This window comes from Cupressus sempervirens, chromosome 4, assembly GCF_028749045.1.
Source record: "Cupressus sempervirens isolate cs-2001-9-10 chromosome 4, ASM2874904v1, whole genome shotgun sequence".
Lineage (NCBI taxonomy): Eukaryota > Viridiplantae > Streptophyta > Pinopsida > Cupressales > Cupressaceae > Cupressus > Cupressus sempervirens.
The window spans coordinates 215678260-215750348 of NC_143121.1; the positions used below are offsets into that span (position 1 = coordinate 215678260).

At 35.8% G+C, this 72089-nt stretch overlaps 1 protein-coding gene across 1 annotated transcript; it reads left to right on the top strand.

Annotated features, from left to right (window-relative positions):
- Positions 1-19196: 19196 nt before the first annotated feature.
- LOC149560762 (phospho-2-dehydro-3-deoxyheptonate aldolase 2, chloroplastic-like) lies at positions 19197-58644 on the top strand. The gene is made up of 5 exons (XM_089824785.1): positions 19197-19921; positions 56727-57004; positions 57128-57404; positions 57680-57925; positions 58091-58644. Exons 1-5 carry the CDS (start codon positions 19442-19444, stop codon positions 58373-58375), a joined length of 1566 nt encoding a protein of 521 aa, XP_089680911.1. The 5' UTR covers positions 19197-19441; the 3' UTR covers positions 58376-58644.
- Positions 58645-72089: the final 13445 nt, after the last annotated feature.

The window sequence follows — 72089 nt, forward strand, 5'->3', positions numbered from 1 at the left end:
TTAATCACCATGGAATAATACAAATCAAAATTGAGCATTTTTTTTTGCCTCATGGAATATTATGAGGATTGTTACATATACTTTAAATTAATAGTGAAAACTAAATATTGGTGATATATCCTTAAAGTAACCAATAATTATGATAATTATTGGCCAATTTGCTTTAATTTCTCTAATAATATATAATATTTAGGCATCTCAAATCTAAGCATGCATTGAATATTGTGGAGAATATTTGAGTTTAAATTTTTGATAAAATAAATTATTGAGCAATTTAAAATATTCTAGAACTAAATTTTATAAAACTGGCGATTTAGGTTGTATCAAATCTTAAATTATTAGCCAAATTACTAACAATTTTTTTTTTCTAAAATTAGCTAATTTATGAATATTAGCCACTAAAAAAGACCTTGGAAAGAAGAGATCAAAGACCTAGTTGTTTTTTTTGTGATAACACCAGTGCAATTAACATTTCCAAGAATCCTGTGATGCATACCAAAACCAAGCACATTGCAATTAAGAATCATTTCTTAAGAGAATTGGTACAAGATAAGGAGTTAAGATTGGAATATGTGAATACAAAAGAATAGATTGTAGACATATTCACCAAAACATTACCTAAGGATACATTTTTGTATATAAGAGGTAAGATAGGGGTCCTTCTCCTATCTAAAGCTCACTAATCAGATTTTAGTGATGCATCAACCAAGCATGTTGAAATCAAACAAGTTGATGTAGTATTGTAGAGGGAAGATTGCATATGAATTAGTACATCAGGTATATGGAAGTTCACTAAATGTTATCTTTGGCATATGATGTCAAAGAGGAAGAGTTATGTCATACATTAGAGAAATTTTTCATCTAATAAAGGGAGAGTTTTATCATATATCAGAAATTTCAAAGAAGAAGAATGAACTTGAGTTGATATCAAAGAGGGAGAGTTTGATATTTCAGTCACTATAATCAAATTAATTAGAAAATCATTCTAGATGGGGAGATTGATATTAGAGGGAGTTCTCATGAATGAGAATTAGAATGAAACTAAGGATATTATCCTTGCTTTTCTTTTTCTCTAAAAATTTATTGTATTATGACATGTTGTGTTGCTATCAATGCCAAAGAGGGAGATTGTTGAAAATAATTTTTCAATTGTATATTGTCTTTGCTGTTACACAAAATGTCATATCTTTACCAGTCAGTGTCTGTCAAGCTCATTCACATGATAAAGAAATTTTCTAGTGTCTATCAAGCATTCCAGAGTTAACCAAGTTCAAGAGATAGTGTCTACTGAGTTCACTTGGGCACCAAATAGCAGTTCAGTGTCAATTGAGCTCACTCAATTAACAAATGAAAGTTTGCATGGAACCAATATTAATTGAGCTCACTTGGTTATCAAAGGATGTTTACAAAGTTGCAATTTTAATCAAGTTCACTTGGTTAACATAGGAAAATTGTTTCAGAGTTAATGTCTACCAAGATGGGTTGGCTAATGAAGGATTTTCTTAAATCTGAATATTTACTTTAATAAATTTATTTGTTAAGTCTAGTTGACTTAAGGGATGAACATTGAATATTTGTAAGTGTACTTGACTATGCAAAAGATATAAGGTCAAGTTGTGGAATTGAATGATAAGCATGGGATTAAAAAGATAAACCAAGGAAGTGAATTAGAAGGATGGTAGAGTATCCTGAGTTTACCGAGATGCATTGAACATTTTGATCAGGAGGATCAAGTATTCAAGCTAGAACAAAGACTTGAAATCAACAATACAGTTGCATCAACAATCACGTCATATCATTTTTACCCTCTAATAATTGTAATAGTGTATCAAGTCTCTTAACATAGCTTAAAAACTATTTTCCAAATCCTCTAATAAGGTGGCATTTCTAGATTGAAGTGTTTAAAGACCTCTAACAAGGCCACTCCTAATTGGGTGATTACATCCTTTAATAGGGTCACACCTAACAGTTTATTTTGTAACCTTTACCAGGGTTGACTCATAACATGGCTTACTTTAGAAGAGTGAAAACTAGTAACTAGTTGCAATTGGTGGCTTATCTGAAATTAGGTTTCTACGTTAAATCTTGGTGTCACTTATGTTCATGCTATTTCTTTTATGTGTATGTAACTAAGTTAATTAAGGTTAATGACACTTAATATCTTAAGATTTACATGTTTAGTATTTAGCGAGTTATGGTTGATATTTTAGTACTTGTCGAGTGACAACAAATTAATAGTGTTAACTGAGTGCCTCTGTGTTAACCGAGTTTCAAAAAAAGCTATATTTTGATTTGTATTGACATCTAAGGGATTTTGGATTTATTTTTGTGGTGACTGATTCACCCCTCCCCTTTTAGTTACTCCTCTTATATTTCCAATAGGTAATAATATCTTTAAATGTTGGAATTGTAATGAGTTTGGTCATTATGCATTTAAATGCCCTAAAAGAGAGAAAAAGTATAAAAGAAAGTTCAATCCTAGGAGACCTAGGAATTGCTTGTATGCTAATGAAGAAGAAGAATCTAATGGAAAAGTTCAGAGTGAAAGTGATGATGAGCTAGGATTTGTATCTATTAAGGAAGATGATCTTGATAGAGAAATTACAGAAGAAAAGCCTCTAGTTTCCCAAGTTTAAAAGAAATCTAATTGGATAATAAACAATGGTTGTTCACATCACATGACTGGAGATATGAGTAAGTTTGTTAAATTCAGGAACTATGATGGAGGTATTATTAGAGTTGGTAACAATCCAACCTATCATATTATAGGGATTGGATCCATTACTTTAGATGGAAGAACTAACATTGATGATGTTTACTTTGTTGATGGGTTAAAGCATAATTTGTTGAGTGTTGAACAGTTGGTGGAAAAAGGGTATCAAATGTAATTCACGAAAAAGACTTGCACGATCAAGGATAGAGATGGTAAGATGATTGGAATTGGAACTAGGCCCAGAGGTAATGTATTTCAGTTGAATTCCACTTAAATAACATGTTTGGTTGTGAAAGTGGATAACAGTTGGTTATGGCATAGGAGATTCTGTCATATAAACTTTGATAATTTTGTAAAAGTTAGTAGCAAGAGATTTTCCTAAGATAATAAAGCCTACTAATGTTGTTTGCAAAGAATGTATTTTCGCTAAGTAGAAGAAGGTATCATTTCCAAATAAGAAGTTCACAACCACAGAGAAGATGGAGATTATTCAAACAAATCTTAGTGGTCCCTCTAGAACAAGAGGATTCTATGGTGAAAGGAATTTCATGATTTTTGTTGATGATTTCACTAGAATGATGTGAGTAGCATTTCTTAAAGAGAAGTCAGAATCTTTTGAGAAGTTTAAGGTGTTTAAGAATAGAGTTGAAAATGAATCTGGTGCTAAGATGAAATGTTTGAGATCAGATAGAGGAGGAGAATTCACCTCTAAAGGGTTTAATATGTTTCGTGAAGATAATAGAATCAAGAGACAACTATCTTCATCTAGGACACCTAAATAGAATGAGATTACAGAAAGAAGAAACATATCAGTAGCAAAGGTAGCAAGAGCAATTTTGTTTGAGAATGATGTATCTAAGACATTTTGGAGAGAAGTAGTCAATACAACATTGTACACTATGAACAAAGTACAAATCAAAAAAGATATAAGAACGACCCCTTATGAATCAGGGTTTGGTTATTCACCATCATTTATGTATTTTATAATATTTAGAAGCAAGTTTTATATTAAGAGACATGATGATATTGGTAAGTTTGATCCAAGAAGTGATGAAGGTATGTTTCTTGGCTATTCATTGAAAAGCAAGGCATACAGATGTTTTAATCATGGAACTAAGACATTAGTTTAATACATAAATATAAAGATTGATGAAAAGTTTGGAACTAAGAAAAAGATGTTAGATTACAATTCAGATGAAGAAGAACATAGTTCTAGAATTTTTAGAGAGAATGTACAAGTTTTCTTTAAGACTAACAATGATGTGAAAACCATTGAGAAAAGAGAAGAGTAGAGGTCTGAACCTAGAGATGAGATAAGAGTTGAGATGCCAACTTCCACCTCTACCAAGAACATGACAAAGAATCACCCTCCAGAGCATATAATTGGAAATAAAGAAAAAGGTGTTATGACAAGAAACAAAGTTAATGAAGAGATATGTTTAATTTCTCAAGTTGAACCTAAAAGTGTAGATGATCATTGGATTCAATAAATGAAAGAATAACTAGATCAAATTATGAAGGATGAAACATGGGAGTTAGTTCCTAGACCTAAAAACAAGAATGTAATAGGAACAAAATGGGTATTCAAAAATAAAATGAATGAAGAAGGTGAAATTGTGAGAAACAAGGCTAGACATGTATGCAAAGGTTACTCACAATAAGAAGGCATAGACTATGAGGAAACATATGCCCTTGTAGCCAGAATGGAAGTAGTAAGAATGTTATTAGCTTATGCAGCAAATAAAAAGTTCAAAGTATATGAGATGAATGTTGAATCAACTGTCTTGAATGGAGAGCTTGAAGAACAGGTATATATTGAACAACCTGAAGGTTATCCTCTGACAGAAGACAAAGATATGGTATAGAGACTAAAGAAATCTCTATATGGACTAAAGCAAGTACATAGAACCTCGTATGCAAGGTTAGACAACGACTTGGAAAAACTTGGATTTTCTAAAGATACGACATATAGTATTTGAAGGAAATTGAGAATAGTTTGTTGGTAATAGTAATATTTGTTGATGATATCAGATTTGGAGGTAATGATGAAGCAAGTGATAAGTTTGTTGAGGAAATGAAGAATGAATTTGAGATGAGCATGATAGGAGAAATGAAGTTTTCCCTAGGGTTGCAGATTGTGCATAATAGTGATTGTATTTTCATTTCACAAGCTGAGTACTTGAAAGACTTGTTGAAGAGATTTGGATTGGAAAGTTGTAAACCTATTGGTACACCTATGATAACTAGTCACAAGTTATCTAAAAAAGATGAGACACCTACAGTTGAGCAGAAGAAGTACAAATCCATGATTAGAGGATTGCAATATTTGAATCACACCAGACCAGATGTAACAAATGCAGTTGGGATTGTAGCTAGGTTTCAAGATGATCCTAAAGAGTACCATTATGTAGTAGTGAGGAGGATATTTAGATATTTGAAAGGAATATCTGATTACAGAATTTAGTATGATAGATTTATTGATTTCACTCTATGTGCATATACTGATGCAGATTGGGCAGGTGATATGGATGATAGAAAGAGCACTAGTGGTGGAGCATTCTTTCTTGGAGGAAAATTGTTGTTAGTGCCTGCTATGGACACAAATTTAAAACTTCAAGTGCAGAGTTTTGAACCAAAATAGTTCAATGTGCTCATGCAAGTTTGATGATCTATTCTGAGAGGTTCACATGTATGATTTAGTGGCTTGATTTCAGTGGTTCTAGGTGGTTTGAAATGCAAATCAGTTGATTCAGGGTAGTTTATAATCTATTTTTAAGTTTAATGCCAGAATCTAATTTCAACTTGGAAGCTTAGTGATACAAAGTTCATATGAAAGCCAAGTTTAGGGATCCTTCCTAATGGCATTAATGCAATCAAATGCACTAGAAAAGATGATAAAATCTCCCCCCTTTTATGACTTAGCCTAGAGGTAGATGCCTTGGTTTTGAATATCAAATTTGATTCAATGGGCACAATGTAGTTCACTTGGTTCAAGTATGATTCACAGGTTCATAGCTTAAGGAAAAAGACTTGTGGGATCTCAAACATTCACACATGCAGATCATGATCAAAATATCAGTTTTAATGGAACCAATGAGTTGATTATTAAAGCAAGGAAGATCAAAATTTGTCTAAGTAATCAATGAATGACACGACTCATCATATTTGGGGGACTACATATCATAAAAATTGATGACATCACATTGGAGGAAATCAAAAACATATTTCAATACAATCCCTTGCACATCAAACATTCATACTTTTATTGTGGTGGCTGGTGTGTGTGATTAAAGCCTAGTGTCATTCAGACATGGTAGGATGATATAGCTGCTGATGCTCCCAATATAGAATGTAAATAAAATTAATGTATTTTTCAATTAAAGATCATTCGGAACCTGTGGTTTTCTTGGTATAAGGCAGGTGTAAGCTGACAATTCCAATGCATAATAAAGTCAAACTCATGATACCAAAAGAATCAAAAGCAGTTCTCCACAAAGCTCAGATTTGAATGCATCTAATGAATGTATTTCTTGGATTAGCACAAGCATATTGAATGAGTTTTATGTACAAGAAACATATCTCATGACTCACTTAGGAATGAGCCTTAATCATTCATATTTGATAGTGGGACAGACATGTTGTGAAGCCAGAATGAACCCGATTACCCACATTTTGTGCTCATAATTCAAAGATTCTGATGCTCCCAATACAGAATGTAAATACAATTAATGTATTTTGCAATTAAAGATCATTCAGAACCTGTGGTTTTCCTGGTATACGACAGGTGTAAGTTGGCAATTCCAATGCATAATAAACTCAAACTCATGATACCAAAAGAATCAAAAGTAGTTCTCCACAAAGCTCAGATCTGAATGCATCTAATGAATGTATTTGTTGGATTAGCACAAGCATATTGAATGAGTTTTATGTACAAGAAACATATCTCATGACTCACTTAGGAATGAGCCTTAATCATTCATATTTGACAATGAGATAGACATGTTGTGAAGCCCAAATGAACCTGATTACCCACATTTTGTGCTCATAATTCAAAGATTCTGGTTTCTCAAGGAAGGGAAATCATAAGGTGTGAGCATAGAGATTGACATGATGAAGTTTTATATATATATGTATGTATGTATGTATGTATGTATGTATCCCATTTTCTAGATTGGTATCAACACCTACTTTGACTATGTTATCATTATGCATAATATTTGTTATCATTTGGGCTGTATATCATCGCACCTCCTTCAATTGGATTGATTAAGATGTGCTAAGTATTACTTTGATCATTCTTTGTTGGTTGCTATCATAGATTCACGTTCCTCAAACTTGATCTCATTTGAATAGTTAGGATGATAACTCTAAAGGAAACTCACAAGCCACAGTGATGAGTAAAAATGAGTATCCAAAATTATATTAAAGTAATCGGGTTTTTGGTAGCAAGAAAGGAAAAGGGAGTCTTAGACAATTTAGCATGAAAATCTATGAGAAGGTTGAAAGCAAGCACTAGACCACCTATAATGAGGCCGCTAGATAGTGCAACTTTGTATGATGAGGAGCAGTATAGAATAAAAAGACACATTGAAGAGATTGCGATTGGAGAGGAAGCAAAAGATAGTGACATTTGGATTTGAGAGACCTGAATGCATATGGGTAACATTTGACAAAACAAAATTTATGCATTGTTAAGAAAGGAAAATATACGGTTGCAAATAAAAGTCATTGATGACCTTTTCTTTAGTCTCAAGCCGTAGCATTCAAAATGAAAAGGGAGACATATGCACACTATGGCATGAAGGAAAAGGAAATAAAACACGGGTTCTTGATGGTATAGTTAGCCCAAAATCAGATATGGATTGGATGGATACATAAGACAATGGCTTTTCTATGGGAGTCCTTATGAAAAGAATAGTGCTGGCATAGTGCTTACTAATGGCTCCATCGCTCAAATAGATGAAAGATCAGATATACAGGAAAACCACAATAAAATCATTGAATGTGCGGGAACTCAATTTGCAAAATTGTTCACTCGAGTTCTTGTTCTCTACATGCTTTAGGAATGATAATTTTATTCCCACAAGGAAAAGATTAGACCTTGAGTTCCAAGAAGGAATGGAATACTTTTTCCAGTTAGGGATTAATAAAGCATAGTTCATTGGGAGGTGCATATTTGAAGCAACATATTTTTTTTTTTAAAAGAATGGATCTCAATATTATCAAGGGGAATCCGATGAGTCATCAGATATATGCCACCTGTCAGAGAGCATATGTGCCTCGTAAGCTTTAATTCTTATTTCTATTAAAAGAAGATTCAAAGTTAAAAAGAGGGATGATTTCAAATAACATATACTTCCAAGAATCAGTTACGTAACTAAAAATCCATGGGAAGAAGGAAGATAATAAATATGTAGACAAGGAGAAACTAGGGGGTTCCATTTTTCCTTTCCAAAAGGAGACTTTATGCTACTTTAGGGAGAGGATTCTAGTTTACCATGGGGGAGATTTTCCAGTTCTCTAAGAGAAGAAGGCAGAATTTAGAGCTATAGCAGAACATAGCTTTATTTTGCTAGACTTTGTGTTGGTTATTAAAGGGAAATTTGATTTCAAAATGTAATGTAAGGGAGAGTCTTTTCATTTTCTTCTAGATAGTAAATCTGATGTAGTGTGTAATAAGATCTATGTAGTCTTTTGCATCTTAAAGAAGGGAGGTTTGAAAGATAACTGCAAACTAGAACTTTGAATTTATGCAGTTTACTTTCCATTGATAATTATCTTCTTGTAACTTTCAATTTTCTTTAAGTGCGTCTAATGTTGCTATTTTTCAAATACATTTTTGATAATCAAGATCTCTTGAAGCTTTGATTCTTCATTTTCTCAGGAGGATGGAAATGATTCTTTGATCTTTGTTCTTTTGTAATGCAATATACAACAAATGAACTTTGTGTAATTTTCTATTTTCTGTTTTTCTTTCTTTTCAATTATTAAGTTTACGCATCTACTTTATGCTTAGGGATATATTCTTGTAATCCTTTCGTGCTTTCTGGTTAAAAGCATCCATAATTAATTCATTGTATATCTTACACGGGGAGCTATAACCAATAAAATTTAGAGGAAGGTTATCAATCCAATGATAACCTATCGAGCTATTAGTGCTGATTAGTCTTCTCACTTGGGCATTGAGGGTTATATTTGCACGTTATTTTCTTGGAGGACAATCTGTTCACTAATAGATTTTTGGCGACTTTGCTGGAGATCAAAGTGAAGATTTAAGCACCTAACCTTTTCTTCTTTAGTTTTATGATTATCTCCATGTGCGGGAGATTGGAGACGCTATACGAAGACCATGCCAGATATAAAAGTCATGAGAAAACCAAGGCCAAACCCTTCTCTCCTGGAACTTTGTCAAATTGATGATAAAGTGTTACGTGACTTTGTGGATAGATTTAGAGAAAGTATTTCCAAAATATAAGCTTTGAAGATGACGCAAGATCTTGGCTACTTTGGAAAGGCCTCTACAGAAGATTTCACAAGTTGAAGGACTTGCAAGAACATGAAGAGAAAGTGGCTCAGTTTAAGCAACATTTGGAGGTAGAAGATGATGAACCTCCTGTTATCTCCATTTCACCCATGTATCTCAATCTTCTTGTCATGAATGACTAAGAAGTACAGCCAGAGTTACTCCAACCTCATGGTGATCTAACTTCAATGAATGAGAATATATGTGCCAACAATGGAGAAAGGGTAAGCAATAACAATGAAATCTTGTCTCAAGATCTTTCTTCATCTCATGTAGAAAGTTTTATAGTAGAGGATTATGGTGATCGTTCTTTTCTTGAAGATTCTATTGAAATGCTTTGTCTAAAAATGAATCTTTAAATGTCATGAGAGATTGTGAAGGCATTGACTCTTTGAATGTGAATGCTAAAAAAGATCCTATTCTTCAATCTTTCCATTCTAAAGATATTACAGTAGTAGACCTTATAGAAGTTCCTATTGGTGTGAAAGTATACAACTTGCCTCTAGACTTTCAATCTTTCACCTTTGATGTTGATCATCTTTCTTTGAAAAGTATTCTTGATGAAAGGATTTAGAATAACATACAACTTGAAAATGAACTTCCCACTTTTATGAAAAATGAAGATGATTCCTCGTGCTTGAAAAGAAGTAATCAACCCATGCAAAGATTTGTTCATTTTGATGATGAAATATGTAATTATGACAAGGTGAAAGTGCATGAAGAAAATATTCTTTCTCACGATAAAGATGCTGAAATTAATACTTAGTTTGTAAACTATCCAGCTGAAGCATGGAGAGGAACATCACTTGATCAAGAAGAAGAAATCATTGATGAATTCTTGTTATATCTTTAGCTAGAAGACCTCTCTCAAATCAACCCTCTTTATGGTGATTCAATCCTTCATAGAGATGAGGCAAAGATGCCTTTGGATGAAGACACTTTCGCTAAATTTCTTGTTGAGACAAAGAAAAATGAAGCTGACTTTCAATCTAGCGGTGACTTAGCTAATATGTTGGAGAATGCAATTCTCAATGAAGAAGATGAAATCATAGACACATTCTTGTTGTTACTCAAGCCGAATCATTTCTTTGATGATGTCTTAGGTATTTGTTCAAATCAGATTGAGAATGAAGCATTCATTGAATTTTTTTCTTTTCATCGATCTATGCATAGTTTTGCTGATTTGGATTGTGGGAGAAATGCTGAAACATGTGATGGCATTTTGGAAAGAGAAAGGGATAGAATTTTTTTGCATGTTTGATGACAGCTGGTTCCTTAAAAGAAATGGAGAAAATATATATCCAAGGGTTGATCCCATGTTGAATGAGGCGTCTCTATGGCTGCAAGTTGACCATGACCATGTGTAAGAATTGAATCTTTAGGACAACATTTTTGAGTATTGCGCGTCATCTTTTGGTGAGGTTTCTATATTTTATGTTTTTTAGCTCGAAGTAGGATCTAATCTTGTGAATGTGAAAGATCAATTCTCAAGTGAAGGAGAGTACTATGATGAGTTATGGTTGTTCGAAAAAGAGTGTTGGATCAACATATGCATGTATGCTGTCAGTTTAAAGTTTGGCATTGAAAGAGTTGTCAACAAGCAATGGTTTGGAACTGTTCTATTGAGGTATGATTTTTTGATTCAGAAAGGCTCCTATTTCTCCCAACCGGTAAATGGATTCACATAACTTATTCTTTCTTCTAGTTCTTATGGTAGGTTCTCTTCCTACCTTTGTAAATATTGTAAATAAGTTTTTGTTTTGCATAGTGGTAGTTTGAATAATGTGCAAGCTTCGTGCTTGCTGGTAGTTGAGGTGTTTTGGCTTGTTTGCTTTGCCCTTCTCCCCTCCGCCCTCTCTACAAGTAGCTCCCAACTTTCTCTTCTTGGAAAATCTATTGTTCAATGGGTAAGGCACTCGTCTTTAGCTAGAGATTGCTAGAGTTCTCTATTTTTACAATAAAAAATAGTCCCTCAGTTAGAGCCCCTGTTAGTACCTGATATGGACATGACTTTAAAACTTCAAGTGCATAGTTTAGAACCACTTCGAACTGAAGTTCAAAGTGGTTCAAAATAGTTCAATGTGCTCATGTAGGTTTGATGATCTATTCTGAGAGGTTCACATATATGATTCAGTGGCATGGTTTCAATGGTTCTAGGTGGTTTGAAATACAAATCAGTTGATTCAGGGTAGTTCATTATCTATTTTTAAGTTCAATGCCGAAATCAAATTTCAACTTGGAGGCTCTGTGATACAAAGTCCATATGAAAGCCAAGTTCAGGGATCCTTCCTAATGGCATTAATGCAATCAAATGCAGTAGAAAAGATAAGAAAATCTCCCCACCTTTTATGACTCAGCTTGGAGGTAGAGGCTTTGGTTTTGAATATCAAATTTGATTCAATGGGTACATTGTAGTTCACCTGGTTCAGGTACAATTCACAGGTTCACAACTTAAGGGAAAATACTTGTGTGCTCTCAAACATTCACACATGTAGATCACGATCAAAATATTAGTTTGAATGGAACCATTGAGTTGATTATTGAAGCAGGGAAGATCAAATTTTTTCTAAGTAATTAGCAAATGACTTGACTCATCATATTTGGGTGCTACATATCATAAAAATTGATGACATCACGTTGGAGGAAATCAAAAACATATTTTAATACAATCCCTTGCACATCAAACATTCATACTTTTACTGTGGTGGTTGGTCTGTGTGATTAAAGCCTAGTGTCATTCAAACATGATAGGATGATATAGCTGCTGATGCTCCCAATATAGAATGTAAGTACAATTAATGTATTTTTCAATTAAAGATCATTCCCATGTATAAGGAACCTATGGTTTTCCTGGTATAAGGCAGGTGTAAGCTGGCAATTCCAATGCATAATAAACTCAAACTCATGATACCAAAAGAATCAAAACCAGTTCTCCACAAAGCTTAGATCCGAATGCATCTAATGAATGTATTTTTTGGATTAGCACAAGCATATTGAATGAGTTTGATGTACGAGAAACATATGTCATGACTCACTTAGGAACCCGCCTTAATCATTCATATTTGAAAATGGGATAGAGATGTTGTGAAGCTCAAATGAACCCGATTATCCACATTTTGTGCTCATAATTGAAAGATTCTGGTTTCTCAAGGAAGGGAAATCATAAGGTGTGAGCATAGAGATTGGCATGATGAAGTTATATATATATATATATATATATATATATATATATATATATATATGCGGATCCCCTTTTCTAGATTTGTATCGGCACCTACTCTGACTATGTTATCATTCTGCATAATATTTGTTATCATTCAAGCTGTATATCATCGTACCTCCTTCACTTGGATTGGTTAAGACATGCTGAGTATTACTTTGATCATTCTCTGTTGGTTGCTATCATAGATTCACGTTCCTCAAACTTGATCTCATTTGAATAGTTAGGATGATAACTCTGAAGGAAACTCAATAGCCTGGGTGATGAGTCAAAATGAGCATCCAAAATTATATTAAAGTAATCGGTTTCCTGGAAGCGAGAAAGGCGAAGGGAGTCTTAGACAATATAGCATGAAAATCTGTGAGAAGGTTATAAGAAAGCGCCAGACCACCTATAATGAGGTCACCAGATAGTGCAAGTTTGCGAGATGAGGAGCACTATGGAATAAAAAGACACATTAAAGAGATTGCGATTGGAGATAAAGTAAAAGATAGTGACATTTGGCTTTGAGAGACCCGAATGCATATCGCTAATGACAAAACATAATTTATGAATTGTTAAGAAAGGAAAATATATAGTTGCAAATAAAAGTCATTGACAACCTTTTTTTAAGTCTCAAGATGTGGCATTCAAAATGAAAAGGGAGACCTATGCACACTATGGCACGAAGGAAAAGGAAATAGAACATGGGTTCTTGATGGTATAGTTAGCCCAAAATCAGATATGGATTGGAAAAATACATAAGAAAACAACCCGAGACTCTATGGGGAGCACCATTTGTCATTATGAATTGTAGCAAAAATAGAGTATGTCGATCATGGCTTTTCTATGGGAATCCTTGTAAAAAGAACAGTGTTGGCGCATTGCTTACTAATGGCTCCATCGTGAAAATAGATGAAAGATCAGATATACAGGAAAACCACACTAAAATCATTGAATGTGGGGGAACTCAATTTGCAAAACTGTTCACTCGAGTTCTTGTTCTCTACATGCTTCAGGAATGATAATTTTATTCCCACAAGGAAAGGATTAGACCTTGAGTTCCAGGAAGGAATGGAATACTTTTTCCAGTTAGGGATTAATAAAGCATAGTTCATCCGGAGGTGGATATTTGAAGCAACATATATTTAAAAAAAGAAAGAATGAATCTCAATATTATCAAGAGGGGAATCCAATGAGTCATCAGATATATGCCACCTATCAGAGGGCATATGTGCCCTCGTAAGATTTAATTCTTATTTCTATTAAAGGAAGATTCAAATTTAAAAAGAGGGATGATTTCAAATAACACATACTTCCAAGAATCAGTTACATAACTGAAAAGCCACAAGAAGAAGGAAGATTATAAATATGTAGACAAGGAGAAAATAGGGGGTTCTATTTTTCCTTTTTAGAAGGAGATTTTATGCTACTTTAGGGAGAGGATTCTAGTTTTCCATGGGGGATATTTTCCAGTTCTCTAAGAGAAGAAGGCAGACTTTAGAGCTGTAGCAAGACAAAGCTTTATTTTGCTAGACTTTGTGTTGGTTATTAAAGGGAAATTTGATTTCAAAATGTAATGTAGGGGAGAGGGTTTTCATTTTCTTCTAGATAGTAAATCTGATGTAGTGTGTAATAAGATCTATGTAGTCTTTTACATCTTAAAGAAGGGAGGTTTGAAAGATAACTGCAAACTAGAACTTTGAGTTTATGCAGTTTACTTTCCACTAATGGTTATCTTCTCGTAACTTTCAGTTTTCTTTAAGTGCATCTGATGTTGTTGTTTTCCAAATAAATTTTTGATAATCAAGATCTCTTGAAGCTCTGATTCTTCATTTTCTTAGGAGGATGGAAATGATTCTTTGATCTTTGTTCTTTTGTAATGTAGTATACAACAAATGAACTTTGTGTAATCTTCTGTTTTCTATTTTTCTTTCTTGTCAGTTATTAAGCTTACGCATCTACTTTGTGTTTAGGGATAGATGCTTGTAATCCTTTTGTGCTTTCTAGTTAAAAGCATCCACAATTAATTTATTGTATATCTTACACGAGGAGCTGTACCCAATAAAATTCAGAGGAAGGTTATCAATTCAATGATAACCTATCCAACTGTTAGTGCTGATTAGTCTTCTCACTTGGGCATTCAGGGTTATATTTGCATGTTATTTTCTTGGAGAACAATCTGTTCACTAACAATTGGTTGCTTGGCTAAGCAAGAAACAAGATTGTATTTCACAAAGTATGGCTAAGACATAGTATATTACAACACCAAACAATTGTAATCAAGTTATGTGGATGAAACAAATGTTGAAGTATATCAGGATAGAATTTACAGAACCTATTATCATATACTGTGATAACACAAATACTGTAAGTATGTCTAAGAACCATGTATTGCATTCTAAGACTAAGCATATATCTATTAAGTATCATGTCTTGAGAGAGAAGACAACATAATAAGAGATTATATTGGAATATGTGAGTACTAAAGATTGGATTGTAGATATCTTTACGAAGCCCTTACCTAAAGATACATTTGAGTACTTGAGAGGTATGCTTGGGGTTATGCCCTTGTCTACATTTGAGTAGATGATGCAGAGATTGCATCAATCTAGTGGTACATAACACTATTGTTAGAATAGACTGAATGCTAATGTTTCCTATATGGGGGAGTTTATGTTGAGAGCTGAGTCATTGAGGACTCTTGGTATTTGGTCTTGAATAATGTCTTTAAAAACTTGAGCTGGTTGAAGACTTGGAGTAGTAAATTAACATAATGATGCTTTTGTCATTGATGTCAATAGGGGAGAATATGCATGAAAAACATCTCCTAGGTATGTATAAGAGAAGAGCATATGAGAAATCTCTACTTTATTAGGGAGATTTAGAAAGATTCATGTAAAGAAGGAGGAATATCTCTATGAGGGAGATGTGTAGCATAATGAATCTTGATGTATCATGAGTTGTTTAGTGTGAACAACTGTTGTCGATCGTAAAAGAGAAGAAGAACAAAGTAGTGTTCTAGAGGGTTTTAGATTTGATTGATGAAGAGGATTTGAAAAAATGAGTACAATAGCAACAACAATAAAGTACTATTTGGTATTCTTGGAACTTAGATGTTTTTCATCTATGTTGCCATCAATGCCAAAGGGGGAGATTGTTAGCATGAATGTTGATGATATTCCTTTGGGGGAGTATCATAAGCATTGGAGAGTATTGACATGTTGCATTCATGACTATGTTTGTCATTGATGTCAACATAGTAGTAAGTCTTTAAAGACTAATAGAGTAGTAGACAAAGATCTTAGTTGTATGGACAATGTCTTGATTGTTTGGTGATGCCCGTTCATGGACATGTTTAGTACAGTGTCTTGATGTGAAGGTTTAATGCGTAACATGTAAGTCAAAGACATATGGGAGTTGTACTTGATTGACAAAGAGCAGTATGGGTGAACCCACAATAATGGGTTCCACTTTAGTGGGACGAACAAAAATGAAAAAAATTTCAAAATGAGAAATTGAGTTTACCATATGTTCGTTCGAACACACTTATTATGTTCGCACGAACCTTTTTTTTAATCATGTTCGCGCGAACATATGTGATATATATGTTCACGCAAACATAGGTTCACGCGAACATGGTAAACGTGTTCGCGCGAACGCCATGTTCGCACGAACATGCAAAATCACAAAAAGTTTAACCTTTTTTTCTTTTTTTCTTTTTTTTGCTCTTTTGACTGCCATAATTGTAGGAGAATGATCTCCTACTGTAAAATAACAAATGTCAAAATGTGCTTCTCGGAGCAAGCTTTCCAACGAATATAATTTTATTACATAATTTAATCATTAAGACTTTCAAATATGAGTTTAACTCATTATAGGTTCATTACCGATTGAACATCAACTGACTTTGACACCTCGGAAAAATTAGTAAATTAGGTCAATTTTTTTTTGAAAAATATGGAGGCATTGGCTTATTGAGATACCTTTCTATTAAAAAAAAAAATGGTTTATGATAAATTGACTTCAAATTATCTGTGTCAAACGGAACGTATGTCTGAATTACGGTTCATGTCACTTCAAAACTTCATATTCAACAAAAATAAATCAAACCAAATGCAGACACTGGATATTGATGCTACAAATCCAATGCAGAAAGAATTACTTCATTATCATTTCTAGAAAAAAAGTTATGTGTGTCAAACGGACTGTCACTTTTTAAAATATTGAATTTTATTATGTACCACTTTTTGGAGGAGATAAAAAAAATTGACATAAATAATTTTTTTTTTAAAATTAAAAAATATGGTTACAAAGTAGGAACAAAGTACTCAAAATCACTAGTTTATGTCATCTTGAAATTATTTATAGTTTTGGAGATATAGTCACTTGAACGTGACGTTTGTTGCAAAAATATTGATTTCAGAGTCAAAATTGGTCGAAAAGTGAAACCCATTATTGTGGGATCACCCGTATAGAGATAGAGTACCTGAGAAGTGGTTCTGATGTTTTCATTATATCCTTTGGCAATGATATAATATGTTGATGCACGGTTAGCTTGTGACTTATGATAGTCTGATGATGATGTTAGAAGATGCGCAAGCCCTAGTGTCACACATGTGAGAAGTTGTATAGATTTTGAGCTGACAATGCTATTGTAATTGTAAATTAATTAATTATCTTATTATAATGAATTGGGAAAGCCTCAAGGCCAACTGAAGGAATTATTTTGAAGTTATGATATAAGGGAAAGATGTTTTCCTTGTTTGTAAAGTATGTTGTGATGGTTGTAAGATTGAAGTACATGCAAAGTGTGAAAAGGAGAAGAGTGTTTACTAAATATGAGTAAGCGATCCAAGAGATTATTGGATGCAAAATTTGTGATCTGGTTACAAGATTAGAAAGAGAAAAAGTACGGTTGATAGGACATAAAGAGGAAGAAGTAGTACTATTCATTTCTATTATTCTACAAGGAATAATACAAAGAACATTTGTATAGTGCATTCATTGATCTTTCCCTTGGACCTATTTGGGCAATGGGTCCAACTGTCTTCCAAAACTCCTAACAGGGTTGGAATCTCCTAATAGGGATTCAAAGTCTCCTAACATGGAGTGATATGTAATGAATGTTGTTATAGACTCCTAACAGGGCCCATCCTCTAATAAGGAATATTTATATTAGTACATCATCTTCTGGGTACCATCCCCATCGCAACTTTTCCTCTTATCAAGATTTTTCGTAGTTAACATATACGATGTTATTGTGCATGAGTATCTTGTTGTGGTTTCTGATTATATTGCTCATATGGTTAAAGCTTAATAAGGTTGATAATTGTGATATTAGTTGGATAATTGATCCCCCCCCTCACCCCCACTCTCAGTTATATTGGTGGACTATATATTCTAATAGGTCTCCCATGTGCAAACCAATTCCTAGTTCATCTCGCAAGATAATGTCGTTCAAGTGCCCACTCCATTTCAACTCCAAAGCTGCTCTTGTAACAATCCATGCTTTGAATTTTCCACCATGAGGCCCAAATCCATGAATATGGATGAAATTTCCAAGTTAGACTAGGGATGCAAGCCCTTTTCAAAAAAAAAATTTGCCCCAAAAAACAACTTAATCGCAACCCAGAAATCCTCAAGATTAATCTTGAAGATGTGTTGGAGACAGATGACCAAAATGTACCCTTCAAATGATGTATTTTGTTTAGTAATGGAGAGGGAGAAATATTTTCCCATGTTGTAAGAGGAGAGCAACTAGACACAACTCAAATATTGACCAAGAAGAATGAAAGATGAGTTTTTAAGACTTGTGGAAGTCTTGAGAAGGCCGCAATTCTGAAAAGGCTTCGTTATTGCTTGAAGACCTAGCTAAGGATGCCTAACTTGTATAACGAATGTCATGTACTCCAACACATCTAAAAACATAAAAGTACGTGTTGTCATCATCCTTCAAACATACCCAATCTATAGAATCTAGATAAGTTGAGTTTTTAAATCTAGGTGCTAATCCCCAACCACCTCTGCTTAGGTCATGTGCATCTCTAGACTAGCGAGTAGGAGCCAAATTGAGTATGGGAAAAAAGCCAACCAAAAAAAAAGAGAGCTTAAAATACTGAGCACCATAATCTTACAAAGGTACTCAAACCCAAGGTTGATGGGTCTCAAGAATAAATTAATGAGAGGATGAGAACTCATCACTGCAGTCCAAATCTTAACTTTGGATTTGACTAAAGTCTTCCCAACACATAATTTTCTTCTAAGGAGCCCTCCACCCCTACATTAGAAAGTTGGTCAGCCAGGGAGTTGGCCTCTTTGGGATAAGGTGAGACCCTGAATTCCTCCACATTAGTAAGAATATATGTTTTAAAAAATAGTCTTTTATCTTACTTTTTTTCATTCACAATCAATTAGAACAATCAACTAGAACAATAATAAATAACACTTATTGATATTGATAAATATATCTTAATTATGAAACTTCATAAAATTTGAAAAGATCTTTAAAAAAATTTAAATATAATTGCTCAAACTAAATTGAGAAATTGCATCTAACAAAACTAAAAATTAATTGTATGATACAAGTGGGAAGAGGGACTAATAATCAAGATAAAAAATAATTACATTATTAAAACTCGTTCATTTGAAGAACACCTAAAGACGTTCCCAGTCCACTATTTCATCAGTTTGATCTGAAGTCTTCGGTCGTCCCTTAAATACTATTTTTCAGGTCGTATCTTCTTATCCTCTACAATTCAGACTAGGAATCTTCTGTAGGGATCCAACTCCTTTCTGTTGTTATCTACCTAGTATATGGTACAATGACACATTATTTTTCTATTTGCTTTTAGTCAAGTTCATGAGAAGCTGCTATATGAGACCTTCTCTTATTTCTCGTCACCTTCAGATTGTCCTGCATCCTTAAAAGATCTTGGCTGCGTTTCTGTCAATTTTATTCCATGTAACTCCGATATCTGAAAACGAATCTCTCCAGCAAACCCTGATGGCTCTTATATGTCCACAACCTGCCTTCTTAACAAACAAGCCCCTTCAATGCAATTCAAACACCTTACCCACATTTTTCCATCATCAACATAAGAACAGGAAGAAACAGTGTTTGAAAGTTGAAGCAGTGCAAAAGTCTGTTAAAACTTCCTCTTCTCCAGGTCTCCTGCCCGACTGGAATCCAGGCAGTTGGAGATCCAAGAAAGCCCTGCAGCAACCCAGTTACGGGAACACGGAAGAGCTCCACTCTGTCTTGAAAATGTTGGAGGCCTTTCCTCCTCTGGTTTTTGCAGGGGAGGCCAGGAAATTGGAGGAAATGCTGGGAGAAGCAGCACTGGGGAACGCCTTCCTTTTGCAGGGAGGTGACTGTGCCGAAAGTTTCAAGGAATTCAATGCAAACAACATCAGAGATACTTTCAGGGTTCTTCTGCAAATGGCTGTGGTTCTCATGTTTGGAAGCCAAATGCCTGTCGTCAAGGTATTCCTTGGTACCAGTTTGATTTTTTTCATATACCTAGTTAGCCGCTGAATTGCATGTTGCATCAACAGACATATGCTCTGACGTTTCATATCGATGGTGCTATGATGGGTGCTTGCGTTTTAATGTTTTCAAATGTGTAAGTGGGCTTACTATACATTGAAGAAGGGTTTGGAGAAGTGATTGTATATATTGTAAGTCGCTACGTTGTTTGGTGTATAAGAGGAGCCCCTGTGTGCATCCTTTTTCATATCTCTGGTACAGATCTATCATATATTGCAGATCATCATCAATAAGGTCACATGTGTAAAATCTATGGCTCACCCATTGATGATCCTGTTAATTATGTGGATAACAGAGATTTTATGGAGCTGTGAATTATTTTTGTACTCAAGACTCTACAAACGCACACATGCACATGAACTTCTCAATTCTTACAATCATGTTGGTGATGTTATGATATATGGGTTTGTGAGAGATAATTTTTTCGTGGTCGATTGTGGGTACCACTATGCTCACTCTCCCTCTCTCTGAGATAATTTCCATCTGTAAGGAGCACGGTATTCAAGTTTTGAGATTGCATTCCTAGCCCCACATTTCGGTAGAGAATTGTGGATAGAAGTGCATGAAAGAATTCTGCAATTGAGAATACTTTGACTTAGTTGTATCCAGAATTTTGTATTAAAACACATTATTCCTTTCTAGGTTGGAAACAAATTGAGAGCAAAATCTCATTCATTTGTGAAAGGAAATCAACATGAAGCAAATAGAACCAATTTAATGTTCGACACAGACAAACTCATCTTTGTATAAGTGAGAGTACATGTATATACCATGCATACACGATTTTTTCATATATGATACACTCGTCTTAAGTACATGTGTCAAATACCAATTTTAGTTGAGTCAGTTATAGGGAACATATTATGAGTTTGAAATGTGGCATGTAAAATATACAGAAAACAAACTCATCTTTTCAGTGAAAGGCTGTAATTTTATATATTACTGACAAACTTATAAAACAGAAGTGTTTACAGGCACAAAATATTTACATATTCGTACACATATGTCTGTATTAGTATATGTGTAAATATATATCATAATATCCACAGTTTTGTTTTCAGCTCACTTAATTTTGCTCATGTGCTGACAATCTGGTCAATAATGCTTTGAAATCTGTGCATTTATAAATCATTTGTAGTTCATTTAACTGTAAGAATCATTTATTCGTTTAGAATTGTGTCATAAATTCGGTAAAAACCAACGTGATGCAGATAAATGCCTCTGCGCCTGCACCTCAGCTGTAAAAAAGAACCAAGAGATTATATATAATAAAGACATAAAATGGAGATAATGGTTCCATGATGTATGAAAAAACATAGAAATCAAACAAACAAAACTAAACTCTGGATTGTATTTTACTGAACAGAAAATAACAGCTGATTACACAAAAAAACATGGTGAAAATGCTCATCTCCTTTTCACAGCCCCTATAGATCCTACCTACAACAGAGCCTTATTTTCCTATATATAGGAGAAAACCTGATGCAAGAGCATCTTAGGGTAGTTGGTAATCCTCTATGTTACCCCAAGTTTCCGGGACGAGGGGACGGGGGGATGGGGAAACGGGTTTCCGGGACGATTTTATTTTTTGCTGAAACAGGGGACGGCTTTATATATATATATATATATATATATATATATATATATATGAATTTTCAAATATATTCGTCAATTCTACATTCATCACAACAATATAGTTTAAAATTATCGATTCCATTAATCAAATAATGATTCATCAATGATCATAGAGCATAGCAATCAGCATCTAATTGAATCATCATAGAAAATTCTAAATAGCATCATTTTCAATAGTCTATTAAGTACTTAAAATAACATTAGTACATAATGAAATGAATCAAATAAGGGAATGAAAAACATCAACTCTCAACAAAATGGAAACGTTGAATAGATAAAGACTCAAATTTTAAAGTTTTAAACTTTTAAAGTATCAACTATATTGTATCAATGATCATATTGCTATATAATCATTCCATCAATGTATCAACTATCAATGATCATATAATATTATAATGTCAAGACAAAACACTCCAAAGTCTGAAACATCAAAGTCAAAATGAAAACAAAAGATACTAAGGCAGCTACCCCTAATCATCCATATCAAAGTCACCATCACTATCATCCCGAGTTTCAAAATGAAAACAAAGATACTATGAAAGCTGCTCCTAATCATTCATTTTATAATATGTTTTATAAAAAAATTGACTTCGACAAGTCCGAGCTTGCAGATGACTAGAAAATCATTTTTTTAATGGTTTTTTTGAGTTCAATAAATTTTAATAGGAAATGTTTTATGCAGTTCCCGAGACGTTAGGAAATTGAAAAATAGTCCCCGAAACGGTCAACGTGATTCGGAGACTCGTTGATTGTTTTTGAAGTTTAGGGGACACATTTCCTATTTTATTCTCTAAATGGGGACGTCTGGGAAACGTCCCCTTCTGTCCCCCCATCCCCGAAACCATCCCCATTTCCGAAACTTCGGGTTTAGGGGTGGAAAGGCGTCCCTAGGTAACATAGGTAATCCTATATTTTGAAGTGGTTTTGACCTTGGAGTTGGAGAACTCGATTGAAAGAAGGTGATACTTGGTTACTGTTGGGGTAGTTCCTCGTTATAGTTTTAGCCAAAGAACTCAGTGACTGAAAGAGCTTGGTGATCCTTGTGGTGTTCGGTTAATATCCTGCTTAGTGGAACATGTGCTTAGTGATGCTTGTGGAGCTCAGTGGATGTGCTTGCTAGGTGTGCTTAGTGTATGCTTGGCTTGCTCAGTGGTAGTTGCTGACGTTCGGTGATTTGGCTCATTAAATTATGCTCTTGAGAGTTTTGATAGGTCGACTTGGTGCCTTTAATATGCGTAGCATGTGGTCATGATGTGGATCAATTGTGGTACATGTGAGGACCTATTTGTGGTCTTGGTCCTTTCTCCTATGAGCATTGAATGATTGTTGTAAGCTGACTTGAGGCATGTTATGTTTATTTGGGGTTTGGATGGTTCTATTGCAACAGACCGACTTATGGCCATGCAAGTATAAAAGGAGGGTTTGGGTAGTATTTTAGGGGGAAAGTCAATTTAAGGAGAAACAAAGATTCAGGAAGGAGTCTGGAGTTGCGCATTAAGAGCAGATCTAGTAGTTGATTGTGGGCTTAGGAAACAAGGAGATTTCTTGGGGTTTCTATCAGATTGTTGTAGTGTTACAAATCTGGGCTAGCTAAGAGTAATCTAAATCTTGTAAGGTCTTGCTCAGTTGTTAATGGGGAAGGCCTTACAACCCAACACATTGTATGTAATCATTTGTTAATGAATAAAGAGTTGGATAATCTATTAGATCTTGTATCTTGTAGCATATTAATTTTAGAATCTAATTAATTCTTAAATAAAGACAATAGATCTAATTCTTAACTTAATGAAAAGAGATACAGTTAATGCTACTTCACATGGAAAGGAAAATATGATCTACTACATTCGGAATTTGCACATAAATAAGAAATAACAAACGTTTAACCATTAGTTTGTATGACATTCAATTATTAATTACCATTTCCAACATAAAATATTCTAAGGATAAACAACATATTTTAACAAGGAAGTACAAATGAAACTTAAACAAAAAGATTACTAGTGTAAAAGCAATAGATGAAACAGAGTGGTGCAAGTCTTGGCATTTGGAAGAGAGGAGAAGCATTTCCATGGTCATAACCTCCCAACCGTGGACCCTTGGTGTCCCTTCACAATCTTCAACCAAAAAGACCCTCCCTACCTTGGGAGTTGGTTTGGGACACCCTTATCCAACCACTGAGCATCCTAGTGTTAGAGTGTTGACTAATCAACTGTCAAGATTGTGGACACATTCCAACCAGCCTATCTTACAATTGCTTGCACCCCGACCTCTGGTGACCATGGTGAGAAATTTCATTTACTACCTTGGCCAAGAATTTTGAATGGGCATCTCATGTGTTCGATCACCCACCGCTCAACTTTACAACAAGAAAAATGCAAACGGATTACCATGAGCTTTTGTTTTTAAGTTATGCTTTTCAAGGTAATATTACTGATTTGTTTGCTCCCTTTTACTACAGGGATTTCCATTGTGTCCTCCCTAAGCTCGACCATGATGTTCCTTAATACTTGGAGGAATTCTCATGATTCATGGTTTCTTATTCCTTCACCATGTATCATGCCTTTTTCGGCCTATGGCATCATAAGATAGTATGCTTTTAATTCTGTTTTATGCATGATATTATGCTTTTAATTCTGTTTTGATATTGCAAAAGAGAGTATTCCATCTTAGGGACATATCGGCTATGCCTTTGTATGGAACTCCTTGCTCAGATCTTTTATTAATAAAATTTCTTAACACAATATAGCAATGATCGAATGCACAAGTAGATCCATAAGATTATTTTAGATCAATGAACATGTGCAGCTTTGAACCTTGCTACAAGTATTGAAGTAATAATCGAGCCTAATAATCTTGACATATCACATATAGAAGACATGGCATGATAAATACAAGGAAATTTAAATGCATGACCTGATTTTTGGTTTCGGTCTGACGTATTTGGTGGCTCTAAGACTTTCGATTGGGTCAATGAACAATTCACAGCCTGAAATTGCGAGCTTCGGCTCTAGCAATGACTTCAGTCGCATCAATATTATATGGTAGTGCAAAAATTACTCAATGCTTGGCTATGTTGCAAAAGACTGGAGAGAGAGAACAATGAATATTATCAAGAAAAGAGTCTATCCCGTAGGGATCATTAAACACGATATAAACTTGTATTGGCCAAGATGGTAAGGCCTCCCACGTGGGTTTAGTTAAATCAAGATGGAAGTGGTGTAAACATTGCAAGGCTGCTTTCTATTGAAAATTCAAAAAGGACAAACAATAATAATATATAAAACTATTAGCTCCATGTCATAAGGTGGAAATAAGGTTGATCAAGAATAATTAAATAAAGTCCATGTCCATGCCAAAGAAAAGATTATAAAAGCAAGGTGCTAAACATGTCTTGGTATAAGAATATCACCTACCATATATTCAAGCTTGCTTGAGTCTTATGATATGTTGGTGTATATATATGCATATGCTAATGAAATTTCATCTTAACGGTTAACTAACATTCACATGATATATTAACTAATAATCACTATACCATTTCACATGAATCAAAATATCTCAACAATATTATTATTATAACCAAATTTACGAGATCGGTTATTTCCAACGAAATTATCGAACAACTGATTTCACATGAAGTTTTCCAACAGCTAGAATATTATATAATATAGCAAAAATTTGGGATGTAATACTTGTGTTGTGTTTCCGGTGTGTGGTTGTTTGCTAGGGGCTTGGTCACCTCCATTTTGGGTTCACTCGGCCTTGCACTGCATCGGTGGTATCAGAGTGAAGGTTTGATTTGGTTGGCATTTTTTGTAGAGGGTTTTCGAAGATCTTGGAAGATGCTTGCGAGCAGATTGGACCCTAGGGTGATTATAGATCTCTGTGATGCTGTAGAGATCAAAATTTTAGAGAATGTTAGATCAGATTCTAGATCTAAGATGGAGTCGATGAAGAATGATATGGTTGTTGAGATCACAAGAACTATAGATGGTGTACCGAGGAAAGTAGGTACGGAAGATGGTTATGAGGAAGTTGCTGAAGACTTTGAGGTTGTTGGATCTAGTGGTGAGGATAGAACTGGTCAAATGGAGAGATTTGTGGAAGACAAAACTGATAAAATGGAGAGATCTATGGAGGACAAAACTGGTCAATTGGATAGATCTGAAGCTCGGTTGAAGCTGAAGCATAAGATGGATGTTTTTAATTTCTCAGGTACTTTGAATCCTGAAGACTTGATTGATTGGATTGGTGAATTGGAAGACTACCTTGAGTTAGAAGATGGTGGTGACCCGCTCAAAGTGAAAGGACATGTTGCTTAGTGGTGGAAAGAATTACAACGAGATAGAGAAGAAGGTGAAATAAAAATCACTAGGTGGAGGTTGATGGTGACTAAATTGAAGGCAAAGTTCAATCTTGCTGATTATGAACTTGAGTTGTTTAAGAGGTTGCAGAATCTGAAGCAGGAAGAAATTACTGTGAAGTATTATACCGAGGAGTTTTACAAGTTAACAATTTGGTTTGGACATAGAGAAGTTTCTAAGGAAAAGGTGGCTAGATATGTTAATGGTTTGAGATTCAATATTTAGGATGAGATTGGTATATGCTGAAGATTGACTCGGTTGAGGATGCTTATCAGTATGCTTTGAAAGAAGAAGATAAGTTGAAGAGAAGACATCAAGGTAATTCCCAAGGGAAGGCTAAGCATGATCACTTAGTGATGGATAAACAAATTGTTGAAGATGAACCGAAACCTGTTGAACCGAGGAGAAGAACAAGTAGAGGTAGATTTAAGGGTACTTGTTTTAGGTGTGGTGAAGAAGGATAGATCTTTTGAATGTCCCAATGTTGATAGGAAGGTTGGTGATAAAAGAGCTACTACGGTAAATGAGAATGAAGACTCAGTGAATTGAGCCTAAGGTGGAAGATAGTTTGTTGGTTCGGTGAGTATTGTTTGGTAAGTGGATGTTGGAACGTTGTTAAAGGAGAAATTTTTTTAGGACTCAATGCAAGTCTGGAAGTAAATGTTAGAATGTGATTGTCGATGGTGGTAGTACTGATAACCTATTTGTTGAAGAGATGGTTCAGTCCTCATCCTTATAGGATTAGTTAGTTGCAAGATGAACATGCTTTGGAAGCGAGGGAGCATTGTCTTGTTAATTTTCAGATTGGGCAGTATGTGGATTAGATGTTGTGTGATATTGTGGACATGAGTATGTTGTGAGGTTTTCACACCATCGCCCCAAAAAAATTTGGGGACCCCCTTTTTTGGTTGCCTTAGCAAATTTTTCAGAATTGTCGAGAGGTTTTCGATTTGAAAATTTTACACCTTGGATGCCTTTGGGCTAGGAAGGGATTTGATTTGTTTTGACCCGGTGCAAAACTTGATTTTTCGGAACATGTAATTTTATCCTTAGGCCAAATAGGTTTCAAAAACAACATTTTTTTGATGGTTAGAACGATATCTGGCAGGATAAATTTGCAAATTTTGGACTTAGATTTTTTTTTGAACAGTTGATATAATTGTATAAGATGGAGCATTTTCAAAATGATTTTTTTTAGATTTAGTCGTTTTGGAAAATCTTGAATTTTGTGGTGAAAAAAGAAATTTTTGATAGTGAAATTGGAAATGGAGTTTGAGTTTTGATTACTAGGAAAAAGATTTATTTTGTTAAAAAATTGTAATCGTATTGCAAAATTGAAATTGGATTAAATTGCAAAATCTCATTAATTTGGTTGAAATTTTGCTTAGAGAATTTTAGAAATGTTAAAAGGAATTGGTAATTTGAAATTGAAAATTGATTTTGGCTTGCTAAATTCGATTTTAATGATATTTTAATTGCCAGAACTTAATTAAATAAAAATTTTGACATCTCCTAGGCTTACTTTGTTTCTATTTTGCAATTTTTGATCAAAACTAGCAATTAAATGGGCCAATTTCACTATAGGGCTAAGTAATTTTAATCTTGCATATAAATTTGGGCCATTAATTAAGTGACTAACTTAATTTTGTTTCCCCTCCAAGAAGGTTGGCCCACATGTAGAGGCAAAAAGTTTGGTATAAGAGGGGCTCCCCCCCCCCCCCCCCCCCCCACACCTTATTTCCTCATTCCTTTTTTCCTCCCCCTTCTTGGATGTGTGATTTTCTTCTAGAAGAAGCAAATTTTGGGGAAAATTCTCCATTTTTTGGTGGCATTTTTTCTCCTTCTTGCTAAGGCGAATTTCTGCCTTAGGATGATTTTTTGAGTAGATCTAATTTTTTCGTACTTGGGCAATTTTTTTTGAAGTTTGATTTCTCTATCTTTGGCAGCAATTTCTCCTTCCAAAATTAGGCGATTTTTATTTGGTGAAAGGGCAATGTGATTTAAGGTCTAATTCAGTAGAATGGGTAGGTTTTGCAAGGTTGGTGAATTCTAATTTTTGCTAGGGCATCATTATTTGCAAGGAGGATTGAAATTTCCAAGATCTGATCTGAACTTGAAGAGGGACCAGTTATTGGTAAAGACAGATTTAAGGTAAAATTCTTTTCATTTTTAGAGGTGAAGATTGGTTTTAAAGGTGGATTCTATTCCTTGTTCTTGCTTGGTTCATTTCCCTTATCTTCTTCTTGCACTTTTCATCCACCACTTCATCATTTCCATTGATAAACTGAAGTTGGGAGATATAAGTGTAGATTTCATGATAGGACAGTTAGAGAAGCATAAATAAGCTAAACCACCCTAGGATTGAAGTTGGGAGATATAAGTGTAGTCCATCCTAAGGTAACGAAAAGGCAGAAATAAGTGGTAGTCCCACCTGTAGGAAAGAAGGTTGGAGATTGATAAGTGTAGAGATAGGATTTGGAAATGCAGAAATAAGTTAGATTCCATTGATAGAAATAAGGTTGGAGATTGATAAGTGTAGTCCATATCATTTATAATGAAGGGGCATAAATAAGTGTCTAGGATGGTAGATGTTCGTGCAAGCAAGAATCCAAAGGGAATAGATACCAAAAAAGAGAAGGAAGACATGATACCTAAGACCGCCTTCTTCTCGAAAGTGAGGCGAATAAGTGACACCAATATTGGTATAGTGAACAAGATATAGTTGAGGGATAGATTGAAGGGAGGACAATCCCCCATGGTGAAGAAGATCTACAAGAGTGGAATTGTACATGTGGTGGCTTTTCCTCCTACCTTGCCTTGTCCAAGATTGGTAATGGAGTGTGCATCTCAGTTTGATATTGTTACCAAGTCCATCATTTTTGATGAAGGGAAGTGAGTGTTGGCTAACATCAATGGACAAGTGGTCAAAGAAATGTTCAATATTCTCTAGCATAAAGGCATGATAATGGTAATGATGGATCAAGCGGCCAAGTTATTTTAGGATAATCAAGAGGCCTACTTCATTCATTTAAAGTAGAATTGGTTGCACGAAGGAAAGAAGGGAGTTACCAAATCGTCAAAGCTCACCAAGTCAGATTTCAAACCGGCGTATAGCGATCTAATTGTGCTTCTTAGCCGAATCATGAGCGTGGCTCAAGGTATGTAATTCGAGAACTAGATGTACTACTTTATCGATGATATTGAAAATGGAAAGAGAAAATTTGATTGGGCTACAATTATAAGTGAAAATCTAGAGTTGCAACTAAGAACAATACAAAATCAAAAGCAATTCTACATGGGATACTATCTTTTCTATTTTATTGCGAGACTATATGAAAATCCTGGACTTAAGGCCTTTGGAGTGATTGGCAATGGGCTAGGGCAATGTTTGGTGCACGAGTGCTATCCACAGCTTCATTTGCACAACACCGAAGATTATAAGATGTTTTATGACGCCTTTTCCATGAAGACGACAAGGATATTGTAAGGGAAACCTGCTAAGAGGCTCTCATTGGAAGCGCAAGTAAAACTTAAGAAGTATGGGAGTTGGTTCATCAAATTTCCACAATTTACATCTATTAAAGTAGCAGGAAGTACAGTTTGTCCAAATAGACTTCCAAGGTACCCACCCGACAAGATAGTTTTGATGGAGTTGGCTAGGCAACTTGAGCATTATGACAAAATGATGAAACTTAAAGGTGAGACAGGGATTAGCTTCTCATTTGGAATAGACAATGATACTTGCCCCAATCCCATCGCCTTTGCAGCTATGGAGAAAGAATTAGAGCGATATCATCTAGAATGGTATAGAGCAAGACAAGGATTTGATCCTAATGATCTTATTAAGGCATCTCATGAAAATACATTAAAGCATATTCTTACTATAGAATATTTTTGGGCCAATGCACAGGATGACTTTCACATGAGGAATATAGCTTTCTCAAGATTGTTAGTGGGCATGATGAGGGCAATCAGATGGAGAGGCCTTGATATTCCTGATCAACTAGAAGATGATGAAAATTTGCTAAGAGAAGATTATGATACGGTGGATGAATAGAATTTGGATCGAGACTGGATGAGTTGGGGAAGGTTACCATCAAGAAGAGACATTTGGGCACCCTTGCCTCCCTCAATGCCTTTATTGGATATTCGAAAGATTACGAGAAGGACCATGAGAAGACACTGCAAGCAAAAAGCAACATGATGAATTCGACTGAGTTCAAGATGAAGCACACGCTTTGCCCTCCCATGAAGGAAGTCAATGAAAAGCTAGCCAAGTTCATTGCCTTGGCTAAAAAGATGAAAGAAAAGAGTAGAATTATATTAGAAGATCATTTGATGTAAGCCCAAGTGGCAATTTCTCCCCCTTCTTGGGTAGGATAGGTGTCTGATTTTGATTGGCTACCATTTTGGTGCCTTTTCATTGGTTGCCACTTTACTTTTTTTCATTGGTCCATTGATGAGGTGGTGCCTTCTCATTGGTTGATGGGGTGGCAACCCTAATTAGGGTTTTTGGGATTCGATCTAGATCGTCAGTTTTTCCTCTTAATCTCTACCGTTGGTTGTAATTTTGGCCCCTATATAAGGCCATTTGATCTCATTTGTAAAGGGTTGAAGAAAATTTTTGCTTAGATAATACCAAAATTGCTTCTTTATCATTGTTGTGTCTTGCACGGTGATTAACACTAGGTGTTATTGCATGGTTTCTACTTTCAATAGTTGAAGTTAAAAAGGGTTGAAGAAAATTGCTGCTTAAGATAATACCAAAATTGCTTCTCTTATCATTGTTGTGACTTGCATGGTGATAAGAACACTTGGTGTCATTGCATGGTTTCTACTTCCAATAGTTAGAATTAAATTCCATTGAAGTTGTTAAAAGTAGATTTTTATTTCAAGAAAGTTGTTAAGAGTAAGAATAGATGGATAGTTGTATGGTGATATTAGTGGATTTTTCATAGGGATCTATAAACTGGGCCACTAGCATCCTAGTAGCTGGTTAGGAAGCCTTGTACTCTAGTTTTTTTTTCCTCGAATCATCGCATCTATGGAGGTACAACCGCTGGTAACCTTTCATCAAATTTGATCCCTATCCATTTGCTAATCTTTCCATTCATAGGAGTGGGAGTAGGGCAACAAGTAGTATAGTAGTTGGAGTTCAATTGAGAAGGAAGTTAGGAAAGCATAAGTCATTTGAACACGCACCCTTCATCATCACCATCAACATTATTTGGCACTCATATACTCCACAAAGCCAGACATCATCATCATCATCATCATCAAAATGAGAGTTCGATAATCTTTGAATGAACAACGTAAGGCTGCATACGTGATTAACCAACAAATCACATTAATATAACTGAGTTAGTATCCACAGGTGTAAGGAACATTGGAGTTTTTTTTCTCATGATCTTCATGAGTATTTACTTTTCAAGAGAGGGATTGAGTATTTGATATTCCATGTCAAGTATTCAATTGCTATATGTTATGTAGTGGTACAAAGTTGGCATCAATAGATTAGTTTTCACATATTACTTGGTAGACCTTGGCGGTATGATTGCAAGGTAGTGCATGATCGTGTTGAGAATGTATTTACTATTGAGAAGGGTAGCATGAAGTTTCCCTAATTCCTTTGTAGAATGCAGAACTCGGTAGGAGGAACTTGAGTTTTGGTAGCTGAGTTGAGTTGAAGGATTCTCAAGGGATTACAGATCAACGTGGAAAATAGATTTGTGGCACACAGAGGAAGGATGTTAAGAGATAGAGTAATAAGTTTTTTGTCATAGGGAAGGACTTATAGAAGTGGAACAAAGGCAAGAGTATACAAGTTGAAGACTTGGAGGACATGTATGTAAAGAACCTAGTTTGGGGCTTATGTGTTGAATCCCAAAGGATGTTCTTCTAGTTACTAAGAACATATTTTCGCACCTGAGGTGTCTAATGCAGGAGCATCCTAGGGTGGTTGGCAATCCTATATGTTGAAGTGGTGTTGACCTTGGAGTTGGAGAACTCGGTTGAAAGGATGTGATGCTCGGTTACTATTGGGGCAGTTCTTGGTTATAGTTTCACTTGAGGAACTTGATGGCTAAAGGAGCTCGGTGTTAATATTCTTCTTGATAGAACCTGTGCTCGATGATGCTTGTGGAGCACAGCAAACGTGCTTGCTAGGTGTGCTCATTACTGACGCTTGGTAGTTTGGCTTATCGATGATGTTCTTGAGAGTTTTGATTGGATGACTTGGTGCAATTAGTATGCGTGGTGTGGATCGATTGTGGGACATGTGAGGACCTATATGTGGTCTTGGTCCTTTCTCCTATGTGCATTTAATGATTTTTGTAAGCCGACTTAAGGCATGCTATGTTTTTTTGGGTTCGGGATGGTTCTATATGTAACAAGCCGACTTCTAGTCGTACAAGTATAAAAAGAGGTTTTGGGTAGTGTTTTAGGGGGAAAAGTCAATGTAAGAAGAAGTAGAGGTTCAGGAAGGAATTTGGAGTTGTGCATTAAGAGTAGAGCTAGTAGATGATGTGGGTTTAGGAAACAAGGAGATTGCTTGGTGGCTTGCGAGAAAAAGTTTAGATCTTGCTTGGGGATTCTACTAGATTGCTATGGTGTTACAGATTTGGGCTTGCTAGGAGTTATTTGGATCTTGCGAGGTCTTGTAGAATTATTACTATAATTGCTTCATTAGTCATAACTGGTAAGACCTTACAGCCTGACACATTGCATGTAATTGCCCATAATAGACACAAAAAAAATTGCTCAGAATAGAAAAGCATGAACTGCAGAAAAAACCAATGCAGAGAAAAGTCAGTCAGGATAATTCTTTAGTTATATTTTCTTCACCATATTTGAAAATTTTGAACCTCCTCGTTTAAAAGAACCGGGCAACATTGCCATCAATAGACAGTAACCTGTCATCAAAGTATTCTTTTGTGATTCCTTGTCACAGTTTTGAGTCATTACCAAACATTCTAATTCTAGGCTTCTTGGTGTGAGGAGTCCAGTGCTGATTCCACCATTCAGTTGGGCCAATAAAATTGTGCTACTCTAGAATACACAGAATATTAGAATCTTTTCTGGCATCCCTATCATACTTCACATTACCACTCTCATACTGAGTGAGATTGTCACTTCGACCCAGGATTTTATTCACATCCATGGAAGATACTTTTTGATCATGCTTATATCTCCATAGTTTACTATTCCCTTCAACCCCATTACAATCAGCTGAAACTTCATTAACACTACCGTTTAAATTCACCTATGATCTTGTCCATTGGACCATGTTGTAGCTCCACATCAAATTTTGATTGTAGTTCCCTCTTCAAATTATCTATCTCCTTTGTTCTCAAATTTTCCGTCTTCTTTCTTGGATGGTCTGGAAGACCATTTTTCTCATCAAGCTCAAATCTAGCTTTTGGTAGAACAGAAAAATATGCTACTTCATATGTTCCTTCCTCTATAATGAGTGTCATAAGTATTTTCTGTACCTCAATGGATAAAGTTCCGATCATAAGGCCTAGAAATGACATGCATCCATTGGTATCACATCATAGAGCACTTCATCTGCATATAGACCAATTTGAAAAAAGCAAAAAAACAATATTTATCCACAAGCACACTATGATTATTCATTAATCAAGAAACCTTGTAAGTGTTAGTTTTTGGAATGCAAACAAGCTATAATTTATTAGCCATTTCTATTTTTACCATATTTTGAGTAGATCCACCCACTACAACTACTTTACACAACTTGTGCTATTTTGTTTGCCTTCCTCTTCCAATAAGCTTCAGGGTCAGGGGCTTCTTTGTCCCTAGATATTAGGGTTCTTGTCAACATCAGGCTCTCTTCCAACTCAGCTTCTTTCTTCTTCCTCTTGGGGTACCATCACTCTTTTAGTTTTCAAGGGCAGTCTATGGCCTTATTTGTTTCATCATAAATAAATCATTTCAAGAACTACTACTCTCTTGAAGGCCCTCGTCCTTGTCCTCTACCTCCAATGCTCCCCCTTCCTCTAAAGTCAAACTTCACATTCTTGTCTTCTTCTGACTCTTCACCCACGGTTAGTTCTAAATTAACTATATTTTCCTTCTTTCATAGCTATCACCCATTTACCCACTATTTGTTTTTTCTGGTTTAGTTTCTTTTCATCCTTCAAGGCATATTTGTATGTCTCATCTACAATAGGAACTTTCCCCACAAGTTTTTCTAGTTAAAACTTGAGCCTATTCACATATTAGGCTGCCGCTCGTCCTTTGTTCTCTTGTATATCCATTCAAATTTGATGTCTTATAAATTGTTTAATACGTCTGCATTGACTGATTTATTTATTTTAATTGTGAAACTTTTACAACATTTTTTGTTGGTGATATAAGGGCGAAAATAGAGCTTTCAAAAGTTTCACCGTCTAAGGCCAAATTCAAATTTATCTTGTCCTTGACTTTTTCTTAGCTTTTCACATTGTCCACCATAGGAATGCATGTGGTTTCAACTTGGAGACATCAATTTTTACTCTTTTTGGATCATGTTCATACATATCTTCCATTTCAAATTACTTCTCCAACTCTTGGATCCAATTTATGAATGTACCAGGATTGAGCTTGCCTTTCAAATCTGAAAAATCCTCCTTCACTTGGAACTTTTTTTAGTGAGTGCTTCAATAAGCCTCTCCAAAGGGTCTGAAGCCCTAACAGCATTTACTATTTCTTCCCGTTCTTTTTTGGACTTATCCAATTGTAATCTAGCGTCTAGCCTTCTAAACACTTCCCCAGTTTTTTTTGAGGGCTTACATTCCTCTTGACCCTTCTTCCCCAGTCCATGTGAACTGCCCTCTTTGCCATCATAAATTGCTCTGATACCAAAACTTGATGCAGATAAACGACCCTGTGCCTGCAAGTTAGTTCTGACAGACAACTAAGAGAGCTACTGTGTGTGTGAGAGAGAGAGAGAGAGAGAAGATAATGGTCCCATGCTATTTGAGAAAACATAAAACAAACAAACAAAGCTTTGAATTGTATTTTACGTAACAGAAAATAGCAACTGATATAAAAAAATATGTTGAAGCTTCTCATTTCTTTTTTCACAGCCCCTACCCATCCACCTAAAAGTTAAAAGAGAGCCTTTATTCCTAAATAAAGGAGAAAACTACAGCCTTCTGCACTCATTACACGACAACCCCCTAACTGGCATCAGTTGGAAAGAGGCACTACAAAAATAAACTAAAATAGAAAGACATGAATTGAAGGAAACTGATTGAGAGAAATGCCAGTGAGGAGTATCCTCAGTTATATTACAGCCTCATTTGTTCAGTAAAAGATTTACTCACTATTGCCAAACATATAAACAATAGAATGTTCTCTTTCATTCACACACGCAGATATTATGTACAATTGCACGAGTACATGCATTGGTGTGTCTTGTGTTAATGATGTTCTGAAATATGTGTTTATTGTTTCCACGTTGTCAAGTGCAAGGAACATGGTATTCATTTCAACTCTGGCATATAGACGACGCTACAACTCTCAGCTGTTCAGTCTGAAAGATTTATACAACACCAAACCTAGATGGAGGATTGGAGAGGTAAGCGAGTATACACACCCATAATTCATTTCTGTTATAACTATGTGCCTTTTTACTACAGAAAATGTTTGAAATATGGCATATAATTAGGGCTGAAAAACCTACCTGTTGAGAAAAAGAATTCACACCACAACCTTATTGAACAATAGAATGTTCATTCGTGGACATATATGCATGGATGCCTATGTATCTAAACCTGCACCCTTTTCATTTTTGTTGTACCCATCTGCCTGTTTCCATTAAAATATTATTGTTGATGCCCTGAAATATGTTTCTATCAGATAGCATTTCCACTCAGTCAGTTGTAGGGAAAATGGATTGGTATGAGCTTAAACTATAAAATAGATTTAAAACTTTGAAAATAACTCATTAGTCTATTTACAAAGAGTATTAATACACTATCACCTAACTTATAACAACTTTGGGTTTCATATTAATGTTTTTATTTTACTGTTTCAAGTTATGTGACAACTTATTGTGCTTTGTGTGGGTGGTCTGGAGTCAATCTTTATTGACGCATATTTCATGAGTTACAGCTCACAGTAACTCATTTCACAATCCTCATGGGTACGAATCATCTGCTTAGCAGTCCTTGCATCTAGGTGATACTAACAAGGATGAAGCACTAGCTATTCTAGGGTGATCACCCATCCTAGTACTACTCCAGCCCAGTTGCACTTAATTACATAGATTTGCCCACTATCAAACCTTCTTGGCTTGTTACCCCATTTGCCAAAGTGAACTTGTGTCATAACATAAGTCAGTGTTTCCTTTTGATAAATTTAATGTTTCTCATCGATCAATCACTCAATAACCTATCTTTCTTACTTCGGATGAACCTTCCACCTAACTCTTTGGCGTCACCCAGCACTAAATTAATTAGTGTCCATCCTAGGCGAGTGGGTACAAAGGAATTGCATGGCGATTGTGTTTGGACAGTTTTCTTTAAGATTTTATGGATTGGCAAGGTGTGGAATTCTAGGATGGCTTGGAAAGGTTCTAAAAAGGTTCAAAATCGGCTATAATTCGAGATTACTGTTGATGTTGGTGTACTGCTAGTGTTGTTTTTTGTTAGGATGATACTAGACAAAGATAAGAAGACATGATATTTGTCTAAACTATAGAGAGATCCCCATTGATAAAAATAAATTATTTTTAAAGTAACATTCATTTGTGGTATGGTAATATGTAACCATAGTGTCTTTTAGCAAGAGTAGAATTACACCATGACCGAACTTATAACACTTTTGGGTTTTCATGTGAGTGATGTATATTTTTATTGTATCATCTATAGGTATTCTGTTGGGTGATTTGGAGTCAATCTTTATTGACCCGTGTTTCATGAATTGCAGTTCACAATAATCAATTTCTCATAAGTATTGATGGTGCACCAGGCAGTTTTTAGCTAGGTGATGCTAACAAAGATGATAACCCTATCTATTTTGGGGTGATTACCCATTATAGAATTATAGTTCAAGTGCACTTAGTTATGGAGTTTCCTCCATTGACAGTCCTCTTAGCTTGTTATCTCATTTTCCAAAGCGATCTTGTGTCATCATGCGATTCATTCTTTTCTATCTATCTATCACTCTAAGACCCCATCTTACTTTTGGTGAACCTTCAACAAAACCAGTTGTCATCAGCTTACCCTAACTTAATAGTGCCCATTTCATGTTTGTGGGTATAAGGAATTACATGGCAACCATGTTTGAACACTTTGTCCGAAGCATTGACAAGGTCTGATTCCAGGATGGTTTGAAAAGATTGTAAAAAGTTTCAAGGTTGTGAAATATATTAGGAGGCCAACTTGTGGCTAGAATTGAGATTATTGTTGAGTCTGGTGTGCTTCTTTTGTTTACTTTTGGATTTTAGGATAAAACTAGACAAATCTCAGAGAGCATGGTATGATTCTAGACTATACAGAAATCCTCAATGATAGAAAATTCTTTGTTTAAAGGTCGTTTTGTGGCATTATAATATTAGATCATAGTGTGTTAGCATGAGTATTAATACACTATCGCTGAATTTATAATAATTATGGGTTTTCATATAACTAATGTTTTCTTACGTACAAAAAATGTGACGATTTCTTCAGATCCAGCTGTGTAGTTTGGAGTCAATCTTAATTGGCCCAGATGTCATGATTCATGGTTCACAAGAATCAATTACTTATGAGCATGAATGGTCAGTTAGCAGTTATTACATCTAGGTGACACTCACAAGGATGAAGCTGTAGCTCGTTTAGAATGGTCACCATTCTATTACCACTCCAACATGAGTGTACACTTAATCCTGGAGTTTCGTACATCATTGAATCCGCTTAGCTTGTTATCCAATTTCCCAAAGTAAATTGGTGTTATCATAGATTTTAGTGGTTCCTACTAATGATTTCAGTGTTTCTAATTAATCAATCACTCGAGGACCCTGCTTATCTTACCATGGGTGAATCTTCCACCTAAATGTTTTGCACCAAGTAGTCCACTCCTAATATAGATATGAGACTTGGACTCAGTGTGGACTTGGAAAGGGTGAACCTAACTTGGGACTCGACAAAACTCAATAAAGTGGAAAACCCAAGAAATTTAGAGATTTATAAGTATATAGAACTTGTTTCATGCACCCTTTACTAAATAAACCTTAAAGACACAATAATACTATTATTACACAATATGGTAAAATATTGGATGAATGAATGAGCTAGACATTCATTTATAGTTTGCAAAGATGATGTTTCCATTACGAAACAATCTTAGTTAATAGAAATATTCTAATAACAAAAGAATATTTAGAATATTAGGAACATTCTAATATTTACAAGATTTACAATATTGATCAGTAAAATAATAATAAATAGGATATTATGGAGATATTATTCTATTGCCCTTCCTTAATGGTCAACTTCTCTACAAAGCCAAGAAATCTCCCGAACTTAACAAACTTCTTTGGAAGTAGGGACTCAGTGAGAATATCGACAGTCTAGTTCGCTGCAGTAACGTATTGCACATCTACGGATCCATCTTTAACCAAATGACGGATGAAGTGATAATGAATGTCAATATGCCTTGGGTCTCTTTTCATAGAATACTAAACTTTTGGCCAGTTTGAGGGCCACTTGATTGTCATGGAAGAGGGGTGAAGGGCCTTCATGAGACATATAGATTTCAAAAAGCATCCTTTGTTGCCAAATTACCTCACAACTTTCTTTGACCATACCTTGATATTTGACTTCCATTGGCGAAATAGACATGACCTATTGTTTCTTATTGGTCCAAGTGATAACATTTGTGCCGAACCTGAAGACATACCCGGAAGTGGACTTTTTGTCATCAACATAGCCTACTCAATCCGATTTTGTGTAACCAGTGAGTTGTTGATCATTGGTTTGACCATAGAGGATATCGAAGTCTGAAGTGGCCTTGACATAGCACAAGATGCACTTCACTGCAACCTAATGATTTGAATTAGGAGCTGTCATGAAGCGAGATGTCACTTACTGCAAAATTCAGATTAGGTCTAGTGCAATGAGACAAATCAAACTTCCCACTAGTTGCCTAGATGCGGATTCATTCTACATAGGACAACCAGATTTGGCTGACAACATTAAGACCAAACTCCAAAGGTGTAGATGCAATTTTATAGCCCTACATTTTGAATTTGTCAAGGAGAGCCCGTGCATACTTAGATTGAGAGATGAAGATGCCATGTAACTATTGCCAAACTTCAACATCTAAGTAGTCGTGCAGAAGCCAAAGGTTTGTCATGTCAAGAGAGTGGGGCGTAATTTTTGTTTGATTTCTTGAATCAAAGATGTTGTATTGCTCGTGATGATCAGATCATCAACATAAATGATCAGAAGGATGATGTAGCTGCCAGTAGTCTTGACATATAGATTCAAGTCAGAACTCCTCTGGGACCCTAATCTGTGAGGTACTTATCAATTTTTATGTACATCCTCAAGGAGCTTGATTGAGGCCATAGAATGCTTTCATCATTTTAAGGAAATGATGTTCTTTACCAGTATCCTTGAATCTAGGAAGTTATGCCATGTGAATCTCTTCCTGTAACTCACCATTTTGTAAGGCGTTCTTGACGTTCATTTGATGGATCTTCTAGCCACACTAAGCTTCCATGTCTAGGACTAATCTGATAGTGCTCATATTTTTTGTCTGAGAGAAGGTCTCCTCATAATGAATTCCTTCACACTGAGAGAAACCTTTGGAAACAAGACAAGCCTTGTACCTATCTTAAATACCATTTGTTAGCATGAATGTTGATGGTATTCCTTTGGGAGAGTATCCTAAGCATAGTTATGGGACTTGGACTTGCGTCTGACTCAGAAAGTCAAAATCTCACTCGACTCAAGACTTGGCAACCAGACTCGGCCAGGACTTAGAAAATTGAAAAACCCATGAAATTCAAAGATTTTTAAGGATTTAAAGATTTTTTCATGCATCATTTAGTCAATTAACATCAAATACACAATAATTGATATAAATAAAAGCTAATTAACACTCATACACAATTTTGCATAGATCACATAAGTATAACAGTGAATTTCTGAAGGAAAAAAACTAAATAACATAATATAAAGTTAATAAACATAGTGTCACTGTCAAATGTGTACAATATATGAAATCCATGGAATCAAAATTTGAAAACATATATCAAAATATCAACTAGAGTGTAGAAGACTAAGGTTCATAGTAGCCTACGCCCTCCTATGAATACGCCTAAGATAAGTCATGGAAGACTTAGATATTGAGAAATATTTTTGTTACAGCTTATGTGTGCATTGTAGACAACAATAGGGTTCTCAGTCTCAAGTATGTCTATCAATTTTCTTGTGAAACACAACCTTTAATGGTAAAAGCCTTTTAATAATTCGAGAGAGTCTTGGGATCGAGACTCGGCGAGTCCATGTAGACTCTGCCAAGACTCGACCGAGTCTGAGTCCAAAGGCCATTTGCCTCAGTAGGCTACCTTTGCCTCAGACTTGCAAAGTCCTGAAACACTGATCCTAAGTATTGCTAGAACACTTGGGGAGATTGTTAGCATGATTGGCATGTTGCATTCATGATTGTGTTTGTCATTGATGTCAACATAGCAATAAGTTTGTGAAGACTGACAGAGCAACAAACAAAGATCTTAGTTGTACAAACAATGTTTTGATTGCCTGGTGATGCGCATTCATGGACATGTTCTGTATGGTGTCCTGATGTTAAAGTTCAATGCACAGTACTTGAGTCGAAGATGTACGGAAGATATGCTTGATTTACAAAGAGCAGTACATAGACAGAGTACCTAAGAAGCGGTTTCTGATGTGTGTATTATATCTTCTAATAGAGATATAATCTGGAGATGCACGATCAACCAGTGACATAAGACAGTCTAATGATGACATTAGCGAATGTGCAAGCCCTAATGTCGCACATGTGAGAAGTTGTATAGACTGTGAGCCGATAGTGCTATTATAATGATGAATTAATTAATTATTTTATTATAAATAATTGGGAAAGCCTCAAGGCCAATTCAAGGGATCATTTTGAAGATAGGGTATAAAGGAAAGATGTTTTCCTTGTTTGTAAGATATGAGGAAGTGAGTGATCATTATATCGAATGCAAAGTGCAAAAAGGAGCAGAGTGTTTGGTGAATGCGAGTAAGCGATCCAAGGGATTATTGGATGCGAGATTTGTGATCTAGTTACAAGATCAGAAGGAGCAAATGTCCGATTGACAGGACAAAGAAAGAGGAAGTACTATTCATTTCTATTATTCTGCAAGGAATAATGCATAGATCATTTGGACAATGGGTTCATTGGTCTTGCCCTTGAAGCTGTTTGGATAGTGGGTCCATCTTTCTTCTACAACTCCTAACATGGTTGGAATCTCCTAACAAGGACTGATATGTACTAAATGTTGTTATAGACTCCTAATAGGTTCCATCGTCTAACAAGGAATATTTACATTATTACATCATCTTGTGGGTATCATCCCCATCAGAGTTCTCTATGATCAAGGGTTTCCCTAGTTAACATATCTAGTGTTATTGTGCATGAGTATCTTGTTGTGGTTTTTGATTATATTTCTCACATGGTTAAAGTTTAATAAGATTGTTAATTGTGATATTAGTTGGATAACTGATTCACACTTACCCCACCACCACTCTCCTCTCAGTTATATTGGTGGACTATGTATTCTAACACCATCAACCTTGTATTTGACCTTAGACCTATTTACATCCGATGGGTATCTTTCTTGAAGGAAGACCTGACAGAAAGGTAAGTGTTAATTTTCAATAGACTGTGATGCTCAGTCTACATAGATTCTTCCTACTCGGGTATCCCTTTTGCCTCTATATATGTTTGAGGCTCATACGAATGTTGGCCATGAGAGCAAAATTTACAGAAACTTATTTGCTCTTTTTTTGAGTATTCCTACCCTCAATGTTCTCATCATCATACAGATCACCAATCGCCTTAGCCTACCATTTAGGTCAAAGATTAGAACTGCCAACATCAAAAGCAATAGTTGCAACAAGATCATCGTCATCAAACAGGAGATTGAATGAACGTTGAGGAAAATGAGGTGGTGTAACTATATTTCTAGGTGATCTTCCAAGAGGAGTAACTAGTGGAGAGGCAAGAATATGTTGTATCCCTCCAATCAAGTTGTCCTAATGGAAGATGGACTCCTAGGTCTTGAGCTTTGAGAGACTGATCCTCAGAGAGAGTGGAAATGATCCTCATTCCTTGTCAAAGACCACATCATGATTGAAGATGAGACAGTTAGTCTAATGTCAACCAATTGGTAGGCTTTGTGATTATCATTATAGCCTATTAGGATGATTTTTTGGCTCTTGTCTTTTAACTTGGTGTATTTAGCATCAAGGATGGGCAAGAACAGTGGAGTCTTAAACTTTGAGATGATTGATTCTAGGCTTACGACTTGACCGAGTTTTTTTGGAGTTTTCTTCTTAGGAGCCACTATAGGAGAGGGTTAAGAAGATAGACTAGGGTGTGGATTGCATCAGCCCAAAATGTCTAGAAAATTGTTATTTTTAATCATAGAGTGTGCCATTTCGGTGATTGTGCGATCTTTTCGCTCAAAAACACCATTTTTCTAAGGGGTTTAAGGTGTTGTTAGTGGGTGCTTTATGCCATGTTGTTCACAGCAATGGGGGAAGGCAGAGGACCAAAATTCTCCCCCATTGTCAGTTCTAAGAGTAACAATATGTTGACTAGACTATTTTTCTTCAAATGCTTTCAACTTTTGAAATAAAACAAACACCTCTAATTTTTTATGAAGGAAATACACCCACATTTTACAACTGAAATCATCAGCAAAAAGTAATTTTTTTTGGACCCAGTAATAGGAGTAGCCATAGGTCCATAGAGATCAACATGAACTAGTTGTATAAAGGGAGTGTGATACTTCTCCCCTCCTGAAATGCTCCACAGACACCATGGTTTTTTTGGTAAAATGTTCAACACTCCTCTCGAGATTCATGACAAGGGCTCAACTACCTCCTGTATACTATAAGTTGAATGGTTGTATTAGCCACTGTCAGATTGGTCTTTTGGTGCAATGACAACCCCACTCTAATATGTTGTATTAGAGCTTGGTCACAAGTTTGAATCTTGAGATCCTTGGGTAATGCTAAGGGGGAGATTGTTGGAAAAATGTTTAGCGCTCCCCTCAGGATTTGTGACAAGAGGTTAACCACTTCTTGTGTACTATAAGTTGAGTGGTATCAAGCATTGACATAATCGGTCTTTTGGTGCAACGACAACCCCACTCTAACAGGTTCTAGGTCCGAATCTTTGATAGACCAATGAAAAGATCTTCCTGAACAAGGTGAGAAAGATATGACACATTTAAGTGTCCATATTGCTGATGCTAGAGTGTGCTAATAGAGGAGCGTTGGCCTGCCATAGAAATCTTCTGAGAATAACTAGAGTCAACTAGTCTAACAAGACGATGAATCTTAAGACTGGTGGCAACAATAGACTGAGTCTCTTGATAAATGATACTGCGTTGATGTGAACTGAAGGTTATGTCTAGCCAAGGAGAATGTCTCAGAACTTGACTAAGAGAAGGTTGAGTTCTACTCTTGGAACATTTTGCACATCAAGGAAATCAGTTTCCTTTAGAGTGAATCTGTATATTGCCTTTTCTGATAATGATGTACTCTTCCTCTCCAAAAATGACTGAATTTGAGGATCGATGAAGATTTGTGAACCAATCTCAAGTTCTCAACGATGAATTAAGTGGTGGGAGACATGTGATTCAATATACTAGGCATGAGATTTAAACTGACCTTTAGGTCTTTTAGCCACGAAGGCATAAAAGGTAGGTTCACCCTACTCTGTGTGCTCTGTAACATGTGTTTTAGGTTGTGAAATAATTGTTTGGCTCGAGAAACTAAGCGTTTACGACACTCCAATTTCATATGACCAAACCTATGGAAATAGTTGTATTGAATATTTTTCTTCTTCATGCCTTTTGATGATTGAGCAGAGGGATTTTGTTGATGAAAATGAGACAACTAATAGTTTCCTATGTCGTTATGAATGGACTTAGTTGAGGAAGCTTGTGTGTTTGAAGATGAACTAATTGTTTGAATGTAAAGTCCACCAATATAATTGAGAGGGGAGGGGGTCCGGGGTGGGGTGAATTAGTTATGTGCTTAAAACAACTTTTAATGACTTTATCAAATCTGAAACATGTAATCAAAAGATGCAACGACCATAGAAAGATAACCATACACAATAACACCAGATTTGTTAACTAGGGAAACCCTTCATCAGAGGGAAAACCCCACAGTAATGATGCCACAAATATAAAATTTTCTTGTGAAAGGATAGACTCTATTAGGAGCCAATGAAATACAATCAGTACATATGAGTTTTTGTTAGGAGACTTTGAATTGTAAGGAGATTCCAACCTTGCTAGGAGTTGTGCCAACCCTGCTAAGAGTTGATAGGAAGACAACTGAACCCACTATCCAAATTGCTTCAAGGCTGTCTTCACTAACCAATCATCAGGATAACATATCCAAGTATACGAACTGACTAAACAACAACTCCTTTTCCAATATAGTTCCTTTGAAGCTCACAATATACTCAACATCAATCTTTGCTTTGATCTTAGCCAAATTTGCATTAAGCTTGCATAACATAACATATGATCTCGCTAATGATTACAACCAAGGAAATAAATTTTCCTTTATACCAAGTTCTAAAACTAGTATTGAGTTGGCCTTGAGGCTTTCTCAATTTATAGTGAATAGTATAGGACCATGCTAAGATATTACATTACACGTTTCATTACAAATAACACTTCCCATAATGATATTAACAATAGTCAGCCTCCTAGGACCAACACATTGAACAATTGTCACAAATCTTCACAAAATGAACATCTAATTCTGACATGTTAACCAAAGCATCTTGAACATGTCTTCTACCATAATCCATGTTAGCTGAATGATCTTCAGCCTCACTAAAAAGATACAACACAATTACCAGTACTCACTTTTTAGAATCTCACTCTAAGAGCATCCTCCATAAAATCTTCTATAACTCACGAAAATAAGCATATCTCTTTCCACGAACATAGACACAACATCAGAACAAATTTTTGAATTCACCTTTAAGTGTGAATAACATAACTCTCTAACTACTAACCTCGCCGAATAAATCTTCCTCTGCAATTCTAGTTGAACTGTCCAAAAAACTGATATGTTGACATCAATAACAAACACATTCATGAATGCAACACATAAGTACACAATCATCTCGGTGACATACTGACAATCTCCCCCATACAGTCATACCTCTAGCAACAATAAGCATTCATGCTAACATTGGTACCACTGCCCAATTGTTGTTTCTAGCGATCTTGTTGTGGAAGCATAATGTAGAGATTGGAAATCAAAACATTAGAATGAGTAGAAGCAATGTTGAGAGTTTCAAGAAAGTGCTCGTAGGAAGACGATTGACTCATTAGGGTGATCATCACCATGTTGTCTTCTTTCATTTTGCGTCAAGTGGATTCCAACCAGTCTCAAGTGTCCTTGATTTTATTGAGATGATCATGTTGGGATGCCTATTTATTCATCATTATTGTGGAAAATCATGTTCTTCAAGAAGAATGCACGTCTCCTATCAGATGTTTCATGCAAACTTTTGAGATGCATGCAAACTTCAGCAATTGTTTTGCCGGAAGGAATATGCAATAGCTGATCACAAGCGGTCAAAATTTGATGAGCATAATAGCTCCTTAATTTTGCTTATCAAATTTATCCAACTCCTAGAGTTCTTCCTCGGGACGGTTAGTATTTCCCAAAACAACTTCTTCTAGACATTTGTATTCAAAAATTGTCATCACATGCCACTTTCAAGTGTTTTAGTTTTTGTCGTTGAATTTATGACTCCCCTCGAGTAGACTATTTGTCAAAGATTCCATTATAGAAAATTGAGGTCAAAGGTGGTTGATCAAATGATGACATGAATATTGAGGCAGAGAACATTCAATATATGAAAATTATGGTTTGAATATGATTGAGGTAGAAAATAGACACTGATTTCAAGAATGAACAAGAGATTTTTGGGATTTGATCCCAAGGAAGAGTTTCCAAAAGACCTGAATTCTTTTGAATCCTCTCGAAAAACCCACCAAGAATTTGCAATCAAGGTGCAAAATCAACTGGAATATCAAAGGAGATCAAAAACACTGCAATCGGTTCTTTGCAACAACTCAAAAGTGGCTGTTAATGAGGAATCAGATCGCAGGTGAAAAGATTTCATAGTATGAATCATAAATTCATCTCCTGGGATGAACATAGGCCGAGCAGAAAGCTCTAGTGAAGAAACTTTGGGCAAGAAAAAAATGAAGTCAGTCATTGCAAAAATCAGCAAGAGGAAGGCCATAAAATTCCTCCAAATGTGGGTGAAAAGGAGAGAAATCGTAGTTCTTGTGACTGGGAAGAGAAAATGAATGTAATGGATGCTCATTGGAGCCAAAGGAAAACAAAAAATTGCTCACCAAAAAGAAATTTCTTGAGTTGTAGGCGTGGGGCAAGCGCGAGAGGTAGAAATGGCTGAAGAAAAATGCAAAAGCAATTAGAACATAGAAAAACACTCAATGTGACAAGCATATATGTTGACAAAAATCCCAGCGAGATAAACTGTGGATTTGCAGCAACAAAAACAAGCTACAAACAGTTGTTAGTGTTATGTAGCTGCAAGAGAGATCAACTGTGTGATGGTTCTGTTGTGTGTTCTCAAAAATTGTTTGGGAGTTGTAGAAGTTTAATATTGCCATTAAGCTGAACTTGTATTGGATTCAAGTCTTGTGTTTCATAAGTTAACACGTGCGGTGTTTCTTTATTATTTCCCAGCTGTTGATATTGTGATCAGGCTGTACTTATTTCATCGTGGTTGAAGAGCTTTGTGAAGGAATATTTGATGACTTGGCTTTGTGGATGTGATGACTTGGCAGCAATGTGTATTCCTGTTGGTGATTTGGCATCTTGAATGCACACTCAGCTATGCTGGTAGTTTACGCAGGCATTTTTTGTTTGTCAGTGACGACTTGATTGTATGTGGCATTGGTTTACTCTCATCATTTGTTGGATTCACTTATGTCTCTTCATTTCCCCCTGCTGCTGCAATTTCACCATAACTGTCTCTGCTTGGTTGCTTCAAGTTTTCTCTATTCTCATTTTTGTCTTCTATCAAAAGATATATCTATCGTTCATGGTTGTATTGGGCATGCATTCATGGTAGCATTGGGCATGCATTCTGCGGAAACAATTTTCCTAAGCTTGAATTGCCTCCTTGCTTCGAGTTTGTATTATTTATATTGTGTAGTTTGTGGGTGTGAGACAACTGTTGTAGGTGATCTGAAGTTTTACAGTAGTGAATTATTTCATTCTACAGTATTGAAGACTAAGAAATGTCAACCATATAATTTTTATACTCTTTGCATTGAGGGTAATGTGTGTGCTACAAAATTATTTTGTGATTGATCAAAGTGTGATCAAGGAGTGTGCATAATACATTCTAACTAGTGTCAGTGAGATTCTAACATTGCATAGAAAATGTCTTCAATGTTCGAGCGTGTTTAAGGCTTCGCAATTGACTGTGTACAATCATAAGCTTGAGAGCATTGAATTCAGTCTTTTTTTTTAAAGAGGGGTAAATGCTTTGACCTGGAGCTATGAATCAGTGAGCCCACAAACGGGGGACCTCATCCCCATGAGATTTGAACGTTGATGGAAAGGATAACAACTCAACAACGTAACCATCACAACATGCCACTATTGGCGCATTGAATTCAGTCTTGAGTATACAGTAAATGAATAATTTTTGGGCATGGCTAGGTTTTTTCTCGAGCTAAAGGGTTTCCCAGGATAAATATTTATGTCCTCTATTACATTGTGTTTTTTATCTTTCCTTTCTATGTATTCTGGTTTGAAAAACTTGACAACAGTTACCTTCAACAAAGAAAAGTTTGCATAAATGGCATCACCAATGACATAGAAACCCTAGTTGGGTTTGGTGAAGACAAATTTCTACAAGAAAAATCTAGAGTTAATTCAAAAATTCAGAATAGATAATTTCAGAGAAGCAATATATTTTCAAGAAAAGTAGTCTAGCTCTGTTATTGTATTACACAAATAATTTGGTAAAATATTGGATGAATAAATGAATGACCAAGAGGCTCATTTATAATTTTCAAAGACGATTTTTCCATTAGAAAATCATCATAGTTAGTAGAAATATTCTAATAACAGAAGAATATTTAGAATATTAGAATCATTCTAATATTTTCAAGATTTACAATATTGACCATTGAAATAATAATAAACAGGATATTAAGGGGATATTATTCTAAAAATAATCAAATAGAAGCTAATTTGGTACATATACAAGTCTACATCAGTCACACAAGTCTACATCTAATGTTCCAAACATATATCAAAACTAAAACTACAACTGTATGGCTTGCAGGAGCCTGCATTCCTCCTATGGAGGTTTCTATGGTAGGTCTTGGATGATTCGGTGGTCGTAGTCTCTGCCCATCATACCATGCGACACTCCCCAACATCAATTGTGCCTATCTACTTGTGCTCAATCCTCCTCATTCATGGCTACATTCTGAGCCTCTTTATTTGCCTCGTTTATCCAATTAAGGTCTTGGTCAAAGAAAAGATCCATAGTATCAATTATCCACTCCAATTTTGGTTCAAACTCCACTTTAGTGATTGAGGAGAGTCATGGTCCAAAACCTATCTTTGTCTAAGATGAAGATTGTAATGAACAAAGAATAAATCATTCAATCACTTTGGATAGATAGTCTGTAATAGACAGTTTTTCATATCGAAAACATGAATAGTTTAAATAAAGAATTTCCAATAATCATTGATAGATAAATGAATTCCTATTCATACGACATTAACTGTTTTAAAAATCAATTGAAAATAACTGTATTTAGGATCAACTGAAAATAACTGTATTTATGATCAACTGAAAATAACTAGATTAACGATCAACTGAAAATAACTGTATTTAAGATCAACTATCCTTTCTTCATACAAATAAGTAAATGCTTAACAAGGAAAGAAGGAAATAACATACAAGAATCATCCGGAGGGTCTTTAGCTAGTTGTACAAGCCTCGGCTTTGGTCAGAGGAGAAGCATTGACATAGGCTTAACCTCCCAACCTCGGACCATACTTATCCTCACACAATCTATTAAATTAGAAAGGCCCTCCCTACCTCGGTATCGGGCTTGGGATGTTCTTCGTCCAACCACCTGAGCTTCCTAGTGTTTAGATGTCCACACAGGCATGAAACATACATGCTTGCATAACTGGCGCCACTAACATCAAGTGATCATTAGATGGAAAACATGCCCATAAACTACTTTGACCAAGGATTTCCAATGGGCTCAACGACCGGATCACCACTGCTCAACTTGACAAAGGTTTCATTACAGGATGAGCATGAGCTATTAAGTAAGATTTATTTATTTTATTTTAAAGTATCAAGTCTGATTTTTTTTACCCTCTTTATCCTTGTAGGATTTCATTTCACCTCTTCACCTTTTCCATGGCTAAACAAGCGGTGAGTCCTAGGTATTCAAAATTTCAGAGCATCTCGCTCTTTATGATTCATGATTATTGCAATCTTCCAGCATTTCACAATCTTCTTTTAAAAGTTGAACTAGCTTAAATATTTATCAGCCGAATTTAATATCTAATGGCAGAAATGAATCCATACTTTAACACTTCAATATGCTTATTACTAGCAACTCTCTTAAGTTATTCAATTACGCTTGATGACACTACAGCTACAGCTATGGAATTCACTTGTAAGAAAATATAGCATGGGAATACCATGAACTAGAAATGGTTTTCACATGACCTGATATAAAGGTGGATTGTCCTGAAGATTTGCAAGTCGCCTTAATAAACAACTCTCCTTTAGTTGTTGTGGACAGATTACAATGCTGAGATACGCAAACCTCAGTGTGAACAAACACTTATGATAGAGTTTTATGGTGCTGCTTGTGTATTTAAAATGCAGATTGAAAAAGAGAATCGACTCGATAAATGTTGGGTGTTATGGGAAGGCGGTAATAATTCTGGAAGCATAGCAAGGAATGGTCAGATGAAATGAAAAATACATATCCACCTCTTCTCTCGGCTTCCATTTAAAAGACAAGTTGAGACTTCTTGGCTTCCGTAACATGAAAGATTATTTGTCAATTCAAATTTACCAAGTGTTAAATTGGTTGAAAAGAAAGGAAAAATAGAAGGGATGGAAGAAAGAGTTGGAAAAATTATAATTCAATTATTGTTATAATATATATATTTACATATGTTCAGGTAAATATATCAATGGGGTGACATCATTTTATTAAGTTATTATAATATAATGGTGCCATTTCATTTTTATATCTATATGTTATTATGTACGTATATACATATATATTATAATAATATGATGAAAAATCCTTTGAGGTACGTTTTATATTTTAATTAGATTTTAGATTATTTATTTAATAGCTCATGCGGGTCTCACAAATGTATTCTATATTCGAGCCGTTGGGTCCTCACCAAAGAAGTTTAAGCTCATACCTGCCAATCCTGATGACTGAACTAAGCAAGCATGCCATTTTGATGATCCCGTTTAGCAATGCTTCCCCCCTCATCTTCTCTTGTAATCACCCATGAAAACACTTCCGCCATGATAACAATTCTATAATAATTTCATATAAACATTTAAAGGACTTTAAATTATTAATCATAATTTTCAAAATCAAGTAACTGCTAACATCAAATAACAGTTAATAGTTAATGACCATCTTCATTAACAATTAATAAAACGGATATAAATAACTACCTACTTCACATGATCATGAAAGAAAAATCCGTTAAATTCAACGGTTATGAGAAAATTTAAAATTAGGTCAAAAATTTGGGATGTAACATAGTCTATTGCGCCTCTTGGAGTATGTGTGCTCAATATAATTTGATTGTGCTGACAACTGGAAGCACTACATGATTAGCTCAAAAAACAAGTGGTTATCCTATGAAGATTTGGTGATTTAGGACCAAAGATTTGCCACCATCTATTTGAGATACGAAAAAGAAAAAGAAATAGTCTCATTTCTAACTTGAAGGCCTTAAATTACAAAATCAAATTATGCACTTAAAATATTTCTTTTTTCGTGGCTGCAATTTTGTTTGACTATCTTTGCAAATTTGATAAGTGAAGACCTCCCCTTGTGTATTAGAAAAAGCCCCTATCTCGTGGATAATAGTAATGGTATCACCAGGTGACATCTGGTCTATCGTTGAGTAGAGCCCATCAAGACCCTACTCATTAGCCTAGAAATTAGGGTGGAAATGAAATGTTGGAAAGAGGTGATAAGCATCTGGATGGACGGGCTTGTAAAGCTAGAGGTGCCATCTCCTAAAAATTATCTCCCAAATGGGATGATTCTTACTCTTATCTTATCCTTAGATAGATATAATGGCCTCTTTGGTCCTACCCATGCCCTCATATGTGTAGCTAATCAGGCTTCTCCCTGGTATCACCAGGTAACAACTTATATGAGAGCTACCAGGCACTCAATGAACTTCAAATATTGTGAAATATAAATAGTTAAGTGTAAATGAAAATGATAAAAAATGAAAACAAAAGAAAAATATGAATACAATTAAAACATAATGTAGAATTTGTAAAAAACATTATCTCAATCATCAAAGATATAATCTGCCACATCAATTCCCGTTGTGGTCGAAGCGTAGGATAAGTCAGTCCACTCCTCGCCAACAAACATGTGCATCAAAGACATCTTCGATAGAATCACGAATTGTAATGTGATGAAATTGGTGGCAAATCTATTAATTCCAAGATGAGCCAACTCCTTCTACCCCATATATTACCTCATTAGACCAAGGATCCATGTTTTATTGTACACAAGTTTGCATATTATTTTGGTCCTATTAACAAATGTCTTGACCCATGGAAGCTTGCCAATATCCTCCAAATGAGGTCAAGGCAATGGGTGGCACACAAAGACCACAGTATGCTTGGGTGTTTATCGATCAAAAGTTTACCAACAACAACATAATTTTTTAATTAATTAGTCTCCACTTGAACTATGTTCTCCTTACCCACCTCAAGTATGACTCTCTAAAAGCTCACATAGGAATGTGACATTTTTTTGATAATGCGGAAGCATCGGTAGATTTGAAGAGCATCGTTGAAAATAAAGAAAATAACTGATCAAACAATAAATCATAAACTCAAATTATGAATCACTAAATCAAATCCAAATTGATAGGTAGGATATATTTACAAAAAAAGTCAAACTGTGATATTTCTATTAGGATTCAATTGTATAGTTTTTGGGTCAAATTCATTGACCCATATTTCATGAGTAGCGGTTTACAAGAACCCATCTCTCATGAGAATGAATGGAACACTTGACACTCATTCTATGTAGGTGATGCTCACACAGGTGAAGCATTGAGACTTCCCAGGAGGTCACCCATCCTAGTAATACTCTAGCTCAAGCATGCTTAACCACGAAGTTTCCTCCAAGGTTAGTCCCACTTTTCTTGCAACCCCATTTGCAAACCCTTCCACAAGTGTTGTGCCTTACAAACCACTCATTATAAAGCCCCTTAAGCTTATCAGTTGATAACTAGGAGATAATTTCCATAGCAAGTCAAATTGTGATATTGCTATTAGGATATAATTGTATAGTTTTTTAGTCAAACTTATTGACCCATGTTTCATGAGTTGTGGATCACAAGAACCCTATTGTGTGCTTGAGCTGGAGTAGTACTGAGATGATTAACCTACCAATAAGTGCTTCACCTCTATGAGCATCACCTAGATGCAATGAGTGCTAAGTGATGAGAGATGGAGTCTTGTGAACTACTACTCATGAATCATGGGTCAATGAGTTTGGCTCAAAAGCAATGCAATTGAATCCTTATAGCAATATTACAATTTGACTTGTAGTGAAAATTATCTCCTTATCAATTGATGAACTTAAGGGGCTTTATAATGAATGGTTCATAAGGTACAACACTCTATAAAGGTTTTTCAAATAGAGTTGCAAGAAAAGTGAGCTTAACCTTGGACGAAACTCTGAGGTTTTGTTGGTTGTTCTTTCTTCGAAGTTTGAAAGGAAAAGAATTGAAATGTATTTAAACAAATGAAGTTTTTGTTTAGAAAAGATGTTGATGAGCTCTTGATGTACCAAATGTGAGTATTAAGCTCTCTAATGTGCTTTCTTGACAATTTTTTGGTCTTCTTCCTTGTTGGGTTCCCTTCTATGCAGTCTTATTTTTCCTTGCAAACTAACATCTCTCTTATTTTGCAATAAAATGTCTGTTAAAGTTATAGAAGCAATATAGATGAACGAAAAACAACATAAAACCAAGGTTGCATGGGTACTCGTACCCACACCCCTGGTACTCATACCCACGTCCCCATCTACCGGGTACACATATTCCAAGTACTGGTAACTCGGTGGAGAGCACCATTGCTAAGGACCTTGATTAAGATTTCTGATATTTTCTTTCAGTTTTTTTTTTTTTTTTTGGCGTATCAGCTTGTTGTTTATCAAGCTTAATTCAATACCTAATCAGTTTGAAAATTTGATACAATATTGATTAACAATAAACTTTATCACTGTTCAAGCCAAAAGTTTATCATTTGCAATATGTCATTGTCATATGATTTATGATCTTGTTCATGTTTAAAGTCTTCCTTCTATTTTATGCATCTAAACATTTATCATATATTATTATTACAAACATATAGCAAATCTGAAACTAAAAACAATTCATTACATTTGCAAACTTCATCACTGTTCTTGTTTTGAAAAACCATTGTCATGACTCATAATTTCAGATTTTCTATAAATATAAAAGTATAATTAAAAATAAAATTTGACATACCCAAGTACCCCTGTCCCCTATTATGAAAAATAGCCATACCCGGAGCCGTACCCGTACCCTAAGTACCCCAAGTACCCACATCCCCATGCAACGTTGTATAAAACAATTGTTTTTTGGATTTTTTATTGTTTTCTCTTTGACTGTTGCTAGTTGAGTCCAGGTATTGGGACTCGCTTGGTCCAGGCTGAGTCCATGGGTCTTGAGACTCGTGGAGTCTCGGTGAGGACTCAGACGAGCTTGGGTCTGGTGTCTAGGTTTCAGCCAGGGTCACCTGGCTCAAAATTCTAGGCTAGTCCAGTTTCTATGGGCCTAATTCAATAGTGCCCATCCCAAGTGGCTGGGTATAAACATGTTAACTGTGCATGAAGAGTTCTTTCACAACTTTTAAGCACTGGTAGGTTAGAAATAAGGTTCAGATTATGTTCCACAAAATTTTTGGGGGATGGAGACTATGGACAAAAAAGGATGCACTTTGGGGATTGCAGTTTAAAGCCACTAATAGGAGATCTCTCTCTCTACATGTTTGTGAACTTTTCAAAACATATTTATATATTAGAGAGAGAGAGAGAGGATAACAATTTCAATATACAAACAAATCATGAGAGCATTTTCTGCAACATTTTTATTTAGCCCTTGAGCTCAACCATTTATTTGAAAAACGATTTAACTAGTTCAAGGGAAATAACAAAGTCTGTGGGATTAAGTAGTTTATCAACAAAATGAATGCAAACCCCAGTGAGGCAAGTGAGGAGATCCTTGATTTAACCATTCCACTCTTGAATTAGATTAGGAAAGGAATTCAACCAATTCACACTATACTTCTTATTGGTTTGTTAGTAAATTGTTTTTTCTCTTCAATGCTTGAGGATATCCGCAATCTCTTGCAATACCAAAGGCTGTATTATGAACCTACCACCATGTTTGGCTGCACATATTATTTTTTATGAGCTAAAGAATATAAAACTGCTAAGCAATAGAATAATTTTTTTGAGTTCCAATTGATAATATAGCTCTACTATAGGCAGAAACCCTTATTAATTTGTACATGCTACAAATCAAATTGAACGCAAGCAGAAATGAAGTTGCAGCAGTCATAAGTCATGTATAACCTCATCCAAAACAGTTGTATAGTGGCTGGAATTTTTATTTTAGTATATCTAATGGTTAAACCCCTTACAAACAACATGATGCAAGAAAATATCTTAAAATCTGCTGGCCAGTGGCTATATATGATTGATAACAGCAGTTGAAAATAAAAATCCCATAAACAATAATATGAAAATGGCACAACTACGATACTCCCCAGCCATGGGAACAAGGACAACTAGGCGTCCCAAATGGCACAGAGCTGTTTCCCCTGTCTCCTGCAAATTTTCTGAAAAGTGGGACGGTAACATGTCCCTGTGTATCCTTGTTCCGGAACACATAAATCTATTCTAAGGGCTACTTGTGGCTAGATTTGAGATTATTGTTGAGTCTGTTAGCTACTTTTGTTGTTTTAATTATTTAAAATTTTAGTTAGATACATGATAAATCTATTTTTATTTGAAGCAGTCGTAGACTGGCTGGAATAATTATTTTTAGTAGTTCTAATGGCTAATCCCCTTACAAACAACATGATGCAAGGAAAATGTCTTAAAACCTGCTAGGCTTTGGCTATATATGATTGATAACAGCAGTTGAAAATCAGAGATTCCATAAATCAATAATACGATGATCACAGAACTACAATACTCCCCAGCCATGGGGACAAGGACAACTACACATCCTGAATGGCACAGAGACAACAATTACCCCATTTCCTGTGATTTTTTTGACAGGTGGAACGGCGATGTGTCCGTGTATACTTGTTTCAGAACCCTTAAATATATTCTAAGGGCAATTGTGGCTACAATTGAGATTTTTATTGAGTCAGTTGAGCTGCCTTTGTTGTTTTTATTATTTTGGTTCAATGCTAGAGAAATGATAAATCTGTTTTTATCCATTTTTGGTATTGCAATATATGATCAGGACAAGTCCAAAATCAAAATTGTATGCAACAAGATAATCGCATAAATATGCTTTAAAAACAGATTCTGATAAAACTAAAGAAGTGTTCATAACATTTCAGATTATTGACAAATACCAAGTGAAAAATAAAATGAATCATTGGCTTTTTTACATACTCATGTTTTATTAGAACTAAAATAATTGATACAAACATTGAGTTCATCCAAACAAATTGTAGAGGCAACCGTAGAGAGTTTCCATGTTTATATTAAGAAATAGTAATCATGCAGTCTTTCCTACTTTTGGAAGAAAATATCAAAGTAGATACAAGGCAATTTGATCTTACGGATTTCTTCGCTGATGTTTAAATTTTTCTTCAATATTCTATAAAACTTTTAAATTAGAGTGTTGGTCATTTTTTTTTTGAATTGGTTCAGTTCATCTAATTTTTGACATTTTTGGCTTTCCATGTTCATCCAAACATGGCAACTATAAAGAGCTCGTGGGAGATATTGCCATTGTTTCCCATTACACATTTAGATTGACAGATGATTTTACTTGTGTGTTTATTCTAGTTGGGGTTTGTTTTAAGAACAATCCCTTAAACAATGTATTTTAATTTTGTCCTATTATCATTCTGTCTAATGGCCAGTTTTTCCCAAATTGATTTGGATGAGTCAGGTAGGACGTATGGCTGGACAGTTTGCGAAGCCGAGATCAGATGACTTCGAAGTGGTTGACGGAGTGAAGCTTCCAAGTTATCGGGGAGACAATATAAATGGAGACACCTTTAACTTACAAGACCGAGAGTCTGATCCTCAGAGAATGGTGCGTGCTTACAGCCAGGCCGCTGCCACCCTCAATCTTCTTCGAGCATTTGCAACTGGAGGTTATGCAGCAATGCAGCGTGTGTCCCAGTGGAACCTAGATTTCACTTCTCATAGTGAGCAAGGAGAAAGGTGAATCTGATTTTGACTTTGTAAAATATTCATTTCTCCATGCTTTCAAATACTGAACTTATCTCCATATTCTTTTGTGACTATGGTCCTAATATTACTTCTCCCCCATAAAAATATATATAGGTATTTGGAACTAGCCCATAGGATAGATGAAACTCTTGGATTCATGGCAGCCTGTGGGCTTACAGTGGAAGATCCAATCATGAACACCACGGAGTTCTGGACATCACATGAATGTTTACTATTGCCATTTGAGCAATCTCTAACACGGGAGGATTCCACATCAGGACTTTGGTATGACTGTTCAGCTCACATGTTGTGGATAGGGGAGAGGACCCGGCAGCTGGATGGGGCTCATGTAGAATTCTTGAGAGGTGTTGCTAATCCTCTGGGTCTCAAGGTACATATATACGTCATAACTTTATGCCAGGATATGTTTGTAGTAATGGTAGACATGCTTATAGTCATTTTAGAGTTGAACTTAGAGACTTGCACATAGGTGTTGGAAAATAGAAGTCTCTTAATTGTTTTTGTCTGGTTTGCTTTTGTTTGCTTGCCTATGCTTTAGCATACAAGCTTTGTGTTCTTGCTTTAACAGCTTAGATCTTATTGTAAGTACTAAGGAATAAACGTGATAAATTTCCTACATTTGTTTACTTGAGATGTGTCTCACAGATCAGTGATAAAATGAACCCTTCCGAATTGGTTAAATTATGTGAAGTGTTGAATCCTACCAATAAACCAGGGAGATTGACAATAATTGTGCGCATGGGTGCTGAAAATTTGAGAATAAAATTGCCACATCTGATAAGAGCAGTACGACAAGCAGGTTTGATAGTGACTTGGATTAGTGACCCTATGCATGGAAACACAATCAAGACATCGTCAGGATTGAAGACGCGGTCATTTGATGCTATCAGGGTAATAAAAAAAACATCTTTTTGGTTGTTTTTGTGAGTTGAAGCTGGTCCCCCATTTATCTTAATTCAATTGCCTTTCAGAATTTGTATCTTGAATGGATGTGGTCTTATTTTTTCATTCAACATAGTGTGGAATTTTTAACATTTTTCCATGTGGAATTTGCAGGCAGAACTAAATGCGTTCTTTGATGTGCATGAAGAGGAAGGTAGCCATCCTGGAGGCATGCATTTAGAAATGACAGGTCAAAATGTAACAGAATGTGTTGGTGGATCTAGAGTAGTAACACTTGATGATTTACATTCTAGGTATCACACTCATTGTGATCCTAGATTGAATGCCTCGCAGTCTCTGGAGTTGGCATTTATTGTTGCTGGAAGATTGAGGAGGAGGAGAATGTCAAAATCTGATCTGGGAATATCAAGCCTTTTGAAAGGCCTAATGTCATTGTGAAGTTATTAGAAATCTGACTTTGGAAACCTATCCAAATGAAAGCAGTCAGCTGTAGTTCATTTTTATCTTGGTTTTAGAATCTGTGGCCACGTAAAATAATAACCTGCCAAGACTAGTAAAGATCTCTTGAACAACTAGAACAATATTTTTAAACATTATTTATTGTAATTTTTATTGATAGCTGCAGTTCTCTAAAAAATATCTGCTTGTAGTTAGATATATAAATACATTTTATCTAATAATATGCAATTGTCGTTTTATTTGTATAAGATTGTCTAGTTTGGAAATCAGAATTCAACTTCAAAATTTAAATAGGATTGTTCTGGTGTGCACAAGAATGTAGAAAGGGGTCTCTGGCAGAGAGGATCATGCTTAATTTTGATCAACTAAGCTTCCTCTAGAATTATTGTTATTTTATTCTATCTGATTTTGGTACAGCAATGTTTCTGGCTTAACGTGACATTGGAGTATATGGAATACATGCTTAGTTAATAGTAAAGGTATGTATATTTTAGAAGATAAATTTTTTAATATTGGTCTTGTCATATTTTAGATTCTATTATGAATTTTTTTTTTCAAGTATTGTGGAGTTAAAAGTATGTTCAAAATATTTTAGTCATTTTTTATCAAAGATTTGGGAAGGGAAAGCATTGAGATTGAGAATTGTGGGGAAGGGAGTTATGGAAGGAAACAAAAGTTCTTTTAGTGATTTGGTTTGGTGGGGATAGTGAATTTCTAAAGTGCATAGTGATTTTCTTAGTGGCTAATATTAGTCAATTGGCTATGGTTTCAAATTTGAGAATTCAAATTTGGCTAAAAGTTCAAAATTTAGGCTAAACTAAATCGCCACTTTTTTATATTTTTATTATTATAAATATTTAAATTGCTGAATAAATTATTTTATAAAAAATTTGAGTTGAATGATTCGCCACAATATTCAATACGTGATTAAATTCAGCTTGTCTAAATATTTTGAACTATTAGATACATCTAAATCAATTCACCAATAATATATCAAATTATTAGATATTTTAAGTTACATCATGAATATGTGGTTGTCACCATTGATATAATATAATCTAATGATCTTCATTGTATTCTATGAAGCAAAAATGTTGCTATTTTATTTGTATCTCTTATGGAGGTTAAAATGTCCTTTAGATTGTTGACCTTAATGAAAGTCAATGGTTTTGAATTTTTTATATGGTCCCATTACAACTAAAAATACCCTTACATTTATCTCAAACAATATATTGTAAGCTATTATATTATATTGTAAATAAATGGTACCAACTAAATGTTGAATTTTAATAACAAACTAATAATGCCTTTCAAATTATATGTAATGTTGTTTGTGTATATATATTTCTTTGTGTGTGAACATGGGTATATATTGGAGTCTTTTGTACTTGAATATTTATATACTACGTATCAATAATATTAATACAAAATGTGTTGGTGATTTTGAATTTTCTTTGCAATGTGTTGTAGGTATTTTGGTCACTGCATGTTTTTGAATGAAAAAGCAACAAGAGGGTCTTGGCTTGTGGTATAGACAAGAAATAGAGCATTAATAACACATTAACAACACTAACACTTCAAGACATTGATCACAGTCTATTACTAATCATTGTGTACCAATTTTTAATTTTTTTTTTGACAAGTAATAGTTTTATTTATATTCTTAAAAAGATTACATCGATTTCAAATATGCCTAAAAGATTTTATTTTCATGCATCCCCTTTGCAACAGAAAAATAGGCTTTATTGCCTTGATTTGTAGGTCCTCCCATTACAGACCAGTATAGACTTTACAACAACACCTAATAGCCCAACCAAAAAGCGTTTAAACACCCCTCCTATACACCATTACAAAGATGTTAGAAGGATAACCATACGACAAACAACAACAAACACCAAGCATACCAACATAAGATATGTCCTACTATAGAAAATGGGCAACCAAAATCAAACTGGGATGCAACTCACTTGTTCCTCCATCAAGCCATCATTTCCGCCATTGACTCCTTGGTCATCACTCCACTCACCGTGGACAAGTTCCCCAACTTTTGACCCAGCACTAGTGTCAACATTTCTCTTGCCATTTCCCTTGTTTCCCTTTCTTGAACCTTGCTCAATGTGTTTCTTGTGAAAAATCAAACTATTGCAGTCACTGATTATTAATCTCCTATCATAAATGATTATTAAACTGCTGAAAACAAATTCCCAGCTAATATCGAAAAATAACACAACTGCAACTTCACTTATAAAATATGGAAAGAAATGTGCAACACAATGAACACAATATTTTCGGACAAATTGTCCCTGGAAAAACCCCTAAGGGAAAACCAGTTCTACAGATGAGGAATTATATTAAACTTCAGCAAATCAAGAGATACAAAATTCCTTGCCTCTCACTGGCAGAACTCTGACAACCTCCTAATTTCTCCCACTGATATTCCCTATTGCTATCCCTGAGCTAACACTGTGCCCTTGCTAACACTGCAATACTGTTTGCTAACACTGCAAACTGCTTCACCAAAGCTTCCTATCCAAATGACCCAATGACCCCTTTCTATACTACTCCTGTTGGTAAACCAACAACCGAGATTAAATCTAACCAACGGCTGAGATTAAGACAACTCGACAGCCAATAATAGAATTGGTTGCAAAGTGTCCAAAAGGAATCACTAAAATTAGTAAATAATAACCATTTACTAATTTTTGGCAAGTGGACAAACAGCTGTCCAAACCACCCATAAATACAACTGCTATTCATAGATAAGGACGAACAACTGTCCAAGCTACCCATAAATAGTGCTGCTATTTTCGGGTCAGAAATAACAGCTGTCCAACTAACAATAATTAACACTCCCTCTTAGCGAGGAAGCTGTTCTGCACGACACCCATCTTATCTCTGAAGAAGATAAATTTGGCCTTTCCCAAAGCCTTCGTCAGAATGTCTACTACCTGCTCATTTGTAGGTATGTATTGTAGTCGAACAACTCCCCTTTGTACACAATCTCTGATGAAGTGATATCTGATATCTATATGTTTAGACCTATCATGAAACACTGGATTCTCAGACAACTTGATGCAACTCTGATTGTCACATGGTATCAGAGCATTGTCAAGGGTAGAAGAGTTTTGCCCTAGGAAAGAAATTTTGATCTCTTTAGATTTATTATTGCTTTAAACCCTTGAGATGGCTTCAGCTGGTTTGAGAGATCAGGACAGATTGGATGGTGCCTCAAATTTTGGTGTCTGGAAGGCCAGAATTTCTTTATTGTTGGAAGAGAATAGTATCAAGGATTATGCTACCAGTGGTGTATATGTACCAACGGATGCAACACAGCATGCAACATATAAGAAGGATGATGCCAAAGCGAGGAGGATTATCCTTGATGGTGTCAAGGATCATATTGTTCCACATATCTCAGAGCTAGACACAGCAAAGAAAATGTGGGATGCCATTCTAAATCTATACCAGAATGCTACCACCAACAGGAAGTTGATTCTCAGAGAGAAGCTAAAGAATACCCAGATGAATCAGGGAGAAGACGTCACAAGTTACCTCACCAGGCTCAGACTTGTCAAGGATGAGTTAGCAGCTGTTAGAGATAGCCCTAGTGATGATGAGCTAGTGAGAATAGCCCTAAATGGTTTTACTAAACAATGGAGTGTCTTTGTTCAAGTTGTCAGTGGATGAGATACTTTACCGAGTTGGGATCGACTATGGACTGATTTCACTCAGGAGGAGTTTAGACTAAGTCTTGTCAATGGGGCCAACAAGAGTCAGAAAAATGAGGTGGAACAAGAGAACGTTGCCCTAGCGGGTAAAGGGAAAGCAAAGAAGGGATCTAGCAAAGGATCAAATTCACAAAGTGAAAAGAAGAAGAAGGAGCTTTCTAAGGTCAAGTGCTTTGGATGTCACGAGTTTGGCCACTATGTCAGTGATTTCTTAGAGAGGAAACAGGGTAAGAAGCAGGTGGCAACTTCAACAAGTGCAGAAAAACTCTCCAGCAGAATGGAAGATGAGTTTGCACTCATAGCTTGTATGGTTAGCTCAACCTCACAGTGTGTTTGGTATATAGATAGTGGGGCGTCATTTCATATGATGGGAGTTAGAGAGTACTTCTCCAATTACAAGGAGGAGGACACCAACATCTAGATTTCTATGGGAAACTTGTCCAAACTCAACCCCGTTGGGAAAGGGACTGTTCAGTTTCAGAGGGAGAATGGAAAGATAATTCCTCTTCATGATGTGTTATATGTGCCAGGCTTAGGTATGAATTTGATTTCTATATCTGTTCTTCAGGATAGGGGGTATAATGTACTCTTTAGAGGGACACATGTGTTGATTAAGCACAAGGATTAGAAATCACCCATAACTATTGGAGTTAGGAGTGGTCGCCTTTATAGATTGCAATTTGATACTCCTAAGGCACTTATGAGCAACAATAATCCTAGAGATCTTGGAGAGCTATGGCATAAGAGGTTGGTCCATATTCATCATGGAGCACTTAGATTGCTTCGTGAGACCGTGACAGGTGTTCCAGAGGTGAGCACAGAGCATGATGATGTATGTAAGGGATGTGTGTTGGAGAAGTTTGCGAAAGCATCTTTTCCAAGGAGTGACACCAGATCTAAGGGTGTTCTTGATCTAGTACATTCAGATGTTTATGGATCGATGTCAACGAAATCTCTCAGAGGATATGAGTACTATATTACTTTTATTGATGACTTCTCTAGAAAGACCTGGATATACTTCTTGAAGACTAAAGATGAGGTTTTCAGTCGATTCCAAGAGTTCAAGGCTCTTGTGGAGAACTTGACAGGAAAGAAGATAAAGGTTCTTCGGTCAGACAATGGAGGCAAGTACAAAGGAAATGTCTTCCAGGATTCTGCACTGGAGAAGGAATCAAGAGAGAATGGACTGTTCCTTACAATCCACAGTAGAATGGAGTTGCTGAGAGGAAGAACCGTTCTATATCGGAGGCAGCAAGAGCTATGCTACATGACTAGGACATGCCCCGTTACTTATGGGCAGAGGCGTGTAATACAACAGTCTACATTCAGAATAGAGTTCCACACAAGGTGCTAGGGAAGATGACACCAGAGGAGGCTTTCACAGGGAAGAAGCCAGATGTTAGTCACTTCAGGATATTCGAGAGTTTGGCATATTGTCATATTCTTGGAGATACACGTACAAAGTTAGATTAGACTGCAGAGAGGGGGTACTTTGTTGGGTACAGTGAGACCTCAAAGGCATACATGATTTTCATTTCGGGGACTAAAAGAGTTATTGTCAGACGGGATGTCAAGTTCATGGAGGACAAGGCATTCAAGAGATCCAGAGATTTGCTAGCAGATGATCAGAGTGAGTAGCCAACAGAAGCTCCAAGACCAAGTCAAGGGCAGTAAAACTCAAGTACAGTTACCAGTACGAGTGTAGACTCAGTTAGTGAAGATTCACAGAGTATGGAGCAACGGGTGCAACAGGAAATGCATCTAGAAGACTTAGAGGTTGACATTTCATCCTCTACAGTTGGCAGCAGGAACCATCTAGTTCCAAATATACAAAGGGATACTCAGGAGTTTGTGGGAGCTCCTAGGAAGAGTACTAGACAACGAAGACAACTAGCCAAGTTCAATGACTATGTGGCATTAGTTAGTCAGTTGGTAGATAGTGAGCCTTCTAGCTATCAGGAAGCTGCAGAACATTAGGTATGGCGAGATGCTATGGTTGAGGAATATTCTTCAATAATGCAGAATGATGTGTGGGAGGTAGTACCTAGACAAACAGATAGGGCTGTAGTTGGATCACGCTGGATCTATAAGATAAAGCACGGTGCAGATGGTAGCATCGAGAAATACAAGGCTAGGTTCGTGGCAAAGGGGTTCTCTCAGAAGGAGGGAATAGACTATGAGGAGACATTTGCTCCAGTTGCCAGGTATACTTCTATACGAGCTATAATATCACTTGCAGCACAGATGGGATGGCAAATCCATCAAATGGATGTCAAGACAGCATTCCTCAATGGTGAGTTGAAGGAGGAGGTATACATAGAACAACCATAAGGCTTTGTAGCACACAACAAAGAGACCCACGTGTGCAGATTGAAGAAAGAATTGTACGGACTCAAGCAGGCTCCTAGAGCGTGGTATGAGCGCATTGATACATAATTGCAAAAAATGGGCTTTGTGAAGAGTGAAGCAGATGCTAACCTCTACTACTTGATGGTTAGGGGTGAGATTCTCATTCTTGTTCTTTATGTGGACGACCTATTTCTTACAGTGCTCATAGTGGATTGCAAGAGGAACCTTGCAGAAGAGTTCGAGATGAAGGATTTAGGACTTATGCACTACTTTCTAGGCATGGAAGTGTGGCAGACAGATGGGGAGATTTTCCTTGGTCAAGGGAAATATTGCATTGAAATCTTGAAGAAATTTGGGATGGAGGATTGCAAAGCCATGTCTACACCCATGATCACGAATTGGAGGAAGGTAGATACATCTAAAGAGAAAGATGTAGATCCCACTTTATATAGATAGTTGATTGGTTCGCTTATGTATTTGGTCAACACTAGGCCAGATATAGCATTTGCAGTAAACTCTCTTAGTCAGTTCATGGTTGAACCAAAGAGAATGCATTGGATAGAGGCTAAGCATGTACTACGTTACTTGTGTGGTACAGTCGAGTATGGGATAAGATATGTTCGAGGTGAAGGTATCAGGTTGATAGGCTATACTGATGCAGATTGGGTAGGAAGTACAACGGACAAAAGGAACACTTAAGGATGTTGTTTCAGCTTGGGATCAGGAGTTGTATCTTGGTTCAGCAGGAAAAAAAAGTCTGTGGCTCTAAGTTTAGCAGAAGTAGAATACATAGCAGCTAGCATGGCGACATGTGAAGCTATATGGCTTCGGAAGTTGTTAGTAGCCTTGTTTGGTCAGAAGGTTGAGACTACTGTGATACATTGTGACAATCAGAGTTGCATCAAGTTGTCTGAGAATCCATTGTTTCATGATGGGTCTAAACATATAGATATCAGATATCACTTCATCAGAGATTGTGTACAAAGGGGAGTTGTTCGACTATAATACATACCTATAGATGAGCAGGTAGTAGACATTCTGACGAAGGCTTTGGGAAAGGCCAAATTTATCTTCTTCAAAGATAAGATGGGTGTCATGCAGAACAACTTCCTCGCTAAGAGGGAGTGTTAATTATTGTTAGTTGGACAGCTGTTATTTTTGACCCGAAAATAGTAGCACTATTTATGGGTAGCTTGGAATCACTAAAATTAGTAAATAATAACCATTTACTAATTTTTGGCAAGTGGACAAACAGCTATCCAAACCACCCATAAATACTAGTGCTATTCATAGATAAGGACGAACAGCTGTCCAAGCTACCCATAAATGCTACTGCTATTTCCGGGTCAGAAATAACAGCTGTCCAACTAACAATAATTAACATTTCTTGTTCCACTTCCTGTTCACTTCCAACCACCGTTGGTCATCCTCCCAACTGGCAAGAAACTGAAGAAAATTCATCCAGACTGTGAGCACCTCACTTCTCTACTTCCAAATTGGAACTGGGGTGCTAAAGATGAAGAAAGGTTGGACTCCTTCCTCAGGACCCTCCACACAGTGCCATACACCTTCTATAGTTTGAAAGTCGAGACCAACCTCTATCATTTCTAGCCAATTCTCGTATCTTTGATGCCTGTTCGATTCCATGCAAAGCTCTATAATCTTTTCAACCTCCTCCTTGTGTTGGGCCAAAAGGAAAGATTATGCACATAATAGCCCTAGGACAAAATGTCTAGGTTTGTTCATGTGTGGAAATTGTTCCTCAAGAATTCCTTTCCTAACAACTGCTCAATGAGACTAAGAAATTCATCTTCCTAGCTATGAAAGACCTCACCCAGGTAGCATGGAGTAATTTCATTGTCGAAGCTTGCAGTTTTCTTTTGTTTGGGAGTTGATAGATAGAAGTTTGTCTCTATCTTCCCTTTTAATCCTTCCAACTCAATATGGAGAGACAATGACATTTGGAAAATAATGAAATTTAACATTTTCCTTTCTCTAGTAAGTTCTCTAGCTCCCAACGCCACCACAATTGATGCATGTACCATGTAAATTCCATTCGATAGCTCCATCTCCTCAACATGTGCTATTAAAGAGGACCACAACCACCAACTAGCTTCCTCACTTCACCATCATTGTGGTGTTCTGTCAACATTGAAATCCAAGTTTGTAAAGACTTAGGTTAACTCCAAAGTTAGCCATTTTGTTCGCCAACCAGTTCCCACCCCTTCTAATGTAAGACACCTAGAAGCTTTCAAAGCCTTCAAGAAATCTTTGAATCCTTTTAATATATTTATGCAAAGTCCAAGCCTCCATGTTTCCTTTAATCACATTGTTTATCATGATTTGTAAATCACCAACTCTATGGATCTTCCTTCCTTTGTGTTTATTTGCAACATTTAGTGCAAAGATAGCCATTTGGCATTCTGCCACATTATTCATCCCCTCCTTTAAACATTTAGCACCATGAACCATGACATTATTGTCTACATCTAGGATTGCACAACCAACCCCACTTTGACCTAGGTTGCCATTGGAAGTCCCATCAAAATGCACTCTTATCCACCCCACATCTAACTTCTTGTCTGGCTCCATAGAAATTACCTCTTAAGGAAAAGGATTAACCCTTGGAAGCCCTTTAGTTGGCTGAAACCTAATTTGAACCCATTTGGATTGGATTCTCAAGTCAAAGTTAGTAAAAGGATTTTTTGCTAAATTGACAAGTAAAGCCACATAGAAATTAGTTCTGAGATAGCTCCCTCTAATCTCAAAGAAAATCTTTTGCAATCCTCTCATTTTCTTGAAAGATCCTTCTGATCCTCTCCTTCCGTATTTTCCACACAACTATCAAAGGGATGACAACCCATAACACTGTAATGGTTGATTTATGACTTCAACTTGGCTAAAATACTAGCCAATCTTTTAATTTGTTTGGAAGTGGGCCTTCCCACCCTGATTTACTAAGAACAAATTCCCAACACTTCTTTGAGAACCTGCAATTGAGGAGTAGATGATCTACATCCTCCTCTTCATTGTGATACAAATAACATTTGTAAGGACCCACAAAGATGATCCTCTAAAGATGTTCCCCTATCAAGATACTCCTCTTGCTTGCTAGCCACGTAAATGCTCCAGTCTTTGGAAGAAAGCCTGAAGTCAATGAATCCTCAATGCCCTTTTTTTTTTTGTCTCCTCTATGTCCAACAAACTATATTTGTATTTGGCTGTGCACTCCCCACTCCTCAAGAAACACCAAATAATCTTGTCTGCAGCCTTTGAAAGAGAGATATCCCATTAATCAAGAATGCCCTTCAGGGCATTGACTCTATTAGCCTCAATGCCCAACATTCTACAATCTTTCCATCTCTCAGGTTCACCATCTTGTCTTTCATTCAAATGTACATGATCCCTCACCTTCCTTCCCCACCTCTCTTTAGCTACCCCAACCACCCTTTCACCAGTCACCAAAGACTCCACCAATTCCTTTCCATCCCACGAGTCACCCTAAAAGTCCTTGTTTTTACCATCCCCCAAGAAGTGAAGGCACACGTTCTATAATAATTGGCCTACAATTGACAATAAAATTCTACAAAGGTGAGCCCTTAGGAAGATCAATCAATTTCAAAATGCCTTTATGATCTTCTCCTCCTAAATACTTCTTATTAGTAATTTGAGCCCATCTTTGCATTGGTTTTTTGTACATTTACCAAACAAGTTTAGCCCCTAGAGCATCATTTATCTTTCTCTAATTGTGAGTCCCTACCTCACCTCTGATTTTGGTTTACAAATCTTGTCCCAAGAAATAAGTGGGACTTTATCTTGGTCATTATTAACATCCCACATAAATTTCCTCATTCTCTACTCAATTAGTTTGATAACCTTTTGTGGAATCCAATTACAAAACATAGAGTAGGTAGGTAATGCATACACCACTGATTTAAGAAGAATAATTTTTCCCTCTAATGTTAACCATCTTGTCTTGCAACCCTCCATGACCTTAAAATTTCTATCAACCAATTGGATCCAAAGACTTTCTCTCCTCGCCCTTGAAAACAAAGGAGCACCCAACAACTTACCCAAAAGTTTTCCTATCCAAACTCCAAACACTCCTGCAATGTTCTTCTATAAGTTCTCTATCACATAGAAAAACTATATTTTTGACTTTTCCCAATTTATAGCTTGTCCTTAAACATCTCTATAAGTGACCAATACACTTTTCATGACCCTCTCTTCTCTTGTGGAGGCCTCTCGTACCATAAATATATCATCAACAAATCGAGAATGGCTAGATGGGTCCAAACCTTTTACATCTTGACTCCTTTCAAATGACCATGAGTCCTCTACTTAGTAATGATCTTCCCAATAATTCATCTAGTGAGATAAAAAGAAAAGGTGAGATGGGATCCCCTAATGCAATCCTCTAGTTGTATAGAAGAAACCTTGTGGACTACCATTCAGCAACACCAACACCTTATAGTTGACCATCCTATCCATCTCTCATTAGAACAATACTTTCTCAAGACCTCATATATGAAACCTCTGTCCACCTTGTCATACACCTTTCTAATATCTAGTTAAAAAATTGTTGCATTACATTTATTGAGAGAGATGGTATGAATAACTTCATGTGCCACAAATACACCATCCACAATATGTCACCCCAATGTAAAGCCACTTTGCTCCGAAGATATGAGCTTCTCTGGCACTAGTTTTAGCTGAGTAGTCACAACCTTTGAAAATATCATATAGGTGGTATTGTACAAATAAATTGGTCTAAAATCCTCCAACTTATCTTCCTTCTCTTGCTTTTTGGAATAATAGAAACCAAAGTGTATAAAATCTCACAACACAAAACCACCAATCCTAGATTCCTCCACCACCCCAAGTTGCCCATTCTTCAAATTACATTCTAGAGCTTATGGTAAAAGAATGTTTGGAACCTAATTTATCTCCTACTAAACCAAAGACAACCATTTTCAACTACTTTAAGCTAATAGGTTCCATTAGCATCCGATTGTCATCTTCTACCAAAGTTGGTTAAATCACATCCAAAATCTGATTTCTCTATCTATCCCTTCCCACATCACCCACATTGCAAAGTTGAGAAAAAAATCAACGACCTAAGCATTGACCTGAGACACCTCTCTTCCATCTGAGAGCGATAGGCTGAATATCCTATTAGATGATCTTCTTGTTTTGACTGAGCAATGGAAGAACTTAGAATTTTAGTCACCTCTCAACTATGCCCCCCTAGACTCCTATTTCTAGAAAACTTACTCCCTTGTAATAATTTCCCCATACTTCACTTTGAGGTCTTTCTTTGTCTCAAAATCAATGTCATCCGTCCCTTCCTCAATAAATTTACTATATAGATTTGCTAGCTACCCTTCTAAAATTCCCCTTTCCTTGAAAATATTCTTGAAATGGGATTTTTTTCCAAGATTTTAAGAAGTTCTTTAAATACTACAATTTATTGAAAAAAATAAAGCTTCTATTACCTTATTTTTCTGAGGCATTTTTCCACTGGCTCTTTACCATGTTATAAAAACCTTCTTCTTTGAACTATGTCTTCCCAAATTTGAAGGGATTTTGAGGAGTGCAATCTTTGGTCAATCTTAAAGACATAGGAAAATGATATGAAGCTTAGAAAGGAAGGATTGAAGCATCAGAAACTTCTTGAAGTCTATCTCACTTGCCTCCAACAAAGAAACAATCCAATTTCTCAACAATGCTAGAAAAGCTAACACCTCTACTAGTCCAAGTGAATTTACCCTTCTTTGGATTTATCTCCCAAAGACCATTGATAGTCACAAATTCTTGAAAATCATTTTGAATTCTCCTTTTCCGTCCAAACCTCCAATGTTGCATTAAAATCACCAACAATGACAACATGGTCATGCTGAATCAATTCTAATATATTTGTAATTTTACTCCACAAGGCCTTCTTTTCTTCAATCTTTGTAGGGACATATATATAGATCAATTGGAAACTCCCATTTTGCAAGAGGAATTAAATCTTAATCAAGATCTAGTGTTTCCCTTGGTCCACAAGATCTGTCTTAATAGTTTGAGGATTCCACAAAATCCCCAGACCCCTCGAAGCTCCAATTGAATCCACAAAACAACCCAACCATGTAATTCTTCATCTTAACAATTTGGCCACATATCTTTGTTCACCTTAGTGTCTTGCAAAAAAACAACATCTGGTTTCTTCTGTGAAAAAAATATTTGATTAAATGATGTTTGTCAGGGGTATTGAACCCCCAACATTCCATGTAAGGAACCTCATTACTCCCTAAGAGGGAAAAGGTTCATCCTAGATCTTAGTTTTTTTAGCCCTTCATGTTGCCAACTTCTTCCAACAATTTATGTATTGATTTACACTCCCTCTTTTGTTTCCCACCATTGTAGTGTTGGAAATATGTCCAATCAATCAAATAAGGTAAGTTATGGTTGTCATTTATGGAAACATATTTTCTTTGCAGATTAGCCATATTCATTTGTGAAGGAAAATTGTCTAAGCATTAGACAATGTTACAACAACATGATAGATTTGATGATAGCAAGATATTCCTATGGAATATTCCCTTGCACAGTTAACCAGAGATGTAGGACATCATACTAATGACATGTACTATTGCGCTTGTCCATACGACTAACCGATTTCAAGTTATGAAGGAATCAATAATGCAGTAATGATACTGCGCAGAATAAAGCATATCAACAGAATGTGCTTAACAACTTGGTTTATTGTTTTGAGTTATAATTTCTTGTTAAGATGACTCTAATGATGTTATGTAAGTCGAATAAGGAAGAATTCACCAATATGTTTTGTATAAGGAACTTTATTTGTGAAGTTAGGTGAGAGATAGATGATGATTCAGTGATCAATAATTGCGAAGTTGATATGATCTTGTGAAATTTGTGTATCAAGTACTTTGATAAATGATGTGACAAATTGTTATGCAAGAAATGTTGTAGATTAATATGTGCACAATCGCTCTTGTGTAAAGAATCATTAATCAGAAGATTTGCAAAGTACAACAAGAAACTCAATATTGTATAAATACTTATTTCTTGAAGAACTTAATTGTATAGTTGCATGTTAGGGTAGTGCACTCTTCTTGCACACATTTGTATATGATCTACCAAATCCTAATAGGGTTGAGGCTTTTAAAAATTCCTAGTCTCCTAATAGGGACTCGAGACACTATGCATGCTTCATAGACTCCTAACAGGGTCAGTATCCTTAACCAGATCCTTTATATAGTGAATTATCTTGTGGGTTCCATCCCCACCGGGGTTTTCCCTTGGCTAGGGTTTTCCTAGTTAACAAGACATGGTATTATGAGTTCTCTTCTTGTGTGGTTGTTCATATTTTTTAGTATTATTGGTTCTCTTCTTATGTATATGGTAAAGTAATTAACATTATTCAGTTGTGGGCAAAAAGATCAAAAATACCGATTCACCAACCCTCTTAGTATTATCTATTTCTAGCAATTGGTATTAGAGCTTAGTTATTCAGAAGAGGCTTAACAACTTGAATAAGATCCCTGTGGATGTGGAACAATTAAAGAAGAATTTTGAAGAAGCACTTGACAGATTGATCTCCTTACTGA

Excerpts from the sequence above, each read along its gene's own strand:
- LOC149560762 (XM_089824785.1), top strand. The coding sequence starts at position 19,442 with ATGGCTCTTATATGTCCACAACCTGCCTTCTTAACAAACAAGCCCCTT. Across the intron at positions 57,005-57,127 it reads CATAGTGAGCAAGGAGAAAG|GTATTTGGAACTAGCCCATA; the intron begins GTGAATCTGATT and ends AAATATATATAG. Across the intron at positions 57,926-58,090 it reads GGTCATTTGATGCTATCAGG|GCAGAACTAAATGCGTTCTT; the intron begins GTAATAAAAAAA and ends TGGAATTTGCAG.